At 38.1% G+C, this 70536-nt stretch overlaps 6 protein-coding genes across 7 annotated transcripts; all 6 read right to left on the reverse strand.

Moving 5' to 3' along the window:
- Positions 1–3757: 3757 nt before the first annotated feature.
- On the reverse strand, positions 3758–16042 carry LOC116334088 (B-cell receptor CD22-like). Of its 2 annotated transcripts, XM_039619014.1 has the most exons (10): positions 15540–16042; positions 14951–15289; positions 14478–14789; positions 11409–11672; positions 9843–10106; positions 8275–8538; positions 6579–6842; positions 4774–4855; positions 4232–4325; positions 3758–4126 (listed from the first exon to the last, which is right to left on the reverse strand). In XM_039619014.1, the coding sequence occupies exons 1-10, from the start codon at positions 15583–15585 to the stop codon at positions 3932–3934; spliced, it is 2124 nt and encodes a 707-aa protein (XP_039474948.1). In that variant the 5' UTR covers positions 15586–16042; the 3' UTR covers positions 3758–3931. The 2 variants fall into 2 exon arrangements, with proteins under 2 accessions (XP_039474948.1, XP_039474949.1); XM_039619015.1 differs by lacking the exon at positions 6579–6842.
- An 8547-nt stretch (positions 16043–24589) lies between these two features.
- Positions 24590–27376, reverse strand: LOC116334086 (A-agglutinin anchorage subunit-like). Its single transcript, XM_031757413.2, has 5 exons — positions 27343–27376; positions 26598–26759; positions 25561–26202; positions 25410–25470; positions 24590–24820 (listed from the first exon to the last, which is right to left on the reverse strand). Exons 2-5 carry the CDS (start codon positions 26746–26748, stop codon positions 24754–24756), a joined length of 921 nt encoding a protein of 306 aa, XP_031613273.2. The 5' UTR covers positions 26749–26759; positions 27343–27376; the 3' UTR covers positions 24590–24753.
- A 6526-nt stretch (positions 27377–33902) lies between these two features.
- Positions 33903–36787, reverse strand: LOC120442776. The gene is made up of 5 exons (XM_039620019.1): positions 36673–36787; positions 36199–36360; positions 34836–35333; positions 34684–34744; positions 33903–34138 (listed from the first exon to the last, which is right to left on the reverse strand). Exons 2-5 carry the CDS (start codon positions 36347–36349, stop codon positions 34072–34074), a joined length of 777 nt encoding a protein of 258 aa, XP_039475953.1. The 5' UTR covers positions 36350–36360; positions 36673–36787; the 3' UTR covers positions 33903–34071.
- Positions 36788–51845: 15058 nt separating this feature from the next.
- On the reverse strand, positions 51846–54702 carry LOC116334093. The gene is made up of 5 exons (XM_031757419.2): positions 54573–54702; positions 54046–54204; positions 53154–53633; positions 52998–53058; positions 51846–52225 (listed from the first exon to the last, which is right to left on the reverse strand). The coding sequence occupies exons 2-5, from the start codon at positions 54191–54193 to the stop codon at positions 52159–52161; spliced, it is 756 nt and encodes a 251-aa protein (XP_031613279.1). The 5' UTR covers positions 54194–54204; positions 54573–54702; the 3' UTR covers positions 51846–52158.
- A 3440-nt stretch (positions 54703–58142) lies between these two features.
- On the reverse strand, positions 58143–60192 carry LOC116334092. The gene is made up of 5 exons (XM_031757417.2): positions 60122–60192; positions 59769–59930; positions 58864–59367; positions 58710–58770; positions 58143–58497 (listed from the first exon to the last, which is right to left on the reverse strand). The coding sequence occupies exons 2-5, from the start codon at positions 59917–59919 to the stop codon at positions 58431–58433; spliced, it is 783 nt and encodes a 260-aa protein (XP_031613277.2). The 5' UTR covers positions 59920–59930; positions 60122–60192; the 3' UTR covers positions 58143–58430.
- Positions 60193–63100: 2908 nt separating this feature from the next.
- LOC116334091 lies at positions 63101–65541 on the reverse strand. The gene is made up of 5 exons (XM_031757416.2): positions 65499–65541; positions 64956–65117; positions 64019–64522; positions 63865–63925; positions 63101–63419 (listed from the first exon to the last, which is right to left on the reverse strand). The coding sequence occupies exons 2-5, from the start codon at positions 65104–65106 to the stop codon at positions 63353–63355; spliced, it is 783 nt and encodes a 260-aa protein (XP_031613276.2). The 5' UTR covers positions 65107–65117; positions 65499–65541; the 3' UTR covers positions 63101–63352.
- Positions 65542–70536: the final 4995 nt, after the last annotated feature.

A 70536-nucleotide genomic window follows, 5' to 3' on the forward strand; every position in this document is an offset into this window, starting at 1 on the left:
GTGTGTGAATGGGTGGATGACTGAATGTAGTGTAAAGCGTTTTGGGGTCAGGCCATTTACCGTTTATCATATAAGAAAGAATGGTCTGTCATTACTCTCATCATTGATGTACTGAGGCCATTTGAGGAAGCAGATGGGGATATCAACTGAAAAACATGTTTCCATTTCAAAGGTGATTTCCCTGATGTCACTGCTTCTCAGAACTTTGGAGCACCAAAGTAGCAAGTTAGTTTCAGAGCTACTGAAGCATTTTACGGTCTTATCATCGGCACATACCTGGACATTAGATTAAAAAATCTCTACAAATGTTGAAGCTTTCAAAACTGGACTGAAATCAGAATCAGAATTTTCTTTATTATCATTGTCACAGGTACAACGAAATTAAAAGTGGTCCCCGATCAGTGCATCATCCCTAAAACTATGAAAATATAAATAAAACAATAAAATTCAATAAAATCAATAAATAAAATACTTAAAGTGCTAATAAGAATAGTATGAGCACATATTCACATACATTCCCACATACATGCTTCAGTCAGTGATTTTTTTACTGTACTATTTTTTTCTGAATAAAAACCTTCATAATAGTATCAGTATAAGCGATGCTGGGCCCATATTTACTTAATATTGCATCGAAGCCAAAATCAGTGTCAAATCTTGGAGTTTTACAAATCACTCGAATTTGAGAAAGAAGTCACTCTGTTCTGCTTGAACGTTAATTAAAGTCAGTGCTGTACTTTAGACAATAGTTTTACTGCTCTGACTGTACTGAACAGAAGGATGTTCAGATACTAAAACTGTTATACTGCCCAATCACCAGCTAACATTAGCCTTTCTGTACTTTTATTATAAGTACCAAACTAACAGCAAAAGGCTCGATTTGTCTTCCGCTCCTGTGCAAACTGATTAACAAATATCCTATTCCATGTTGATATGACTGTGTACATTGGACAAATTTAGCTATTTTATTGTTCCTTTTATTGTTGTAATTTGAATATGTTTGTCTGCAACAGGTCTCTCTTGTAAATGAGATGCTGAGTCTCATGGGACTACATGTATAAATAAAGGTTAAATAAAAAATAAAATGTGCAACATGGAAACACCATTACACCACACACCTAACTCTAACCATGATCACATCCTAACCCTGACCCTCACCAAAACTGTGCAAGTAATAAATAATATTTAATTGTTGTGAATGATTATTGTTATTTAAATATTACATGTCTTTCCCTGATATGCCACTGTGGGCTTCATTTTCCTACAGATACTTTGTGGAGGGTTTGGGTATTGAACTGCTTGCACTGTGACTGTTCTACTTTAGCTTTGTTAATACATTGTTTGTAATTAGTTCTCATCATAACTAGGATTTCATGTTCCAACAATGTGTTAAATATTGTGCTTTAAAGCCCTCATTTCCTCCTTATTAATCTTTCACACTTCCGGATTCACCATCTTCTGTCCTCCCCTCCCACCCTACCTGCCCCACATCCAATCCCTGTCCCATCCACCACCGATACAAACATGAAAGTTACTCAGATTTAGGACTGGGACAAGAAAAAAACAAAACAAACTACACAACATGGGTGTGTTTTGTGTTAAAGCCAAAAAGGAATGTGGAAGTGGGAGTTACCCATATCTAATCTATGTATATAAATAAATATCTACTGAGTGATGAAAAAAATGAAAGTGCAAATTCACGAGATATCTTAAAAGTACCAAAGTACAGTCACAAAACACAAAGACTTTTTTTATTGTTTACCAAAATACCAAAAACATAAGCACTTAAAGTGATAGAAAGTTAAATAAGATACAACCACTTCTCAATCATGCTGGTGACAATTTGACACTTTTTTTTAAATAACTCTCACATCTGGCTGTTGTATAACATGAAAATCTTGTAAATGTTCACACCGTGTGTAACTGGGCAAACAATACCAAGACAAGCATCAATGACACTTCTGATTTTCATACAGTTAGTTAAAAAAGAAAGAATGAACACAACCATCCAATTATAGAAAATAGACACTGCAACTTAAAAAAAACACAAATAAAACAGCTTCACAATACTTAAATTCTTACATTTAAAACCAGTCATCTTTTATATATGAGTTCCTGGGGAGACTCAAACCACGAACTTACAGATCACACTCTTATTCATCACATAGAATGTGTGTCCTATTACGGGTCCAGAATAATTACTCATTGTAGTCTACAATTTAGAAAGGTCTCGAATTCTTAATTACACATAAAAAACAGGGTCACCATAAAATTACCTGTTGGTTTAGGCTTTGTATTTTCATGCTTCTTTAAAAGACAGAAGAGGCCATGCTTGGCTGAATTTTAAGCTCTGTTAGTAAGCTGCATCCTTAAGCTGTACAGTAAGTGTCTAAAGCAAATTGTTAGATGCTTTTTAATGTGTGGTGAATAACAGATTAATAAAAATCTAGAATAACTTTCAAGAAAACTGAAGCAAAAAGAGGATGTTGGTAAAATTAACTCAACATTATTTCATATTGTTTGTCAGATATTTCCATTCAAAATGATTAAAAAACACCAACATCACAAACACAGCAGAGTGGTCTGCTTAGGTGACTTGACTTAGCAGAGGTGAAGCCTAGCAGACTGACTCACACAGCTGCTTGTGTTGGCACACTTGTCAATCGTAACAGCCATGCCCCAAACTTTAAGCCTTACCCAAAATTTCTATTTAAAAAAATAAAAAAATAAGTAAATAAAAAAATTTTTTTCCTCTTTATGGCTGTTATAAAGACAGGTGTTAGCTAAGATATAAACATTTTATTTTGATGACTGAAGTTGGGTATTTTAACATGGGTGTCTATGGGATCTCAAGTGGCCACTGGTGGAATTACATTTTTTGGCATTTTCATGTTGGCTTCATTTTTTTTAATTAAAGTGAATGTAATTGTATCTCTATCTCTATCTTAAATATTTTCTTATAGTTTGACTAAATTCATCAAGGACACATACAGATAACATGAAATCTATGTTTGTTAGCTCAAAAATGCAAAAATGTGATATATCTACTTTTGCACAGCGCTCTTGTCCTTAAATTTGACTTGTGTGTTTTCACACACCACTTCCTTCCACACATTTTTAGGTACTTCTTCGTCAACAAAACCTCAGAATTTCTGGTGCATTGCTCACATAATTTCTGCTAATTCCTCTCACAATGCACTTCTCCTCAAGAGAAGGGGAAATTTCATGTTAAGGCTGCCGACCTATTGCAAGCAATGGCGGCGCCATCTTACCCATCCGACCATACATACATTACACAAACATCACATGGGGAAGACAGGTCAGAGGGGTATAACATGGAAAAGCACAACATGAGGAAAGATAAGGAGAAAAAAATAACTCCCCCCAGACTGAGCTCCAACAGGGAGATCAGTTTGAGAACAGAAAAAAACACCTCTGCACATAGCACATGAAAAAAAAAACTCTTAATACACCAAAGAACACATGACAAGCAACAGGGGTGGGTAAAGGGTGAGAGACATCCAATGTAGACAGTACATCCGGGCCTGCAGCCTATGTGCTGGTCTCCATGCTCCACCGTCAGCATCGGAAGGGAATAAGCGTCGAAGGCGTTTGGAGGGGGAGGGGGGATGAGTGTATATCTGCATGTGTATATGTCTCTGTGCGTGTGTGTGTGTATGTCCAGAGTTCAGCTGAGACAGTGTCCTTCGTCCTGCCAGGCTAAGTAAACAGTCTTCCAGCCAACCCAGGTGGCCTTGCATGGAATGGGAAGGAACAGACTCAACACAGTCGTTATCAGGGTGTTTTTGTTCAGCTCCAGCCTTGAGCCCACAGCTGGCGCCGAAGGGGTAGCCGCATTATGATGGTGATTTTTCTTTTGCAAGATGAGAGCTACTAGGTGAATTCATGCCCTTTTCTTACTCTTGGTCTTTCAGTGCATATTCGAGTAAATTGCTTCACAACTGTCCTCCTCTTCTGAGCTTTCACTTTCTCTTTCTTCATCGTTTGCCCTAACATTTGGCAAGTTGGTGTTGCTTGGCCCAGCGATGGTTGCATGATGGATATTTTCTGGCACTTTCAGCCAATCAGTGTTTGCATAAATGCTATCTTCTGTTGTGTTTGGTGCCTACAATTGCACAGACAATATCAGTGGTGAAGATAATCTACTCATCCCTGTGTGATTTTACAAGTATCAAACTTTGAAAGAAATTGTTTTAAGAAGTCAAAGTACCTCATTTTCTTCCAAAGTTATAGGCCGACACGTAGCAACTGTATTGCTTTCATCTGGTAACTGACCTTTATGTTTACAGGGATTCTTCTGAGCCCTGAAAAATAACATAGAACATAAAGCATATATATGATTACAATTCATACATCAAAGTTTTACCACTGCTCGGTTTTTAGCACCCAGGACGAATTAACAAGAGCTGCTGAAAGAAAATGTCATTAGGTCAACCACCTTTACAATGCTTAGTAATGGGTTATGTTAGATTAACTGTCAGAGAGCAAACAATATCATTGAACGTGAACAGATAAAGGTCTCAAAAGTGAAAACATGTTAAAATTAACCAACACCGAAGTATTATATGGATTGCTGATGACTAAATCTGAGTTTTATTATTTTTTTCTAATGGATGAAGGCCCAAACAAGAAACAGTAATTATGAGTATTCAGACAAAAAGAATTTAAAAGCAGGCAAATAAAACTTAGTAAGATGGTGAACTGTGGGTAGATTTAACATTGTTCCATGAAATTTAGCAGTTGTTTACCTACCTGATAAAAAACAGCACAACACATATTGATACCAGCAGTAATGCTGTAAGAGCGGAGATGATCACTGGATACAGAACTGAATCTAAAAAACAGAAATATCATGTGTAAAAATATCAGCTTCATTTTTTCTCACTTATGTGTACAATAAATGTTTTGTTTTAATCACCAATACTATTTATATGGAACACAATCAACAATATCTAGAATCTCAAAATGAAAAAGTTTTCAACAAAACCAACAGATTGATTGCTCACATGGATTCAGGGAATCTAAAACTTATTGGAAGGAATTTTACTGCAACTGAATATAAGAGCAGTCTGGATAAAATCCCCACAGTATCTCTTAATGGCCTGTGTAGAGTACAGTATATCACTGACTAAGTTTACCACTGATAAGTTAACCAAAACAACTCGTAAAATGTTGTGAGTGAAGATGGTCATGACCCAAGGTGAAGTTCTTTATGAACATGCAATACTTTATCATTGACATTATTTTACTGACTCCTTTTGAACTCGTTGCAGTTTTGCACTAAAAAGGAGTGTTATCTTTAATGCTTTAAAGTTTAGTTGTTCGCCATTAATCTGTGGCAGGCCGTGGTCTGCGGTGCCGCTGAAGGGTAGGCAGACACACCTGCATGGCACCCGCAATCACGCCTCGCCGGCTTAAAGTCTGTGGTGGTTGCTGAATGTTTGTTGTTGTTGTAGTTGTTGTAGTGTGTAGCTGTCAGCTGAAAAGCTGCAGCCAGTGTGTAAACAAGCAACCATGAATAAAGTGCTGAAAAGCATGAACGAGTGGTCAGGTCTGTCGTGCGTATTTCATGCAATCATATTGATTAGTACGGAGCCCCTCTGATGACATGGTCCAAAAAATACATAAATTGTGGCCACAAAATACTACTTCATGCCCTCGAAATAATATAACGTGCCCACGAAATGCTAATTTGTAGGCACGAATTGGGTATAATGTGGCAACGAATTATGCATTTGTGGCAACGAAATAGATAACGTGCGCACATCATATTGATACAATTCCTGGACAGCTGCATAGAGACATAAGCATAAGAGTAGGCTAAACCTATACACCATGGACAGAGACAGTATGATTGAGTTTTATTTTAGGCTGGGAATGAGCTACAAATGCATTTTGAAAAGCCTGGCAATGCAAGGAACCATTATTACGGAGAGACATTTAAACAGGATATTGAGAGCCCAGTTATTTTACAGACATAAGTACGACCTGGACGCCGGGATAGATTTTATTGTCAACCAACTGCAAGGGCCTGGGAAGGATCACGGTTATCGGTCAAGTGTTTCGTGCCCACAAATTAGCATTTCGTGGGCACGTTATACGTATTTCGTGCCCTCGAAATAGTATTTCGTGGGCACAAATAAGTATTTCGTGGGCACGTTATACCCATTTCGTGCCCACGAAGTAGTATTTTGCGGCCACAATTTATTTATTTTTTGGACCATGTCATCAGAGGAGCTCCGTAGATTTGTCATGGTCTTGGGTTTTATGCCCAGGGTTTTGAGTTTATGGACTGTATTCTTGGATACTATTAAATATTATCTATTTGGCACCTAGTTTACATTTTCATCATGTAGAATCTTCTTCTTTATGTAGTTTTTAGTTCCTAATTGCAGTTTCTGTTTGTAATAGCGTTTATTAGTTTCTTCAGTGCTTCCCTTTGTTTTCGTTTTCTGTCTTTTCTCACAAGTTAGTCTTTGATCTTTGCAGCTAATCCTAATTCAACTCCTTTTGTTGTATTCAGAATATCTCAAACAGATGTGAAATGTGATATTTACACTGAACATCAATTTGAATGCTGCTGGAACGTCCAACTCCAATCTCATTTTCAGCATTGCAGAAAAATGTCCGTCTGTCTCTGGAGACTTGAATGTTTAAACTGGTTCCTGTCCCAATAAAAGTCTCCTGGTCTCCATCACCCATGAACCAAGTGTAGTTCCTCACTGCTGGGTTGGCGTTACTGCTGCAGGTCAGAATCACATTGCTGTTCTCTGGCACTGGACCAGAGGGACTGACTGAAAGTGTGATGTTTTTAGGTGAATCTGTAAAATGAGCACCAAAACAGGCACACCTAAATGTTAAGACAGTTTTCTTATAAAAAAAAAAAAAATGTGAATAACTGGAATTGTATTGTATTTTTTTTATTATAATTACTTGCTCTTAAACACATAACACAAAATCCTATTTCTAAGGATGGCTAGAGAGCAAACCACAGAAATTTAGTTTCATCTAAAGTAAAAACTGAAAAGTAAAAATGAAGTTAGTGTAAATATCTGGGTTGGTATGATTTGGATATTGTGCCCCTATTTTAGTTTTTTACTTGCTAAAAAATATGGGCAATTAAGCATCACCTATAACTTAACCCCCCCTGCTCTTAAACATAACACAAAATCTTACTTAGCATAAAGAACACAAATTTAGTTTTGTCTTAAGTAAAAAGTGGGGAATAAAATGGTGTTATTTTTTGGCCTGGAACCTTCCGAAGACAATATTACATAAATTGTACTACCATTGAATCCTATTAATGGAATTCTAGAAGGATACTAGTCAGGGTATGTAAACTGTAAATCTGTGATATTAATACATACATTGAACGTCTATTTGTAGGTTGCTTGATCGTTCAACTCCAATTTTATTTGTAGCCTTGCAAAAAAAAATACTGTTGATTGTTGAAACGGCAACATTCAATGTGCGTCCAATCCCAATGAGAGTGTGCACCAAAACATGCACACTGAAATCAGCAATATTTAACATAATCACTCATTCTCACACACATAATACAAACTTCTAAGTGTGGGAAGAGAGCAAACCACACAAATGTAGTTTTCTCTTAAGAAAAAAACTAAAAAGTAAAAATGACAAGTTGTTTATCTTGGCCTGTAACCTTCTGAAGACAATAATACATAGATTGCACTACCATGCAATTTATGTAATTTATGTCAGTTCTGATAATTGATTTTCAGATTAAAATCAATTTTAGCTTGAATAAAGTGATATCGATTCATTAAAATCCTGAATCAATTTTTAAATATAAATTTATTTCGCCCGAAACGCCAGGATCTCAGGTTAGACCTTATAAAACTATTTCGACAACCACCAAACAGCTAAAACAGCCAGGCCAGGAAAATCTCCTTCATGTTTTTCTGTGTTTTATCCTCAGTTACTTTGACACAAAGACATCTGCTGTGATGCTTACACCTCTGATAAAGTCTCACAAGTGTCAGCTTTCTTTTTATAGATATAAAAATATGGATATATACTGATAAATGATCAGAATTATAATATTTCTGACTGACTGAGGCAAAATTTCCCCGATTCAAATAAAATCGTTGATTGAATCGAATCGGGACCTTATGAATCAGAATCGAATCAATTCTAGAAATCAGTCACGATACCCAGGCCTACTATTAACCGAATTCCAGCGGGATACTAGTCAGGGTATGTAAACTGTAAATTTGTAATATTAATACATACATTGAACGTCTATTTGTAGGTTGCTGGATTGTTCAACTCCAATTTTATTTGTAGCCTTGCAGAAGAAAATACTGTTGATTGTTGAAATGGCAACATTCAAAGTGCGTCCAATCCCAATGAGAGTCTCCTCATTTCTACCAGCTCTGTACCAGGCGTAGTTTTCTACTGCTGGGTTGGCATTACTGCTGCATGTCAGAGTCACTTTTCGGTGTTCTACTATTGGACCAGAAGGACTGATGGAAATTCTGACATCTTTGGGTGAATCTGGGAAAAAAATGACAAAAATAGTTTTTGTAGTATTTGTAAGTGCAAAAGTCTTTTGTTTGTGACATCTTCACAAAAAAAATGAAAAATTGAAAGAGAATTTCTTAAATGTAATATAATATAAGAGATACATCACAGCTATTTTTTTTGGGGGGGGGGGTCTGAACTGTTAATGGCACACCCCACTGCAAACCACAAAGCCAAGTGACAATAGCAAACATTTTTTTTATAATTCTAATTTCTTGTTTGAGCATTAGAGTGAATCTAAAAGCCTACAGTACACAAACTCATGTGTCGACTGAAAAACGCACAGACATGCCGTCGGGGCTGAAAGCCGACAGCTCACTGATTCTGATGGGTCGGGGCTGCACTTTGTGTTTATGTCCTTTTTTTGTGCTAGATTCTGAAGCTGCAGATTTTGTCTCTCTCAACCAAAATTGACTGAACCAGCAGCAAAGAAGATCCAAGCTACACTTCACGTTTCGCTTCACACAAACATTGTCATGAATTCCCTCTTACTTTTGCTGTTTTGCTTCCACCATGACAAAATCACACTTCCTCTAGAGCTCTCTCTCCCTCTCTCAGTGTAATTCAAGAACAGCTTCCCATCTAAAAATCTTTATTTTCTGCATTATTCGCTTACTTATTACCCACCAGTCTACCGTTGTTTACAGTGCTGTCAGCCGCTGTTTGTTTTTTTTATTTTTATTTAAATAACTTCTGACAAGAAAGCCTCATTTCTGCTGTTCAAAACTGAAGAAATGTAAACTTGTAAAATTATGCCAAATTGTAAAACGCTTAGCTGTGTCTCTAATAAAACCTCTGTAACTTTGCGCTGCTTCACTTCAGCAGCATCAGGTAATGTTCATATGTTGATTCTTGATAGTTTTCTTCCGTTTTTGATCTAATGCAGAATATTTTTAAGGTTATCTGCTATAAAAAGCCAGGCCAGGAAAATCTCCTTCATGTTTTTCTGTGTTTTATCCTCAGTTACTTTGACACAGAGACATCTGCTGTGATGCTTACACCTCTGATAAAGTCTCACAAGTGTCAGCTTTCTTTTTATAGATATAAAAATATGGATATATACTGATAAATGATCAGAATTGTAATATTTCTGACTGACTGAGGCAAAATTTCCCCGATTCAAATAGAATCGTGGATCGAATCGAATCGGGACCTTATGAATCAGAATCGAATCGATTCTAGAAAACAGTGACGATACCCCACGCTACCATTAATAGAACTGTAGCTGGATACTAGTCAGGGTATGTAAACTGTAAATTTGTAATATTAATACATACATTGAACGTCTATTTGTAGGTTGCTTGATCGTTCAAATCCAAGTGTATTTGTAACCTTGCAGAAAAAAATACTGTTGATTGTTGAAATGGCAACATTTAAAGTGCTTCCAGTCCCAATGAGAGTCTCCTCATTTCTACCAGCTCTGTACCAGGCGTAGTTTTTTACTGCTGGGTTGGCATTACTGCTGCATGTCAGAGTCACTTTTCGGTGTTCTACTATTGGACCAGAAGGACTGATGGAAATTCTGACATCTTTGGGTGAATCTGGGAAAAAATTGACAAAAATAGTTTTTGTAGTATTTGTAAGTGCAAAAGTCTTTTGTTTGTGACATCTTCACAAAAAAAATGAAAAATTGAAAGAGAATTTCTTAAATGTAATATAATATAAGTGATACATCACAGCTATTTTTTTTTGGGGGGGTCTGAAATGTTAATGGCACACCCCACTGCAAACCACAAAGCCAAGTGACAATAGCAAACATTTTTTTATAATTCTAATTTCTTGTTTGAGCATTAGAGTGAATCTAAAAGCCTACAGTACACAAACTCATGTGTCGACTGAAAAACGCACAGACACGCCGTCGGGGCTGAAAGCCGACAGCTCACTGATTCTGATGGGTCGGGGCTGCACTTTGTGTTTATGTCCTTTTTTTGTGCTAGATTCTGAAGCTGCAGATTTTGTCTCTCTTCAACCAAAATTGACTGAACCAGCAGCAAAAGAAGATCCAAGCTACACTTCACGTTTCGCTTCACACAAACATTGTCATGAATTCCCTCTTACTTTTGCTGTTTTGCTTCCACCATGATAAAATCACACTTCCTCTAGAGCTCTCTCTCCCTCTCTCAGTGTAATTCAGGAACAGCTTCCCATCTAAAAATCTTTGTTTTCTGCATTATTCGCTTACTTATTACCCACCAGTCTACCGTTGTTTACAGCGCTGTCAGCCGCTGTTTTTTTTATTTTTTTGTATTTAAATGACTTCTGACAAGAAAGCCTTATTTCTGCTGTTCAAAACTGAAGAAATGTAAACTTGTAAAATTATGCCAAATTGCAAAACGCTTAGCTGTGTCTCTAATAAAACCTCTGTAACTTTGCGCTGCTTCACTTCAGCAGCATCAGGTAATGTTCATATGTTGATTCTTGATAGTTTTCTTCCGTTTTTGATCTAATGCAGAATATTTTTAAGGTTATCTGCTATAAAAAGCCAGGCCAGGAAAATCTCCTTCATGTTTTTCTGTGTTTTATCCTCAGTTACTTTGACACAGAGACATCTGCTGTGATGCTTACACCTCTGATAAAGTCTCACAAGTGTCAGCTTTCTTTTTATAGATATAAAAATATGGATATATACTGATAAATGATCAGAATTATAATATTTCTGACTGGCTGAGGCAAAATTTCCCCGATTCAAATAGAATCGTGGATCGAATCGAATCGGGACCTTATGAATCAGAATCGAATCGATTCTAGAAAACAGTGACGATACCCCGCGCTACCATTAATAGAACTGTAGCTGGATACTAGTCAGGGTATGTAAACTGTAAATTTGTAATATTAATACATACATTGAACGTCTATTTGTAGGTTGCTGGATTGTTCAACTCCAATTTTATTTGTAGCCTTGCAAAAAAAAATACTGTTGATTGTTGAAACGGCAACATTCAATGTGCGTCCAATCCCAATGAGAGTCTCCTCATTTCTACCAGCTCTGTACCAGGCGTAGTTTTCTACTGCTGGGTTGGCATTACTGCTGCATGTCAGAGTCACTTTTTGTTGTTCTCTTATTGGACCAGAAGGACTGACGGAAATTCTGACATCTTTGGGTGAATCTGGGAAAAAATTGACAAAAATAGTTTTGTAGCATTTGTAAGTGCAAAAGTCTTTTGTTTGTGACACTGCAAACCACAAAGCCAAGTCACAATAGCAAACATTTTCTATTATTCTAATTTCTTGTTTGAGCATTAGAGTGAATCTAAAAGCCTACAGTACACAAACTCATGTGTCGACTGAAAAACATGAAAATATGACGTACATAAAAAACTGCAGTTTAAACTGAAAGCAGTCGTCAGATGTGACTCAGTAAATATAGGTTTTTTTTTTCATTCTAAGTCAGTATTGGAGAGTTTCTGGGAAAGTAAATAATATGGCTAAATAATTATCAGTGTTGGGGAATAATGGAATACGCGTACCGGTGTTATGTATTTAAAATACAAAATACGAGTAATTGTATTCCCGTTACAGTTACTGCTTAGATAGGTGATAATTAGAATACAGTTACTTTGTTGAAATAAATGGATTACACAGTGGTCTTTTGATGTGTCATATGTTAGGCTATCCCCTCTCTAATTTTGGTAATTCCACACATTGCCGGAAACCCAAATAAAGCACGCAATAAGAAGCTCTAATGTAAGAATCCTTATTAATGTTGGTGGCGTCAGTTACACAATAGACTGTAGTAATAGTAAATTCGATTCTTTTTACTGAATCAAGTTTGAATGAGACACTCACCAAAATTAATTGGGTTTTTTGAGTCATTTGAATCATTGAGTTCAGAGAGTGAAAAAAAATGTACATTTTCACTCAAACTTAATTTTTTTCTCTTTTCATGTAAATCCTACTGCTAAGATCAGTGATTGAAAAAGAAAACTATTTTATAGAGCAAAAAAAGAAAAAAAAGATTTTTAAAGGGAACATTTATTTTATTTTATTATTATTTTCCTCAAATATGTCACATATATATTTTCTCATCTAAATAATTTAGTGAAATAGGGAATTTCTGATTATTTTACTTACATAATTGCAGCAGCAGAATGCGAGTCAGACACTGTATTTTTTTTTTTAATAGTGGTGGAACTGAGTTCATATATTTTTGCCTTTAGTCTGCTTATTATCTTTGCAAAACAAACAAATTGTAGACTGAATGTTATATTGCGTCTGTCAGACTATCAGAATTCATCTCAGGTGAAGGAGCGACTCTTCCACAGTAACACACTCTGAGTTTCAGCAGCTGAGAGCCGGGGGGGTGAGTCATATGTAGCGCAAGCATCCACTGAGCTGTGAGCCGAGAGGCGGTAATGCACCTTAACATTGGTTGTCAACCAAGAAGAAGACGAAGAAGCTGTGAGCCGAGAGAGAGGGGGTGAGTTGATTCGTTCAGCTCGTTTGAGCTGTGAGCCAGGAGGGAGGGGGTGAGTTAGTAAGGACTAGTCCTGAATGAGGCCCGCTACGGAGGAACTGAGTGATTCATTCATGTTACAATTCCACACCGGACATTAGCTCTCAAGAAGGGAGGGGGTGAATAACCCAAATGTACTGTTAGCAGAGTGATGCTACTGTGAACTGATGAGCTATTGTCTTGATGTGAGCTTTCTACTCAGGGTTTTTTCTTACAGTCCAGAGCAGAAATGTTTTTGTTAATAAACTGGCTGTTGTTTTTTTCCACAATTTTAATTATAAGCTAGATATATTTCTACTAATGAAATTAGTTTGCTAGCAGTAACAGAGATGAGTCAGTGAATGAGTCAGTTTGGATTGTGAATCATGATTCACGAGTCAGTAAAGTGATTCTGGAGTATTGAATGATTTCTTCATGACTCGCACATCACTAATGGACTGGAGCCAGCACAACAGAGCCGGCAGTGCACAGACAGGAATGCATTTCTTACTTTGAAATTCCAACACCACTTCGCATTTAAAGAAGAAAGGGGTGGGCGAAATCTGACCGTGCAATGCAAGCTCTGTTTGCCAGCAACCGAGCTGCTCTCGGCGTCAAAAGACTCCACCTCCAACCTAAAGAAATATCTGGAAGTAAGTTCTTTAAAAAAAAACTAACGTTAGCCTACTGCAACTACCTTGTTTTAGTTGTGGTAGCTACCTGGGTTATGTGCCACTTCAATATCTTCGATGTACTATTGCTGTGTGATTTATTGCTATTACTGAAAGCTGCATTACAACCGGCTAGCTGCAAAAAATCATGTGCAGTTCTAAAAGCAGACAGAAAGAAAACATATTACTAATACAGAAATAGGTTCCATATGAGATCACTGCTAAAAGTGCAGCCTTACCTAATGTCCACCCTACTCTTACTCATTTTATATTAAAATTTAAAAATCTAGTTGGTATTGCTTTCAGAACTGCACATGATCATTTGGAGCTAGCAGGTTGTTAATGCTATCCATCAAGTCTAACAGTCTGAACTAACCTCAGCTAACGCCAGCTAACAATGTCAGCTCGGTGGCGAGTAGCCTTCAGTAATAACAATAAATAACACAGCAATAGTACATTCATGTAGCTGCAAAAAGCATGACAATATATCAAGTAATCCAAAGTATTCAGAATATGTTACTCACATTGAGTAGCTTAACGGAATAAGTTACACACTACATTTTGGTCTATGCATTCTGTAATCTGTAGTGGAATACATTTTAAAAGTTCCCAACACTGGTAATTATATGAATTATTAAACATTTTAGGTCATGTACTTTAACAAAAATCGGACAATCAGCATTAGTTTAAAAAATAAAAATGTATATGTGTCATTTAGTTCAAATATATAAAACATCCACTGTATACAAGTCAGGCAAGTAAGCCATTAGCAGTAACTTTGAATTTTAGAACAAAATAAACAAACTCACATGAGATAACAGGAATTAAACTTGTTTCAGCAGTGACATCAGGGCTACCATCTTGTTTCCTGTAGACAGCAGTGCAGGAGATTTTATTTCCATGATGGAGGTGAGAAGCAGTGAAACTCATAACAGAAGTCTTGACTTTAGTTTTATCCTGATGCTCCTGCAGTATCTCCCAACTCTGACCCCGGTTAGGGGTCCATCTCAGAGCTGGAGGATGAGACCAACATGGAGCTGGAGCAGAGCACGTCAGACTCACTGAGGTTCCCTCCTTCACCTCCAGTGTGGATGGAATCAGAGTCGGTGAGGGAGGAACAGCTGGTGGGAAGACATATTTTGACCAGTCAATAAACAAATGAGCAGCAATTACTCAGGTTTTTATATGATGTGCAAAATCCAGTGAATTCAGAAAAAGGCCAGAGCATCTTGACAAGTGTCATTTACTCATAAATTGTCTGTATATGAATATAAAAACTTACCTATGAATGAAATATCTACACCATGTGAAAAAGTGTATTTCAGTGCATTATTACACTCCAGTCTGAAGTAATATTTACTTCTTTGAAGCAGATTTGTATTAATGAAAGTTGTGGAGCAGTCTTTCTTTATTAAGTCTCCTGTCATGTCTTTAGTTGGCTTTAGTTTTGCATTTCTACTGGTAAATGAAGGTGAATCACTCCAATATGCTTTACATGTATGATCTAAGTATTTTTCAAATCTGCTCTCTACATCAAAGGAGCAGGGGATGGTCACACAGGATCCTCTCAAAACATTTATATTCTGTGGCATTTTGATGTTGAACGTTCCACACAGAGCACCTGAAACACAACACAGTGATTTTTAAGGAAGAAATGGAATTGGTCATTTACAGCAAGAGTACAGTTGTTATCCTTGCTGTCTTTCTCCAGAATGTGTTAAATTCAAATACTTACACATTTTTATTGCTAAATATAAAAAAACCTGACAGATTTGATTGTTCAATACATGTTACATGTAAATGTTTCAAATTAGCAACAGTGTATTGATATTAATAATGTTAATAGTCATTACACAGTTTCTTTCACTCACCCTGCAGCAGAGAACTAACGAGAAGAAAAATCAGAGTTCCAGCCATCTTTGTTGCAAGAGAGTGAAGTTTAAAGGAGTCTGAAGTTTACACATAAAATAATTTACACGATTAGTTGTTAAAGATTACTAGTGAAAACCTGTTAAGATGGAAAGTGACCCAAAGCATCTTTTGCGAATATTTTTAGTCGGTTAGCTTAACCCTCTGGGGTCGACAGACGCGCCACATGACCAATTTAAGACGACACAGCTACAAGATGCAGCGACTCAGAGTCTCCATTCCAGCTTGGGTCAGAAGTACGGACTTCAAACTATATACCAGTTTTTGAATTGTGTCGATGGGCCACGTAAAACCAGAGTTATGATAAAAAATACACACGATGTTTTTTTCTGAACAAAACAGTGGTGTTTACAGCGGGAAGAACGGTAAAAACGGCGTTTTCTACAGACATCGATAGCAAACACTCTCCACTTGTGAGTGAAAAAAGAAAAAGAAAAAACACCCCTTCCCTATTGGTGTTACAGTTTACCATGTCAGCCAATCAAAAAAATGATATGGCAACATGTGGCACTTGGTTGTTTAGGGAGAAGGGGAAGTTTTAGGAGTGATGCCGCGACAGAAAGCTGGGGAGCGAAAGAAAGAGAGAGAGCGAGTTTTCTAAGTCAATGTGCGACTAATGTGAGACATTAGTGACGTTTAGCGTGTTTGGAGGCTATAGTTAGTGTGTTGTGTAGACATTGTTTTGTTTTGTGTGTCAGTTATACTGATGAATGTCACATTTGCTACATAAAAGCCATCAAAGGCAGATTCCAGTGTAAACGCTGTTTCCACATGGAAAGCAGGACTGATACGCTGTCAGACCTGCAGGGTTTAGGCCTGTGGTGTTCTCCTCTGTCTTATACTGAACACCAGTGGCGGTCCTAGCCTGTTTGGCGCCCTGGGCGATCACGCCCTCTGGCGCCCCCACACACACACAAAAAACATATTAAGGATCGTACATTAACATAAAACTGTTGTCCACACACACATATAAAGAGAGAGAGTATGCATAGTATGCAAACGGCTACCAAACAGCCATCAAAATTCTTCATACAATGAGAACAGGACTATGGAACGCCAGGACTGCCATAATGAATTACTTAAATACACCATTAAATAATTAATTAAATGTGGCAATAATTAATTAAAATGGGAATTAATTAATTAAATACATAGTTATGACACATGTAATTAATTAATTATTGACACATTGAATTAATTATTTATGTATTTCACATTTTAATTAATTATTGACACATTTAATTAATTAATTATTGACACATTTAATTAATTATTTATGTATGTCACATTTTAATTAATTATTGACACATTTAATTAATTATTTCATGATATATTTATTTATTTCATTTTGGCAGTCCTGGCGCCTGGCTCTCATCATGAATTAATTTTATCTGTCAGCCTCACCCATCAAACTCAGGGGCGGGGTTAACGCTGATCGACTCAAAACCATTGCTTTGGCCTGGTGGCCATTGTTTTAGCCCACAACAACCGGCAGAACTGAACTTTGAAAACCCTGTTTGTGTGTCACCAAATACCGCTTTTAATATTTTTTAGCCGAGAATGTAGTGGTTTAATCTTCATATGTCTGATCGGTTTGTCAAGATACAGCCTCTTTGCAAAAGTGCTTCGATGATTTCGGAGATGTCTGCCCAGTCTCACGGCAAAGCGGGATAGACCCGCTCGCCTCGCAAGCAATCGAGCTGTTGTTACCGCCGACAAAGCGCAGGCCCCGGTACACAGCTGTAATAACCCCCGCTGACACTGACTTATTTTACTGAGGTTATATTTATCGGGGTTTTATTTCCTGATGTTCGTATGTGTCCTACGTGTTTCAGTCGCCAATTCTGAATTATAACTAACATTAAAAACATGTTTAAGGAGGAGAGAGAGCAAATAAATTCGATTAACAGCTGATCTTTGGGTTTCTGTTCAGTAATCAGCGTGACCTGCGTATAAACGCATAAAAGAGAAAACGTTGGTGTTTCCGTCATGTAGTAACTGCTGGCTTTAACTGTACAAAGGTTGTTCTACACTATGAAACACATACAGACTTCATGATGTTCGGCTAATATTTTTATTGTGAATATTAATCATGAGGGTGACCTGTACACCACGGAGCAAGATCAGCATCTCTCCACGATATCTTCAGATCTCTGAGTTAACACAGAGTTTCCCAGCTGACTATCTAACTGTCATCTACGAATATGTCACGGGTCATATCAATATGATTTTACAGAAAAGCATCCTTAATACTGCCAACTATTCCAGAGACGTGAAAATCTACAGCATAAAGAACACAAAATTATAGCAGTCTAATGCAACACTGTAACAGAGATGAACCGTCAGTTTGTCGCAGATCAAAGTGGAATGAAAGTGATTGGTTGAACAGGTGTTCGTGATCTGTGTTATCTGCATTTTCATCAGTGTAAGAGACTCAGCAGCAGATTAGAATAACAGTTATACATTTAATAAATTACCAAATGAATCCACGATCGAACCTGTTCCGACAATTTGAGTTTGTATTCCCTCAGCTGCAGACTCGCTGCTGTTTAAATGTTTGAGAGGAAGATTAGATATAAAGCAAACATCAAACATAGACTCAGTCTGCGGTCACATTTGATATGAGGCCAGCACGGATATTGGCTGTGTCCTGTTTTAAGATCATACATGTAAAATTGTTGTCTGACCTCCGTCGATCCAGCCGCTCAGAGTCCGTGGTTACCATGGTTACTGCATAAGCAGCTATAATGTAAACATTACGCAGCATGGGTGTTTATGTTTTCATTGCAAAAGAACTGTCTGAATGGTTAACTGACGTTAACTTGGATAAATTATAGTTAAGGAGTATCACAGATAACGCCCATGTGAGCTGCTGAAATCAGTAGGCTATTACTGAAATACACGTGCTATATCATAAACTACGATATAAATAGGGAGGTCCTATTAACATGTTTAGTTTTAAAGGACACCTTCCTGCCTTTAGTCTCATTCATGAGCAGTATTAGTTTTCTCCTAACATCCAGAAGTCTGCACGATGTGTTTCATAGTTTGTAACAAACCTTTTACAGTTAAACATAACATGACCGAAAAAGCAAAAAAAAAAAAAAAAAAAAAAAAAAAAAAAAAAAAAAGAGAGAGAGAGAGAGAGAGAGAGAAATCACACAAATTATATGTTAAGCTCATTTATTTTTAGTTAAGTAAACTCTAAAATTCTAACATAGCTGGTGCTTAGAATACAGTTAAATAACTATTAAAAACAGATGATATAATATTTCTGTCCAGGTTGCAGTCTTCATCTTGAACATGCTGTTGCAAACTCTGCTCCTCTCGGTGGAAATGCGCCTTCTCTTTCCTCTTTGTATAAAAACATTTTAAAAGTCAGTTTAATCTCAAAATTCACTGTTAAATCCGAAACACACCAGATAAAGAAAAGCGAATAGTTCAGTCTAACACATGTGCCAGTGAACCATTAAACGTCTGTAAAACTCTGCAGTTATGAAACATAACTTTAATTTGAGCCAAACCGATTTGCTCAGTTGTAAATAAAACAGCGAAGTAAACGTGACCCGACAGACAAAACCTGAGTGAATTAAGTCCAGCGTTTAACCACTGAGAGCTAAAACTCAGGTGAGGTTTCAAAGCTGTGTGCAGGTAATTGGACATCAGCTGCCGATAAAGTGGCTTCGCCTATAAAGTCCTCTGTAAGGAAACAAGCTCCAGCAGCTCTGCGCTCGGGAAAATACTATATTTACTTATGTTGTGCAGAAAAATGCGCTGACATTGCGTTATATCAAGCACCGGCTGCCCAGTTAAACTGTGACTATCACCAGGTAACGTGGGCGTGTTTCTTGAATTAGCAGCAGGTGTTAAACAGCTGACAGGTGAGGAGGACGCATGCAGGTAAACTGAGGGCCTGCTGAGCTGATCGCTGGTGTCCTGAGAAACATGTCAGCTCGTTCTTTATGTTACGGAAGCACAGAGACACAAGACCAGGCGGAAAGAGACGATCGTTCGGTGAAAATGCGAATCTGCGAATGCAACATGTGGAACACGGAGAGTGGAATATGTAAACAAACCGGTTGACGTAACCCCCTCGGTGCACTCTGCATGCTGACTGTTAGCAGAGCTACTGAAATCTCTGAAAACATCTGAGCACTTTTGCAAACATGTTCTATGTTGATAACCTGACCAGACATGTGAAGATTACAGCGCGACATTCGCGGCTAAAACACTGTTAAAAGTGTAGTTGGTGACAGAAAAACGGGGTATTTTAAAACTACACCACCACCATTGCTGCCTGTGATTTGAAACGCATTCTGGGATACCTGACTGCCTCAAGTCTACAGAAGCAATCGATTATCTAGGATCGACCTGTTTTGACTTACATTGCATGGCAACCAATCAAATGTTAGAGAAGCTGCATGGGCAGCGTTAACCCCGCCCACTGAGTTTGATGGGTGAGTCTGACAGATAAAATTAATTCATGATGAGAGCCAGGCGCCAGGACTGCCAAAATGAAATAAATAAATATATCATGAAATAATTAATTAAATGTGTCAATAATTAATTAAAATGTGAAATACATAAATAATTAATTAAATGTGTCAATAATTAATTAATTAAATGTGTCAATAATTAATTAAAATGTGAAATACATAAATAATTAATTAAATGTGTCAATAATTAATTAATTACATGTGTCATAACTATGTATTTAATTAATTAATTCCCATTTTAATTAATTATTGCCACATTTAATTAATTATTTAATGGTGTATTTAAGTAATTCATTATGGCAGTCCTGGCGTTCCATACAGGACAAATCAACAACTGACAATGACTAATTAATATTAAAATCTGTAACATAAAGTATTGTTTGGAGTTTAATCTGTTAGTGTTGCTATCTTTACAATTTCTTCTTGGAGCAGCTGTAACCCACATAATTTCCTTAGGGATTAATAAAGTATTCTGATTCTGATTGTTTCAGGATGACCTGCCATTATCCAATGACACATCTGCTTACCTGTATCTTTTGCTCATTTCTCCTTCTCTTCTTTTCTATTTTTTCTAAACTGAGCACCTGATGGCTTTGAACTTTTCTTGTCCATCTTCCATTGGTTTTAATTTTGCACTCCAGTATGAACACCCATCCCTCAACCCAAGGATCACCACAACATAACCTAATAGACCTACACCTTAGTTCACAGATTCACTTTGTCTAGGGTGCATTTCTGAGATTTCACACAACCCAGGATTCAAATCATGAATACATAATAGACTTGGATTTACAACATTAGGAATGAAATGTGCTCGATTTGGAAGCAGCCGGGGCTCCTCCCCTTTCGACTGGTTGTGTGTGAGACTTTAAATCATCAAACTGTAAATTTTAAATTGTTATTGATCCCTTTACCCCAAGTCCTAAAGTGTATATTTATTTTCTTACTCTTCTTATATTTATTGTTTGTTTACTTGCACTGCTGTAACTGGAGCCTCGTCGTCTCGTCTCTCTATATACTGGACTGTATGTAGCGGAGATGACAATAAAGTTTACTTTGACTTCAGCAGCGAGCAGGCGCACCGAGGGCTCTCGCGCTCACTTTTCGTGTGTAGAATTTTGAAAAAACATCGGTGCAAATTATAAGTCTGCATCATGATGTCTGGTGTTTTCATGTTTGTTATTTTGTTTTATTTTGCTAATTGGTTATTAGATGCCGCTCCAGTCAGCCAGAGAATCCCCCGCCGCCCCGCCCTCTCCTCTCTGCGCCGCAAGCAGCAGGCGCACCACGCAAACGGAGGGCGCCCTTACTCCCAGCAAATGGGCGATAGAAAACCGATCGATGCCTGTGTCATTCCCAATATGCGCTGGCTGCCGTAGGGGCAGCATGAGTACGAGCGTTTTTTTTCTTTTTTTGCCGATGCCCGTGATGCTGCCCCCCATCACGATGCCGCCCCGGGCAACTGCCCGTCTCGCCCGTATCTAAAACCGCTACTGCACTGAACACAAACTATTTTTTTGGACTGGCACAAATCATTTGTGTGGCTTCTTATTTGATGCAGAACACCTGATTGTTCTGTAAATAGATTTAAATGGTTATATAAAAAAAAAAAACGGCTGCATTTTTAGGTAAATAGTACCATATAACTTTGTTGTTTGCAAAACTTGTGCATAATTTTTTAGAAATGTACAATTTCTATTTGCATTTCAAGTTACGAAAATGATTCGTTAAACATGTTTGTGGGTTTTACAGTAAATAATATAACTTTTTTCTACTCGGATTTTGAATGTTTTGTCTGAATTTAGATCAACTGTGCTAATATAGTATGCCAAAATGAAAAAATAACTCAAATTTCAGATATTTGAGGTTGTGCTGAAAGTAATGATACCAAACAAGGCAAAATAAACCGTTTTTTAAAGGTGAAATATAGAGGTAAAATCAAAAGTAGTCAAAAACGGCCAATTATACTCTGGACCCCACAGGGTTAAGAAAACAGTGTGATACAGCACATATTTTTCAGTCACTGGGAGAAACAGGAGTTCATCATGATCTTTAAAATAAATGACCCATATGGTTTTAGTTTTATAAAAAAGCAAATAATATAAAAACATACATCTTTTGTTTCAGAAAGTCTAAAACATTAAATGATGCAAGAGAAAAAAAGAGGAAGTTATAAGCCAAAAGCAGTTTTAGATCACTTTCCAGATTATAGCATTCTTTATGAAACCAACATAATTCATGTTTCTGAAATACTCAGAAGCAAAAGTCTTCTGAAGACAGAGAATTAATGGTCTACTGACTATCATGAAAGTCTTAAAATTAAAAACAAAAATGAATTGCTCACCTTTTTTCAGTCAACCTTTTTGACTTTTTCTAGAATTTTTATGATCGCTTACATTCTCATTATGTCTATTGAGCAGTCGATTGCTCAGATGTGAGGTTTTCTAAAAAGTGCTTTAAAATGATTTAAAATAAGGAACTAACAGATAAGTCCCTTTGAGTGTGAAAATTAGATATCTTGTGTTACCAGAAGTGACTGTGTTAAGCACTACCTTTTTTTCTGACATCCTGTTTCACTGAATGTGTTGTATATGAAGGAGTATTAGAGCCACATTAAGAAAATGTTGATCACTTTGAAATTTGAGATTAAGGTTGTAATTACTTTGAGAAGAAAGGCATAAGTCTATTTTGAGAAAAAAGCTGAAATGTGCAGATTACCGTGTTTTTCAGACTATAAGGGACATTTAAAATCCTTTCATTTTCTCAAAAATCAACAGTGTGCCTTATGTATGAATTCTGGTTGTGCTTATTGACCGTGATTTTATGTGGTACACTGAGTTATTATATACCCTTTAAATGCTTTTCTCTTTTTGTTTCTACTGTAGCTACTCATGATCCCCTTAATTTCCTCTCTTCCCTACTCACACACCCAGGGGCCGTCCCCCACGTCCTTCCACACCCCGTAATACCTTTCCCATTGGGCTTCACCCTTAAAGGGCTATGCCTGTAACATATCACTTCCAACATAAATGAAGACAGAAAACTAAACAGCAGTGACTTTTGTAGGGTTACTGAAGTTGGACTAGCTGGTATATAATGATGTGCTAAGTGATTGCTGCGACACAGCTATGTTAGCAGTTGTGTTTTAAATATAAAAAGTTATAAATATTTTAGTAAATGTTGTAAAAATGATTCGAAAAAAACATGTTTTTGTAAAGTTTTGAGCTAAATGTGGAAAAATGTTGCTGTTAATTTCAGCATGCTTAGGTTTACAAAAGGTGCCCCATAGCCTCTTGTTATCTTTGAATAAAACAGATATATTAATATGTTCATATATAAACTGGCATATTCATGCTAACTTGCATATTCATGAGTTCAAAAAAAGAGAAGTCAGTCAGATGTGAGGCTCTTGTTAAAAACTGATGCAAAATGAGGAAATAACACAAAAGCTGCTGTGAGTGTCAGCATGAGATATACTTGTCACTAGAACTGACTGTATACAGTGCCATTTTCTTTGTTTCCCCCACAATTTTTGCAGCATAGTGTACTCTGTATTACTCTGCTTGTGCCAAGGTGCCAGACTCTTAGGTGGACCAATTTTTAGGGTAGTGTGTTTTGGGGTTTCAAAGCCCCATAGATATTAGGTATTGAAAGTAACGCAGCTCAGCTGCTCCAATAATCTTGACATGTACAGAATCACCAACGTTTTCGCTTATTCAATCTTACTGGTTGTCTTTCTTTCCTAGATCACCTGTAGCATTCCATAAGCACCCTTCCAGCTTTGAAAAATGTCCAGCAGGGATAACCACATTTACTCAGGGTGTTTTTGATATGACGTTCTTCTGCTTCCCTGGCCCCTGTGTCAGAGACCTGGAATACTTGCTGTGGTAAATGGAACCATGAATTCTGCTGTCTGCCAAAAAAGTCTGATGGGGAATGTCTGGCTATCTGTTTGTGACTTCAAGCTGAAACACATTTGGGTTCTGCAGCACTACAATGATCCAAAACACACCAGCAAGTCCGCTTTTGGGTGGCTTCAGATAAACAATATTAAGACTTTGGAGTGGCCAAGTCAAAGTTCTGTTGTCAATCCAATTGAGATGCTGTGGCATAACCTTAAAAATGCGTTTCATGTTTGAAAACCAACTGAATTACAACAATTTTGCAAAGATTCATGGGCCAAAATTCCTTCACAGCACTATAAAAAAAATCATTGCCAGTTAACACTTGATTGCTTGATTGTAGTTGTTGCTGCTAAGGGTGGCCCAACCAATTATTAGGTTTAGGGGGCAATCACTTTTTCACACAAGGACATGTAGGTTTGGATTTTTTCCCCTTAATAATAAACACCTTCATTTAAAAAAAAATGCATTTTGTGTTTAGTTTGTCTAATAGTAAAATTTGTTTGATGATCTGAAACAAGTGTGACAAACATACAAATAAACAAAATCAGGAAGGAAGCAAGCACTTTTCACAACACTGTATATATGCTGCAAAGTAATGTTTATTGAAAGATTCCTCCACCGAAGAAAGAAAATAGTGCTTCATAACGTGAAGTAGATAATGGAGCATGCGGTTCCTTAATCACAGATCACTGGAGATGGATCTGATAAAGAAATTGTTGTGATCCTGCAGGTAGAAACTGTGATCGCACATCCATTTATTTACATTCTCTGAAGAGATTAGAGGTGCGACGACATGAGCGAGAGGCTCTCTGCACAATATTCCTGTTGGATTAAACAAAAGGTAGTTATTAGCCAACACCAATATGTTGTATTTCTCTATTTTAGATTGACATGTTTGTGTTATATTCAGTGCATCCAATGAAGTTATTTGTGTATCTGCTTCTTTTTTATATATAGAATACACTTCTTTGAAGTAGTTGGAAGACATGCAGTAACTGACCTTGGGGGCAGCTTCAAACCCAGGCCTCAGCATTACCCTTATGGCATATTGATCATGTCCTCTACCAAATTAGCTAAACTGTACACATTTGTAGTGTTTGAATATTGCACCTAATATACGAGATGGATCCCCTTCAGAAATCCTAACCAGCATCTCAGACAGTGATTTCGTAACACTTGTGTTCAGTCCTTACATTAAAGTTCCAGAGACATGCAAGGGAGTGCTGAAGCTGTATGAATGACACAGCTTACTAAATCACTTTAAATGAGATTTTTCTTTAATTTGTTAACTGTTGTACAGTATATATACTGCAAATAAATCAGTCAATTAATTCATCACAGTCATATTATATTTATTCAAAGGTGTGATTATTTATTTGATCTATATTTATTCTGCTGTCCAGAAACTTACCTCCAGTAACCAGTGTTGATAAAACAAGCAATGTCATCAGCTATATTATTGTCAGTGAAGGCTGTAAAGATAAAAAGAACCAATTTTAACATGCAAAATAAAATACAAAACATAATAAATTATCCTGTTTGCTTTGGGCGCAAGAACTCACAGTTGCAGGAGGTACGGCAAATATTTCTGGATGGACGAAGCCCCGAATTACAGAAAAGGCTGTCAGACAGCTGGAAGAGCCCGTAGAGGCCGAGGGACAGAGGCTTCGTGTTTTCTTTGGAATCCTCCTCACTGCTGTCATCCATTTCTCCTCCAATTTGCCCGATCTCCTCCTCACTGCTTGAATGAGCATGTCGCTTTCTTCTTTTCATGCGACTTGTGCTGGTGGAGCTAGTAATCGCAGGGCTAGTAGTCGTGACAGTAGTAGTAGTAGTAGCAGTAGAAGTAGCAGCAGTAGAAGTAGCAGCAGTAGTAGCAGCAGCAGAAGTAGCAGCAGCAGTAGTAGCAGCAGAAGTAGCAGCAGCAGTAGTAGCAGTAGAAGTAGCAGCAGCAGTAGTAGTAGCAGTAGAAGTAGCAGCAGTAGAAGTAGCAGTAGTAGCTGTAGCAGTTGTAGTAGTTTTGGTCAGGTCAGTGGTTGCTGAGTTGGTGCTTGTCAGTGTCGTTCCTCCAGTGGTCGTTAAGGTGACTGCTGTTGTGGAGGGGGTTGTGACCACTGTTGGCTTTAATATTGTAGTTATGTGCTTGCCAAACACATTGACCAAGCTGGTGTTCAGATGAGAGATCCTCTCCAATTCACAGACAACTGTGGCAAACAAGTCACACATGCAAAGAAGTGAGAGCAAACAAAGGAGAAAAAATAAGATTATAAAGGTGATAACCAGTAAAAGTTGCTGTTTTCTTTAAACCTCCAAAATGTATGTGCTTTTAGTTTTACTTTAGTGGTTACTTTTTTCAGTCATGGGGGCCACATGATTTATAGTTGCACCAATGAGTGAAAAATATATTTCATTGTATGTCAGATTAATTTATAAATGAATAGACAAACTGGTCTAGGCTCTCTCTCTTTGCTATTAATGCTCCATTTGAATCCTCAGAGTAACTGAAGGTATCAGATTTATAAAAGTTAATATTTTCTTGTAATACAGAAGAATCATAAACAGCATTAAGCTTAAACACCAAAACCACATTTAAGCTTACTTATAGGCAAGACGCTTTCCTCGAGTCTCCTGGGCAGACGAATCGCATTTGCGAGCTTGTCTTTGAGCTCGCATTTGGAGACGAGCCGGCTCTCAGTAAAGCTGGGCAGCAGAACTGCCACAGCCACCACAACAAGCAACCCGAGTTTCATGTCAGCAGTTTCTGAGGGAAAAACACGAAAAAAAAAACAACTTACGTTTTTTTTGTTCAAATTTGTATATGTACTCAAATTTCTCAAATTGCTAAAAAATGTATATGGATTCATGGCTTTTTAAAATAATGATTCATGTACAATTCAAGCTTTACTGAACTCTACTTTTGAAAGCATAAAGCTTTTTTCTTTTCTTCTTGTTTGATGACACTCATTCACATTTCTACAAAATGCCAAAAATACATTAAAGGATACATACAAACAAATGGAAGTTGTAAGATTTTGTTATTAATCTGTATTTGGTTTTCCACAATGTAATTGCAGAACTTTTAAGATTTATTAAAACTAAAAAATCTGTTGGTTTAAAATAAGGTTTTCTAATGAGGACACACTCCCTGCCTTTAAAGCAGATTGAGTCAACACAGTTTATTGTCAAATAATTTCTCCTCATTCATTTTTTAGTAAAGTCACTGTCAAAAAACATTTTAAAAACCATTAACAGAGCAAGTGAGGGAGCAAGATGCAATTTTTTTTTTTAAACGACTATAACAAGCACTAAGTGATAATCAAAATAGTGAAGAAAATCTTCCTTACCACTGGGATCCACCTGATGGACAGTTAACCTGGAGAAATTTCCCTCTGTATGTTTGCAGACACAGCCTGTGAGTTTATATATGCCTTTTACCACTGGACCAGCCTGCTGTCTTTGTTGTCTGGGGAGTTTCACTTGTGAAACAGGAAAATTTTTAATGTTCATGTAACAATACACAAAGGTGGCTGTGATCATTGTTGGGACACAGATTATGGATTACATTCTTTTACCTAGCCCATATGACGTTAAATCACCCATCACCTGACCAGGGCATTGCATGCTGTCATTGACTCGAATACAAAATGACAGCACCCAAAAAGATTATTCCGGGGCAAACTTTACTCATTTGAATTTTGTAATTTAACTGTACAGGAGATGTGACCCTGAATAATCTTGGTGTATTTCTGCATTTGGAGTTGCAGAATGTCTCTCCTTGAAATATTTAGAATCAAACTGATATGAAATCACAATGACATTGATCACTGGAGACTAAAATGAGATCAGTTCATGCTTAAATGTAAGTTACTATTGATGGCATATTTGAAGAAATTCACAGCAACATCTATGCAGAGAAATAAATGTATCAAAGATGATATTTTCTGTCTCGTGTAAAGTTTGCCCATATTAATCCAGCACTGAACACAGAGATCTAAATAGTTTGCCATGGTTAGTTTTGCTTTGTCATCATTGAAACACATCGAATGACATTACAAATCTCCAGGAAGTTAAACACATTAACAATGATCTTTTGTTTTAAAAGAACCAGTTTAAATTAGTCAGTGTCCACCTAAACAATCGTCTAGTCACAATGTGACGAAAAGAGGGGCTTAAGTCTCTTTAGAAATGTTTACTCACTGATTTAACTCCACTCTGTATAAAATTTAAAGTTATTTTATTGTTTATATAGGATTACAGTGGGTTATTCTACAACCAGGGGTGCATGAAATGAAAAAGAACTTATTGTCACGAAAAGGAAAAAAAACAACAACACACAACACAAACCACTTGAAGGTCCATTTTACTGCAGTCAAATTAAGTTAAATATTTGGCACATGGCTACACAGAATAATTAATGCATTTCATCCCTGTTTGGTTAAGGTGAGTTTTATTGCCACCCCCTCCTCCCCCATTGCTAAACACAGTTAGCATACCAGCCTAATTCTGTTTAATGTTTAATGTAGAATGATGCCTCTTTAAGATAGCTGTTTTCTGAACTCCATGGCAAACTGATTCAAAGTTGCTGCCAACCAAAAGAACTTGGCTTCAAACAGACAGGATATTTCCCCTGTGGTAAGTGCTAGAACATGTAGAATAGACAGTTTCACAGATGTGTTCTCCAATAGGACGTACATAACAAGATAAGATGTATTTTAAAAGTCCCAGAGTTGGGAATTAGCTGGGACTAAAGGGAAGGAAAAGAAAGGGCTAAAGGGAAATTGGGGGAAAACGAATCACTTTGTAAATTGTTACAGTCCTTTTTTAGTCTTGAATTACATTATTTTTTTTATGTTGGAAGAATAAAGAAGAGATTCAAACACAGACTTAGGTAACATAACACTACTATTTGTACAAATAATTTTAAGTCATCCAATTGTGGTTCTTTATAACCAAACTGAACACAGAAATCCCACACCTTTGAAAGCAGGCCACTAAAGCATCAGGACTGATTGAGGAGGTCGATTTTCTGCCTTTGATAAAGTATAAATATATATAAATATATCCTGTTTCTCTCAATACTTTCTGATTCATGTGAACAATCATAGTTTATGCTTTTTGATCTGGGTATTTATTATTCGTTAAGTCTGAAGTTATTTTGTACCATTAGTTTATTAGCAGTGTTGAAAATAGTAATTAGTTACTAATTACTGATTACTTCTCCAAAAAAGCAATTTTTTTACTTTACTGATTACTTATTTTCAAAAGTAATTTGTTACTTTATTACTTAGTTACTTTTTAAAAACATGATACACAACCTGAATACGTAGTAAAGCAATAGCGCTTTCAGCCCAGTTCTATTTTTTCTGCATAATACATCATATAAAATTCAATCAAATGTAAAAATTGTTTTATTTTTTTTATTCACTTTGCATCAAGCAAAAATGTAATTATATGCAACAGTTTTTTGTATTTACACTCATTCTTTCAAATGGGTGCAAGTAAAACACTGCAAAAAATAAATAAAATCAAAGATTTAGCAGCACTAAGTCCTGTCATTCTTAAGTCTATTTAGCAGAAGAGGAAGTTTGCCTGGTGCTGCAGCAGTCGTTTCAGTGGGGGTTTCTCTGTGAATTTCACATTCCCATGGCAGCGTCTAGGTGCTTGCTCAGACTGAAGTTTAATTGTTTACTGTAGAAAGAAGTTCTCTTGCCACACAGAGTGTACAGTGGACACTAAAGTTTTGTCACTTTTTACCGATTATGGTTTAGTAATGTAGTAACACAGTAATCTAATTACTTTTTTTGAAATATTGATCCCTTACTTTACTTGTTACTTGAAAAAAGTAATTGGATTAGAGTAACACGCTACTGCCCATCTCTGTTTATTAGATGGCATCACATATTGTTAACACTCTATACTTGATTTTAATGATTGAATTATATTCTCTTTTGATTTAATTAAATTCTTTAGTCTTTTTCCCAGATTGTTTTGTATTTTCTTTTATAATTTTATAGAAATTAGGGTCAGCTATTTTGATATGTATGGGCCAATTTTTAACACACTCTAGGGGTTACAATATTTTGGTATGGGTGTTGATTGATTAGGACCCTGTGCTGGTATTTAATCCTGACTGTGCACTGTGCATTTGTCAGACCCAGATAAGGACTTTAGTCAGTGAAAAGTCAATAAAAATGGGTTTGTTTGCTCCAGGAATGAAATTTTTATATGATTTCATCCCAAACAGAGGGCCTCAGGAACTACTTTTTCATTTTGGTCTGTTTAATGTTTCCAGAAAGTGAAATGTAAAGTGGCTTTAGCAAAGTCAGTTAAATAGTGGATCTATTCATGATCTATTGCTCAAGTTATAAGCTTATTTCACATTGTGAAATGTCTCTAAACAAGACTGGTACTGCCCTGGGTGTACCACACCTCTTGTACTGAGGACAGCTTGGATAGGCTCCAACTATGCCGCGCCCCTGAATTGGATGAATGGAAGAAAAAAGATGAGTAATACAAGTTAGCAAGAGGAAACCTAATTTTTACATTTTTATTTTTCATTTTATTGGTGTGTTTCATGGATATCATACTATCCTCAATTATCTTTTTATTCTATAGCTTCTCTATAATAGATAAACATGTTTTTTGTATTTTCTGACATATAAAAAAATAAATACCATCAATGTAAGCCGATCTGACAAACACAACAACATTAAGTCAGAACTTTCAAAAGAGGTGTTGTGTGTAGAATAATGAAATGGTGAAAAATTAATTCAATCCATTTTGGAATAATGATGCAACATGACAAAATGCGGAACAAGTCAAATAATTAAAGTACTTTCCATATGCACTTTAAGTCCACGTGATGGTGTCATTCTAAAAATTTTGTATTGTAAGTTTTAAATGCTTCAGTATTTTTAATTTGAAAGTTATCTACAAAAAATTTCTGTTTTTAAATTCTTCAGGTCATCAGAGAGACATGCCAGAGAATGTTCCTTTTTCTTTGTGCATTTGTCTTCATATTAAAATGAATTTTTAAAAAAGATGTAAAGCTCCTCCAGCTTATCCAGAGGAACACACGGTGATAGGTTCGTAGCTTGAACCTATTCACTGGAACGTTGAAGGCAATGTAATTACACAGCAAGAACAAGACCCAAGCAGGCAGCGTTCTTTGTGTTACTCATGCATGAGGAGGCCTGTCTGGAGCCAAGTGTCGTTCCACCCACTTGACCACCGTCAGACTCTCAGCCAGGTTCCCCATAGCACTCCTTTTATTGTGGTTACATGAATATGCATAGGTTCATTAACATATGACATCTTACATAGGTATACATGTGAACAAAGAATACCTTGTGTGTGTGTCTATGTGTGTCTATGTGTGGGGTCAAGATGTGACCCCTTGAAGACTCCCCAAAGCTGGTGCCAGGAGTCTAGCGGTCCATCTAAACAAAAGGCTCTTATGCTTAACTAGATACAGAGTAGGTGTCCTCCTATACCATAAAACAATAAGACAAGGCACGGCCTCTCCCATGCTCCCAAGATGTGGGTGTGAAAGCCAGTGTGCTCTGGAATGCACACAACGTGTGTCTGCAGACTACTAAGGATCAAACCTCTATTAATCTACAACTAATTATAAAACTCTAAGCATATATGAGTAGATATTTCTAAGCATAAATGACAATCAACAATACAAAACCTAACACACGGCGTTACCAGACCAGCTGAGCGATATCATCTCTCCAGAGAGTCCTGGGTCTGGCCCAGGGCCTTTTTTCATTGTTATGTTGTCCTCACAGGACAGCCACAAACATATGATTTATAAATTATGATGCTGGACATAAAATAGAATATAAACTATTTAAAATGAGCTCAAGTTTGACCACATTCAGCAGTAAGTAATGCATTTACAGCAGATGGGAAACACTTTTATGCAGAATTATTATATTTACCTTTGATATTTTATGCACAGTGTTAGATTTGTATTGTTTATGGTCATTTATGCTTAGAAATATCTACCCATATATGCTTAGAGGTGTATAATCGATTGTGTAGTGATAGGATGTGTGATCTTTAGTAGGCTGTAAAAGGCTTTGTGTGCATTCCAGAGCTCTCTGACTTTCACACCCACATTTTAGGAGCATGGGAGAGGTCGTACCTTGTCTTATTGTTTAATGGTAGGATAAACGTGTTGTAGTCTAAGTGCCTTTTGTTTAGATGAACTGCTGGACTTCCAGGCCAGCAGGTTTAGGGAAGTCATATATGGGGTCATGCTTTGACCACACACACACACACACACACACACACACACACACACACACACACACACACACACACACACACACACACAGGGTATTCTTTGTTCACATGCATACCTATGTAAGATGTCATATGTTAATGAACCTATGCATATTCATGTAACCACAATAAAAGAGCAGTGTTACGGGAGAGCGGACGAGAGCAACTGGGGTCAAGCGAAGGAACGGCGTTTGTTCAGTTCTCTCCCGTGCACGTGAAACATAAAGAACTTTGCCTACTTCGTGTCTTGCTTGCTGTGTAATTACATTGTCTTCAACGTTCCAGGGAATAGGTTCAAGCTACAAACCTATCACACAGTTTTCCAATAATAGACAAAGTTTTGTCTATACTGAGGTATTTTCATTGTCTTTTATGTTTTATAGTATGTTATTCTATTTTATCTTAACCTATTCCATTTTTGTTTTTCTTAACTTTTACTTCTCTTAAACTTATACTTTCTGCCATGACCAAAAAATTTCCCACGTGTGGGACTAATAAAGGTTTATCTTATCTTATCTTATCTCTCTTAGAAAGGTTTGAAATTTCCTCCACCACTTGTCATTTTCAGCTAATAGTAAAAAAATATGCAGAAAGGTGTCCATGTAGAGTCAAGACAGGCAGTACAAATGGTATGTTTTAATCTGATCCAGTTTATGGTTTTGACACTGGGCACAATTTCCATCAGTAATTACATTAGTAATTTCCTTACGCAAGGACCTGGATCTGCTGGGGGTTTTCATTGATGTAATGGTCTCTTAGATTTGAGATTTTAAAACAGTTGTTTCCAGCATAAATATTTCTTTCCTGTTAAATGGATGTTGTTACACATGACTTAAATTGTTTACAGTACAAATATTTCCTCTTCCCTGTAAAAACATTGTTTGCCCTCTGTTCAAGTGGATTTACAGGTAAGTGTTGTTATTACAAATAAATTGAGCAAATAATCTATTTATGTATCCAAATTTCCCCATTAACTGTTCTCCAGTAGCTGATTTTTCTTTTTTCTTTTGCATATTTGTCACACTACATATTGAAAAACTAACTAACTAAATAAAAATAACCAGACTAAATACAACATAGTTGTAGTTTTTAAATGTTAATTTAATTTATCAAGGGAAAATAGCTATCATAACCTACCTAGTCCTAAGTTAAAAAGTAAATATCTATTCTAAGATATCTAATCTATTTTTCTTTATGCTTGGGTGGGCCACCCCAGTTATAGCTAGAAATCTCTTAGTCAACAACCACTAAGTTTTGTCTTCTTCATGGCATCAAAACCTGTCTACATTTGGATGTAAACTATTACTTTGCTAACTTATAGAACAAGCAGAAAAAAACTTAATTTTTGTGTTGAGGGTATTAGAATTTGATCAAAAATAAGGCTCACAAGTAGTTCTTTATAAATATCTTAGATTATTCTATTTTTTAATTTCATATGAGAATCATTTATGGTTTGCATGATGAACATTTGGATGCTTCATATGTGGCCAATAACATCATTTTCTGAGTCATGCTTGGTGGGTTCTGTTTCCTACACTGGTCTTCATCTCTTGTGATAAGAAGAGCAGCAGGATATGAGCTTTGGCGTTACTATGAGAACATACATTCATGCTGCAAAGTAATATTTATTGAAAGATTCCCCCACCAAAGAAAGAAAATAGTGCTTTGTAACATGTAGTAGGTAATGGAGCATGCAGTTTCTTGATCACAGCTAACAGGAGATGGTTCTGAAGAATAAATAGTTGTGATCCTGCAGGTACAAACTGTGATCTCACAGCCATTTAGTTACATTCTTTGAAGAAATTCCAGGTGCGACGACATGACTCTGAGGCTGTCATCTCAATCTCCCTGTTTGATTAGAGCAAAAGCCGGTTATTAAACAACACCAATTTTGTTGTATTTCTCTTTTATATTCCATGCATCCATTTATATGTATATTTTTTTAAGTACACTTTCTGAACATTGGAAAGAAGACAGGATAGCTGGGAGACATGCCATAATTGACCTTAGGGTAGATTTAAACCCAGGCCTCGCATGAGCCTTATGACATAATGATCACCTGTTCTACCAGGGAGCTAAACTGGTATACGTGTGTAGCTTTTAATGTAGCGCTTAAATATGAGAAGGAATCTTCACTTTGATTTAACTTCATACACAGAAAGTATCCTGATCCCCCTCAGAAATCCTAACCAGAATGTCAGACAGTGGTCTCCACCACTGTCATCGAAGCACCAAATTAGGTCAAATATTTTGAAGCAATGGTGTTCAAACTTTAGAGTAAAGCTAAAGACAGAATGCTACTGAACACTGAAGCTGTGATGCAAAACGTCAATAAGACTTTCCTGTAATTTGTCAACTGTTGTTTACCATATCTAAATTAATCAGAAACTTACCTCCAGTATCCAGTCTGGATGACACAAGCAATATCATCAGTTATGTCATCGTCAGTGAATGCTGCAAGAAAAAAGAAACCACTTTTAGGATGCAAAATAAAAAGCAAAACTCAACTAAAAAACCTCTGTTTGCTCTGGGTGCAAGGACTCACCTGTGCAGGAGGTATGACACACATTTTCAGATGGGCAATACCCTGAATCACAGAACTTCCTGTCAGACAGCTGGAAGAGCCCGTAAAGATTTTTGGGTTCTGTATCCTCCTCACTGCTCGTTTCATCATGCCCCTTTCCCTCCCCCCTGCCACCTTCCTTACTATTCTTTCTCCGCTCATGACTGCTTGAGTCAGCATCCCGCTTTCGTCTTTTTACGACACCTGCGCTGTTTGACACGAGAGTTGTGTTCATTGAGCTAATGGTGGAGTTAGTACTAGCAGGGCTAGTAGTAGTGTTAGTAACAGTAGTGCTATTGGTCATGCTAGTGGATGTTGAATTGTTGTTTGTCAGTGTGGCTGCTCCAGTGCTCATTTGGTTAACTCCTGTTGCGGAGGGGGATACGGCCACTGTTGGCTTTGGTGTGGCAGGGATGCACTTTCCAAATGACTCGATCAAAGTGGTGTTCAGATCAGACCTCCGTTCCACTTCACAGATAACTGCAGCAAATCAGTCATGTACACAAAGACAGCAAACAGGGAAGAAAGACAAAAAAAGAACAAGATATGATATTCAGTAAGAGTTGTTGTTGCTGTTTTCTTTGACCTTCCATATATTAGATTTGTTTTAGTGGCTACTGTAAACAATCAAAAATAGCACATTGTACATCAGGTTCATCGACAAATGAATAGAGAAATTGGTCCAGGTGTTGCAGTGCTACTTCACAGAAGCCAAATGTAAATTAAAGGAGACGCTAAGTTGATATTTTCCAAAGAGGTTTTTTGGGGAGTTTTTTAGCCAATTATTTGAAGTAGACATTCTTTGACATAGTCTATCTTTTTATTTTTTCTCTTTTCATGGGCATTTTGATATGCTTTTTATCAAACATTGTGATGAGGCTGACATTCAGATGGGACTTTCTATTCAGCTCACAGACAACTGCAGCAAGCCAGGTGTACCAGCAGATGTCAGAAAGCAAACAAAGAAAGGGAGGAGTAGGTTCCTCTTACTTTGAATGGATACTTTTAAATATATACAATATATCAATAGATTATTGATACAATTACATTATTGCTGCAGTTGCTAAAGATATGTAAGTATAAAATTACATGCTGCGTATCAGAGTTAATTTGCTGAGTTTATTCTGCAAATTCTTTAAATTTCACAGTAAGCAGTAACTTAAAATCCAGATATCGAAAATGGGGTTTCCTCTAGTAGAGAAGAATCCTTAAATAGCAGTGAACTTGAATACATCAGAGGTATACTTTTGGACATCTCAGTTTTGCCACTGATTTTAATCAGTGCCCAAGTGATGTGTGTTTGGAGGTAATGGAAGTTAAACACAACAAATCCATGTAAGCTCACCTATTGCCAAGATTCTTTCCTTTGATTTTCTGGGCAGATCGATCGTTTTCCCGAGCTTGTCTTTCAGCTCACATTTGGAGACAATCCGGCTCTCAGAAAAGCTGGGCAGCAAAACTGCCACAGCCACCACGACAAGCAACCCAAGCTTCATGTCAGCACTTTCTGTGGAGGAATCATTGTTTGTTTGAATTATTATATGTTCTTCAAAATCTCCACTACCAAGAGTCAACATCGCTAATAATTAATGCTAAAATGCTACAAAAAAATCCCCAGTTTAACTGCAGAACTTTTGAGATTCATTAAAAGCTTCTCATTTTCAATTGTTTTCTCTCCCAAATCATTTTCAACAACCCTACAATGAAGTCGCCAATTTAAAGGAAAAAAACAGTTGTCAGTAAATAAAATTTATAATTTTTACATAATATAACAAAAACAAAGTGATAACAATTAAAATAGTAGAGAATTCTTCCTTACCACGTTGATCAACCTGATTGACTGTTGACTGAGAGAAATGTCCCCCTGTGTATGTTTGCAGACAGAGCCTGTGAGTTTATATATGATGCCTTTGACCACTGGGCCAGCCTGTTTTACTGCTGTCTTTGTTGTCTGGGGAGTTTCGCTTGAGAAAGGAACATTTTTAATGTTGATGAACAATACATAAATGCCCACATGACACTAAATACCCAGTACCAGAACATGACATTCAGAGCTTTTATTTACCTGACTATCAAATGACACCCAGGAGAATCATTCAGGGGCATGCCAGGGAGTAGGCTTCTCTGAATTTTGTGGTTTCACTGTCAAGGCAATGTCAACCTGATGATCATCAATATATTTGTGCATTTGCTTTATGTAGACTGCATCTCCTTCTTGAAATAGAAAGGAACAGATCACAGTGACACGGCCCACTGGACATCAAACTGACCATTAAAGATAAATTTGATGAAATTCCCAGCAACAGCTGTCATACCAATATAATGCTGTGACTTCAAAAAGGAAGGCTGCTTGACTTGAAATAAACTATTGATTGAAATAAAATCTCTCCCTCTGCTGGTACTGCAGCTTACTGCACAGCCATGCCCATAGCTTGAAACTGTTTTTGCCAACATCCAATAAGTTTTGTTCAGGATACCAAAATCTACTTTTGGATTCATTAAATATAAATATTCTTAATTTGTCTAAATACAGATAGTGCAATGACATGTAATTTCAGTTTTTCTCAACTGACATGGTGGAAATGCCACAGCAGAAAGGTGATTCTCACCACTGTGAATGCAGTTCTCAAAACAATGGGAGGGTTTTTTTTCACATTTGTCAAAACATTAATAGTCAGTCAGTCACTTCATCATGTTGATATTCGTACACAATATATTATTCATGTAAATTTCCTGCACCTGTCATAGATGTCCACATAACGTCCAAAGTTCAAATGTTGAACACCATGTTTATGTCCAAGTTGGGTCATGGTTGGACATCCAAATTGTGGACCTAGTTTGGACATTAATTAGATGTCCAGAACTGGTCATGGAGTGACATACCCAATATAGACATGATCTGCATGTCTAGCTGACATCCAGTGGGAAGTCACGGTACATACATTCATTTACTACTTTATTAAGTACGCCTGTTCCACTGCTTATCACAGTAATCTAAATACCTAATCAGTGTTTCTCATCAGCAGCAACTCAAAGAATCCATACATGTACCTGAGAACCTGAAAGAAAGATTATGAAATTTGGCATGGTTGTTGATGTCAGAAGGCTGATTTCTGACACCGTTGATGTACTGGGATTTTCCCACACAATGATCTCCAGGGGTTACAGAGAATGGTTTTCCAATTTCCTTGTACTATTGTACTAGGTATTACTGTGCAATGACAATAAAGAGTCATCTTAAATGAGAAATCATCTAGGGATCAGCAGTTATGTATTTTTGTTTGATAGTGTGTTGGTGGATTTGCTATTGTATACATATTTGAACAAAACTTGACAACAGTAATCAATAGTAGTCAGTAAAGTGAGCGATCTAAAGTTGTGACTGACAGAAGTACAAACTGTTTTGATGAGTTGTCAGATTCAAGTCAAAATTCCATCAACATGGCAGGAAAATATCTTTAGTAGTGACGTATGTGTAAAAACAGTATAGGTGTATAAAAACAATGAGAAATACTAATGTGGGCGAGAACTGCATTAATTCCATAATTAGATCTACTGAATATATAACACCTCTTCTTAAACAGCTCCATTGGCTTCCATTTCACCTCTGTCAATTTCAAGATCCTGCTTCTTACTTTCAAAGCGCTTCATAACCTTGCTCCTGATCTTCTCCATACATATTCACCCCCTCTTACAGTTCGCTCTTCTTCAGCTTCCCTTCTTTCTGTTCCACCTGCTCGCCTGACTACCATGGGACTCAGAGCCTTTAGTTGTTCTGCCCCAAGCCTTTGGAATACACTTCCACCAGATCTCCGGACCACAAACTCTCTCATCACTTTTAAATCACATCTCAAAACCCATCTATTCAAAATTGCATACACCTGATTCTGTCTTAGTCCATTTTTACGTTGCTCAGCTTTTATACTTTCATGCTTTTTTTTCCACTTATGTCTAAATTTTATTTTGCCATGTTTTATTATATTGTATTGTTGCTATTGTTCTTGTGCTATTGTAAGGTGACCTTGAGAATCTTAAAGGCGCCTTTAAATAAAATGGATGAGGATGATAAGGATGATAAGATATTTTTAAATTTCCCACATGGATCCAATTTTTATTTCATATAATAATCATATTAATCATTTGTGTGGTGAAGATTTTCTTGGTTTATTTGTGCCCTAAAAAACATTTTTAGTTCTCTGTGTCACGGCGGGGTACGCCAGTGTGTTTTGTAAACGAACCCAAAAGCAGACACAGCAGGAGATGGAATTCAACTTTAAATAAAAGCAAGCCTTTATTTGGGCTGATGGCAGGAGTAAACAACAAAAGTTAATGTCACGGCTGCGGCGGCAGTCAAGTGTGTGAGAGAAAAGGACCCAAAATGCAAGAACTGGCTTGCTGCGAGTGAGCGTTTTATTTACAATGGGTGAAGTACAAACAGAAGCGAGGGTGGTGGTAAGGATAGCACTACGACACAAACCTGAACTGGGGAAACTAATAAACCTGTAACACGTAACATACAGGGAGAATCACAAGATGAGGGCAGAGAGACACGGAGAAACACTAACTAAAGCAGACAGTTTCAGAGAGATGTTCACAGACGGACCAGTAACGAGCACACAAGTTCACACAGCATAAATACACACAGAGGGACACTGGGAAAATCACACACAGGCGGGAGACACAGCTGGACCTGATGAACCTGACAAGACAGAGGAAACACTAACATCAGAGACCAACAGAAGGAGCACCAACCCAGAATCCCAGAACCACAAATTCTCATAACACAAAATCATCCCAAAGTTAGAACACGAGTTCACTAATAATAATAATAATAATAATAATAATAATAATAATAATGATAATAATAATAATAATAATAATTATTATTATTATTATAAACCAAACCAAAATCACAGAGTCCACGGACTCAGGACCATGACAGCTAAAGCGAAACAGGTATGACAACTAAACTGGAAAACTAATTATGAAAACTGTGAAGACTGTGAAAACTAAGAGAACTATGATGTGGGATAAACAGATGACCTGACAATGAACAAAAGGAAGACAGAGGAGATTAAATGTACTGTGGCACTCTGGTTGTAACAACAATTTCTGAGCCATGTTTGTGGCTTATGTTTCCTATACTGGTGCTCATCTTGTGATGTTTTGTGATAAAAAAGTAATAGATAAACTTTCTAAAACAGAAGAAGTTGAGTCCTCACACTGAGTATTTAGAGGTGTTCCCCATGTATTATTCATTAACACTCAGATTTTCTTGAAAAACAGCAGAAATTAACAGAACTAAACTAATTTTTCACAGCAGTGTGCAAACAGTGATTCTTGCTTTAGTTTTATGTTTACTTTTATGTCTATGTTTAGTTTTCTATGGTCAGACATTGCACAGCAACAAGCATTTCACTGCACGTCGTACTATGTATGGTTGGTTGGTTAATAATTTGTTGTTTAAAAAGTCAAAATATATCAGCAGGTTATGACATAAAATGGAAAAGACAGTTTTAATTGATATTTACATGATCTGTACCACTTTGTTTATTATGTTGATTGTTTTCATCAATGGTAGGACGTTCTGTTGCAGTGAGTTATGGGACAGCATTTTCTATTCTTCTTTCAAAAGGATGGTATAGTGTATCCTATGCTAAAGGAAGCAATCTTTCCAAGCAACGAAGCACCTTTCCTTAGTGTTTAGAGATTTGGAACAGCTCTTATTATGGCTCCCAGAAAGTCATGCATTGCAGCAATTCAAATCCAGGTCTCTATTAACCTTATATCATATGGATCAAATGCTCTAACCAGTGAGCTAAACTGGCACTTATATCTAAGGTGGAGTCTTCAGCTTGATTTAATTTCATACACAGGATCCTGAAGCCTAACCAGAATCTCAGACCACCACCATCATCAAAGGGTTACAGTAAAGTTAAAGGCTGAATGCCACTGAACACTGAAGCTGTATTGAAGACAAATGATGGTAGCCCAATACCTTATTGACATACAGGATTGTCCTTTAATTGTCCACTGCACGGTGCATATACTGCAAATCAATCAAGTCTTGACTCGTTTCCTCCTCATTAAACTTGGTCTCTTCTTGAGTGCTTGGATCAGCCTCCCATTTTATTTTTTTTATGCCACCCGAGCTGTTTGACACAAGACTTGTGCTCAGTGGATGATGATGGAATTATTAGTAGGACTAGTAGTAGTTAAGTCAATAGTAGTAGTATTGGTCAGGTCAGTGAATGGTTGTTAAATTGGTGTTTGTTGGTGTGTCTGCTTCAGAGGACATTGTACTGACTCCTGTTGTGGAGGGGGCTGGGATCACTGTTGGCTTGGGTGTGGTAAGGATGAAACTTGATCCAGGTGGTGTTCAGATGAGACATCCGGTCCATTTCACAGAAAACTGTAGAAACTGTTATGCACACAAAGAGCAAACAAGAACAGAATTTGTTTTAAAAAAAGATCTAAAAAGGTGATCGCCAGTATGAGTTGTTTTACATGGAGCTCTTCTGTATCTCTTTGTACTTATTTCTTCAAAGTAGACATTCTTTTTGTATTCAGTTTGGATTTTTGCATTCTTTTTGGTTAGATTTCATCATTTTATGGGATCTGCACCATCCTTCTTTGGAGCAAATGAATAAATAAGATAGGAGCTGTATTAATCCTTTTTGTTTTATTTTTTTTACTTTACAGTGACTTCTTTATAGAAACAATGCTTTGTGACTACAGGAATGTACTGAGTCTGATTACATGGCGTCAGAAGAGAATGTTCCTTGCCACATTGGTTCACCTGACTGATTGTTATCTGAGAGAAATTTCCCTCTCTGTATGTTTGCAGACAGAGTTTATACAGGATGCCTTTGGCTGCTGGGCCACCCTGTTTTACTGCTCTCTTTGTTGTTTGAATAGCTTCCCATGTAACACGGGAAACTTTTTAGTGCTGACGAAACAATAGACAAAACCCCACATGACATTAAATACACATCACCAGAACATGACATTCAAAGCTTTCGTTGACTTTAGCATCAAATGACAACACCCAGGAGGCCTATTCAGGGGCAGACCAGCGACTACACTTTTCTGAATTTTGCAATTTGACTGTAAAGAAGATGTGACCCCGATTAATGTCAGTATATTTGTGTATGTATGAGGTGCAGTATGTATCTCATTCTTGAAATATTCACAAGAGTTATCGGTGATCTGCCTCAGATATGACACTGATGACTGGACATCAAAATCAAATCAGTTCATCATTGGGTCAAAGTGGGTCATAGATGTTGTCTGTTTAGAGGAATACATTTTCCAGATGAATTTTATATGTTATTAATGAAATAGTGTCACGTTCCTGGGTCTGTGGACCCAGCGTTTTGAGTTTTAGTTTATTTTGATGTTTATGGTGTTGATGAGGTCCACCCCGAGTTCCTGAAGGCTCTGGACGTTGTAGGGCTGTCCTGGTTGACACGCCTCTACAATGTTGCGTGGAGATCAGGGGCAGTACCCCTGGACTGGCAGACCGGGGTGGTGGTCCCCATCTTTAAGAAGGGAGACCGGAGGGTGTGTTCCAACTACAGGGCGATCACACTCCTCAGCCTCCCTGGGAAAGTCTATGCCAGGGTGCTGGAAAGGAGAGTTCGTCCGCTAGTCGAACCTCGGATACAGGAGAAACAATGCGGTTTTCGTCCTGGTCACGGAACACTGGACCAGCTCTTTATCCTCTCGAGGATACTTGAGGGTGCATGGGAGTTTGCCCAACCAGTCTACATGTGTTTTGTGGACTTGGAGAAGGCATTCGACCGTGTCCCTCGGGGTGTCCTGTGGGAGGTGTTGTGGGAGTATGGGGTGTCTGGCCCATTGCTACGGGCCATTCGATCCCTATACAACCGTTGTAAGAGTTTGGTTCGCATTGCCGGCAATAAGTCGGACTCGTTCCCAGTGGGTGATGGGCTCCGCCAGGGCTGCCCTTTGTCACTGGTTCTGTTCATAATTTTTATGGACAGGATTTCTAGGCGCAGCCAAGTGGCGGAGGGCTTTCGCCTGGTGGCCTCAGAATCTCATCTCTGCTTTTGCGGATGATGTGGTTCTGTTGGCTTCATCAGGTGAAGGCCTCCAGCTCGCACTGGAACGGTTCGCAGCCGAGTGTGAAGCAGTGGGAATGAGGATCAGCACCTCCAAATCTGAGGCCATGGTTCTCAGCCGAAAAGGGTGGAGTGCCCACTCCGGTCGGGATGAGTTCCTGCCCCAAGTGGAGGAGTTCAAGTATCTCGGGTCTTGTTCGCGAGTGATGGGAGAAGGGAGCCGGAGATCGACAGACGGATTGGTGCTGCGGCTGCAGTGATGCGGACGCAGCACCGGTCAGTCGTGGTGAAGAGGGAGCTGAGTGTAAAAGCGAAGCTCTCAATTTACCGGTCGATCTACATCCCTACCCTCACCTATGGCCACGAGCTGTGGGTAGTGACCGAAAGAACGAGATCGCGGATACAAGCGGCAGAAATGAGCTTCCTACGAAGGGTGGCTGGCCTCTCCCTTAGAGATAGGGTGAGAAGTTCGGCCATCCGGGAGGGGCTCAGAGTAGAGCCGCTGCTCCTCCACATCGAAAGGAGCCAGTTGAGGTGGTTCGGGCATCTGACAAGGATGCCTCCTGGGCGCCTCCTGGGCGAGGTGTTCCGGGCATGTCCCACCAGGAGGAGGCCCCGGGGCAGACCCAGGACACGCTGGAGAGATTATATCTCTCGGCTGGCCTGGGAACGCCTTGGTGTTCCCCCGGATAAGCTGGAGGAGGTGGCTGGGGAGAGGGAGGTCTGGGCTTCTCTGCTTAGGCTGCTGCCCCCGCGACCCGGCCTCGGATAAAGCGGATGAAGATGGATGGATGGATGGTTTATTTTTTAGTTCATTAGGTTATCTAAGCTCATTTGTTTATTTAGATTCCCCTTGTGTCTTCTACCCCTGTGTTTTAGTCTCCTTTTGCCCTTTATGTGTTTCACGCTGCGTGTCTTATGTTGTCAAGGTTATATTGTCTTGTCTGCGTCTCATGTTTCCTGTTTTATTTTGAAAGTCTATGTCCTATGTCAGTGCAGTCAGCTTTGCTTCCTTTGTCTCATTATGTCAGACCAGTGTCAGCTGTTTCCCCGTGTGTTTCCACTTCCGCTAATCAGCCTTGTGTGTATTTAGTCTGTGTGTTTCTGTTCATTGTTTGTCAGGTCGTCTGTTGTCCACGCCATGTTTGCCATCCCATGCCTCGCCTCCAAGTTTCTTGTCTAGGTTTTTCTTATTGTTTGTTTAGATTTCCCAGTTTAGGTTTGTGTTGATTTTTGCTTCAGTTTGCCTTGCCTTTTGTTTGTACCTTTTACCAGCCTCATTAAACGGCTCGCTTTTGTTAACATTCACGTTTTGTTCCCTGTTCCTTGGAGTCTGCATTTTGGGTCCTTTTTTCAATTCATACAGTCTGCCCCCGCCAGACTGTGACAGAATGACCTGACCATGTTGGACCCAGCGGACATTTATTTCACAGACTTTTTTGAATTCAAGATTCGTGTTACGATTCTTCACGGACTTTGGATTATTTCCTCTGCAGGCAAGCAGGAGGAGGAGAAGGAGGCTATTCGGGCTCAGATGACCCGGATAGCCACGGCTAACCCAAGGTTTTTGGACTTTTTGCCTGAGGATTTAAAGAACTTTGTTATTGCCTCAACTTGCTCTACCTCGCCATTATCACCACAGCCCTGCGGAGACGCAGGTCTTCCTTCGCCGGCTACAGGAGTAAGAGTCGGCGTGTTCAGGCTCTCGCCTGTGTCACCACAGCAGCGGACAAGTGCTGTGGTTTCCTCACCACAACCAGTGGCTGCTTCAAGCGCTACATTCACCTCAGCCGTAGCGGTGCCAGCCTCCACAACCATGGTTTCCAGGAGGAGGCAGCGCCCACGTCGTCACCGTGGCTTACAGCAGCATGAGGTGGGTGACTATAGTCTGGATCCACGTGTTTTTTCTAAGGAGCAAACTAAAATTAACACAGACTTGCCAGTTCATGGGCCCAGTTATGGAGGTTCCGCACCTGCTGGCCCTGCCTCGCCTCAGCCAGAGGTCTCCGCACCTGCTGGCCCTGCCTCGCTTCAGCCAGAGGTCTCCGCACCTGCTGGCCCTGCCTCGCCTGGTTCTGCCACGCCTCAGCCTGAGGACAATGCCTCGCCTGGTCCTGCCACGCCTCAGCCTGAGGACAATGCCTCGCCTGGTCCTGTCGCACCAGCTGGAGGTTCAGCCGAGCCCGTCCAGTATCCTGCCACACCTGCTGCAGCGCCACCACCTGGTCCACCACCTGCGGCTTCCACGCCGTCGCCTGCAGTGCCATCCACCATATTTAAGCTGGCTAAACGATTTGGACTTAGTGCTTCAGAGCTGATGGATCAAGTTAAGTTTTGTGTTCCACAGCCACTCATGTTTGAATCAACTCGCCGTGCTTTCTTGCCAGTGTCTATGGAAACTGTTCATGTGACACCTCAAAAGACTGTTTTTTCTGAGCCACCTCCTCTGCCTCCTTGTGTTCCTGCTCCTAGGGCAGCTTGGACCCAGCGTACCCCTGCGCCCGTATCAGTTCCTCGGGTGAGGGAGGCTGAGGTCCAGCTGGTCCGTGCTCTGGTTCCCAGGCCGGCTGAGGCTCTGTCAGTTTCTGCACCCGTACCAGCTCCTCGGGTGAGAACAGCAGCTGCCCAGCTGTTGCCGGTGCCTGTCCCGGCTTCCAGGGTGAGGGGGGCTGTGAACCAGTCCACCCCTGCACCCATGCCGGTCCCCAGGGTGAGGTCAGCCAGGATACAGCCCGTCTCCACACCCGTACCTACTCCTCGGGTGGGAGCGGCTAGTGTCCGGCAGGTGCCTGCAACCATTCTTGTTCCTGCTGGAGGCCCAGGAGAGCCCCTCCAGGGACATGCCTCATCAGCTGGAGGGCCCGAGGAGCCCGTCCAGCCTCATGCCACTGCTTCAGCTGGAGGGCCCGAGGAGCCCGTCCAGCCTCATGCCACTGCTTCAGCTGGAGGGCCCGAGGAGCCCATCCAGCCTCATGCCACTGCTTCAGCTGGAGATCTGTGCACGATCTCTCTCTCTCAAGTTATCTGGTTATTTCATGATGTGAAATATTCTTAAAACAAGGATGGTCACCCATCCAGGGTGTATTATGCCCCTGGTATTATGATAGCTAGGATAGGTTCCAAATACACTGCAACCCTGAACTGGATAAAATGGAAGAAAATGGATAGATAATGCAAGTTACAAGAGGAAACCTGAATATAGCTTGGGTAAACTTGCTCCAGGTTGCATTTTGCATTTTTATTCTGCATTATGGTGTGTCGTGGATGTCCCACTATATAATTTTCTTCTTATCCCTGACAGTACTGTCCATCACGGCAAAATTGGTATTACCAAGGAATTTCCTTTTTTTCCAGAGACATTGACACCAGTAGTCTGCTAATGGTCATTTTGTAGGGCTCTGACAGTGATATGTACATATTTTGTCTTCCTGATTAAAATTGAGCAGCAGTGTTTTGAACAAATCAAAGCCATATATAGTAAACCTATATATGAAGAATTACAATAATTCAGTCATAATATAAACAAATTGTCATGGAGAGCTTTGGCAGGCAGGATGAGGCTGGACCTAAATGCAGGACTCAAAACACAAAGGGGTGAATTAAAGGAGGCAGCTTTATTGCACTGTTACAAAAACACTTGATGCAAGACACCATAACTAACCAGAAACTAGAAACTGAAAACTAAGAGACTAGAAAACTAAGCACTACGAGGGACACAAGGAGCATAGAGAGAGACACGTAGCAAAATGGGACAACATGACAACAGGTGGAGGAAGACAGATGACTAAATACCCAGAGGATAACAAGAGGATTGGAAACAGGAGGGAACACAGCTGGAACTAATCAGACATAATGAGACAGGGAGAAAGCAAAACTGAACAAATAAGATAGGAAACACAGAAAGAGACTCAGACTCAAGACACGTGAGCTTGACGCAGTGACTGGGGAGACATGAGTAAACGTTTGTTTATCAAAGATAAAAGAGATGTCAGGAATCACATCCAGATTTTTAGAAGATTGATGGATACATCTCCCTACATGGCCAAAAGAGTCGCATAGTCTTTCAGCTGGTCAGCACAACCTAGCATAACGATTTTGATTTTGATTTCATTAAGATGAAGAAAATTGTTCAACTTTAGGTCAATAAAGGGATTTTAACAAAACCAGCATTAAACTGGGATCATTAGATTTCATAAGAGAATAAATCTAGATGCCATCACCAAAAAGATGAAAGGACAGGTTGTATTGCCTAAAAAATGACCCCAAAGATCACAAAAGGAGAAAATTCACCAGTTTTTTACAGAGAAAGTTGTGTCCTTCGAATAAGATTGAAAGCAATCAAAAGCTATGAAACTTACACAGTTCAAGACTAGGTAAATGAGAATGAGTAGCAGTATCGAAATGGGCTGTTAAGTACTGACATCATGTTTCCTGAATCAACATACCATGAGCCTCAGTTTTTGACCCAGTTTTTTTGTTTTGCACTTTTGCTTATAGTTTGAGTTTTCCTGTTGTCTTAGTTTTCTGGTTTCTCATTACAGTGGGAATGCCTTTGTGTTTAGTCCTGTTGTTGTTTGGTTTTCTATCTGTTTAGTATTTATATATGTTCTTAGTTTTAGGAATCTGGCCTCTGTTCATGGCCATTTTGTTTGTATTTAATTCTTTGTTTCTGCTGTCATGTTCCGGCTGGACCTAAATGTCTCTGTTTGTGATTCTGTATTTTGGGCTCAGCTCCCCTTGGCTCTAGTGCAAGAAGAGGATCCAGGATCTATTGATGTCCATGATCCCTAGGACTAATCACAGCTCTTTCTTGGGACATTCAGGATTCAAGTTGGTGCTGCACACTGCTCACAGCCAACTCTGGACCTGGTGTTAGCTGATGTGGGCTTAGAGGCAGCTGTGCGCCTAGCAGCCCTCATCATAGACATGGGGGGTCAAGCAGGGGAATGAAAGTAGATTGTTGTGGCAACAAACTTCTTTATCAATATGGGCAGGGAATCTAATAGCCAGGGAGGGCTGGAAACCAATCTGTGTAGTTTTTGAGCTACTGCTTCTTTATAATCCTCTCGGGGCCCAGTCAGCCATTCCTTACACAACACCACCACAGTATTAATAATGTCCTCCTTTTCCTCTTCAGTGGGGTTTAAGGCTCCTTGATAAATTAAAACCAAACAGCTTGTTTGCACTTATTTCACTGTCACACCATACTGTTTAAACTTAAAATGTGATGCAACAGCAGTTTCAGTACTATGGCGAGATCTAAAACCAGACTGAAATTATCCATAAATATAAAACTAAGCTAAAAAATGTTTTTAGTTAGTTAAAAACTTTAGATGAAAAGTGAAAACCATATACATAAATATTTTTTCCAAGACCAAGGAGTAAAATTATAAATTGCAGTGGCCCCAGCACTAATCCCTGAGAAACACCATGTGTAACATAGGGTAATCGACAGCAGACAGTCTTACCTTGAACAAAATGTCAGAGAGATATATTAAGCCGGTTGTTCTAACAGAAGAGAATGAGAGACTGTGTCAAAAGCAACGAATAGGACTAAGCACGTGACAAGGCCAGCATCAGATGAGAGGAGTAGGTCATTGGTGATTTTAATAAAAGCTGATTCAGCATTGTGTCTTGAATAGAAACCGGTCTGAAATGGCTCGTATAGGTTAACATATAGTTAACCTATATGAGTTAACCTATATAACCTATACGGACTTGTGTTGAGATGATACTGTGGATGCTGGAATTTTAGACCTACATGCAAATGGAGGGTTGGAAATGGGCCTAACATTGTAAGGGTTGCTGAAATTTGGACCTGTTTCTTAAGAATAGAGGGTGATAGAGGTTATTTTAAGAGATACATGAACAGTAGCAGTGGAAAGAGAGGAATTAATTATGGCACTTGTGTCTTGTTGCCTGTTAATCATCCAGGTAAGGAAATCCCAAAAAGTTGATTCTGTTGTATGTCATCTGGACATAACATTTGCAGTGGGATGAACATTTCGTCACTCATCCAAGTGACTTCTTCAGTCTCAGCTGACTGCAGATTTCCCCTGTTTTATAAACAGTACATTTGCATAATGACAGAAACTAGCACCACTTATTAACAGTGGGTACTAGTTTAAGCCGGAGTTCAGGGGTGCACCTGAGGGATACTTTGTAGAGGTGGCAATATGAGTTTTAAAGTGAGCCAGAAAGTTGAGTGCATATGATAAGTTCTGTATGGAGTTAGGCCCTAACCATATTAGAAATGCAGTATCTAGCCAGATGCAGAGTCGGGAGCCTTCAGCTTTCAGGCCTCTCTTCTGTGGAACCAGATTTTAGTTTGGATTCGGGAAACAGGCAACCTCTCTGCTTTTAAGATTAGGCTTGAAACTTTCCTTTTAGTAAAAGCATATAGTTAGGGTTGGATCAGTCGACCCTGACCCTCCCTTAGTTATGCTGTAATAGGGCGAGGCTGCTAGGGGATTTCCATGTTTTGTCTTCAGTCACCTTTCTCATTCACCTTGTGTCTAAAGAGGTCTCTGCATTTAATTATTAGTTATTATTAATGTCTTTCACTCTTCCACAGTGTGCCTTTTTCATGTAGGGCCTTCACCTTACAATATAAAGTGCTTTGAGGCAACTGTTGTTGTAATTTGGTGCTATAAAAATAAAACTGAAAAAATTTACCTTTTTTAATCAATTAATTTTTGCATTGATGACTAGATGTCGATCACTACACCAATAGACAAAAGTGTTGACCTCAGTGAAGAACAGCAATAAATCTCATATAACAGGCTAAGTATGGCAGTGTCATCTGGTTATACACCTCTTGATTTTTGTAACCTGGCATGCTGCATTGTGGCTGTCACAGTTGGGTTGAAGAGTAAGTCTGTATTAGTCCATTTTTGTTTGTTTTCCTTACATTTGTAGTCATTTAGCACCTCTTTGTAGAAATTTTACTTTTAAATTACAAATGACAGAGAAGAGAATCTTCATCACTAAGTTGGTCTGGGACAAATCTACCCCTCTGTATGTTTGCACACAGACCCTAAGAGTTTATAAATGATGTCCCAGACCACTGGACCAGCTTGTTTTCCTGCTGTGTTTATTGTTTTGGTAGTTTAGCTTGAGACAAGTAAAATTTGTGATGTTGATGAAACAATACACAAAAGCCCACATGACAAAATAATCATCACCAGAACATGACATTTAAACCTTTCCTTAACTTGAATATGAAATAACATAACCCAGAGGGATTATTCACGGGCAGATCAGGAAAGATGACCCTGATAAACTTTAGCATATTTGTCCATTAGAAAGCTGTAGATACATCTCCTTGAAAGATTCATAAGAGTGGAAGATATCAGAGGTCACAATAGCACACCAAAATCAAATCCGTTCAATCTTGAGTCCATGTGACTATTAATTCCGAATTTGGAGAAATTCCCGGTTACAGCTGTTGTCTATGCAGTGGAACAAACATATCAAGTATATTATTCTCTTTCTGGGGCAAAGTTTTTCCCAAAGTTTTCCAGCCTAACACAGATTGCAGAAGGGGGTGGTCTAAGTGGTTATTTTTGCTGTGTCACTACTTAAACACACTGAATGATGTCACGTTTCCAGGAAGTCTGAAACACAAGGGACACAACAACAATGATATTTAGTTTCTAAAGAACCAGCTTCAATCACTCAGTGTCCACCTAAACAATAACCTTGTCACGGTGTGATGAAATGTGGATCTTAAGTGTCTTTAAAAATGTTTACTCAGCTATTTACTTCTGCAACAATATGCAGCACCTGGGAGTGGATTTTATTGCAGTCAAATGTAAATATTTGACAGGTTATAAAGGTTAGAAAAAGTGAGTTATGCCTTAAGTCAGCCTGTTTTGTTAATATTAGTTTTAGTGCCAGTCCCGCCCCCACTGTTTCAAAACCATGTCAGCATACGAGCTGATATCTGCTCAATCTTCTCAGAAACTGTGAGGTGGATTTCTGAAATGTTCCCCATTTGCGCTTAAACTTCCAAAATTTCTGGAAAGAATTATCTTCTTGCACTCAGTAATTATTTGACACAGTCACATCAGGAGTGAAAGACTGATACTGACAACTCAAGACAGTACAGAAAGAGAGAGACCAAAAGTACCAACAAAACATGCCTCACTTAGCTAGAGCTACCGAGTGAAAATGAAGATAAATGTAGCTGCTTTTATGAAGTGGCAAGTAATTTCAAAAGTAGTTTTTCAAACACATCCACAAATGTCTCTTATTTTAACTTATTTTTATGCACTTTGGATCACAATCCATCGGCCTATAAAACATGCTTAGCAAAGTGATATTTAATGAACTGGAAATTAAAATTGTATATGAGATGTCTTCATTCATTTTATTTTATGAATGAAATAGTGGATCTGTACATGATATTCTTCTCAAGTTCTCTACTTGTTTCATGTTGTGAAACGTCTTTGAAACCAGACTTGCAGATCACACTGCTGTTACAATGATAGCCAAAGGTAGACAAAAGATATGGGTCAGGTGGCTAGCTGAGGTTAGGTATACATGTAGGTTAGGTGGGAAGGGATGGTTTTTAATCTGCCAACATCAACAGAATATATGTGTTAAAAGTGAGTTTTACATTTCATCCAAAATAATTCCGAAGAGCTTTTCTTTCTAAATACCTCACATTATTCCATTTTTTTTTTCACATGAGAAACATTTTAATGGTTTTAGTAGTGAGTGATTGCTTGGTTCATTTGTCAATAAAAGATATTTTATAGTTATTTGGTTGCAACAACATTTTATGAAGCATGGTTTCTAGCACATGCTCATCTCATGTGATGTTTTTGAATAAATAGGAAGTAATAGGCAAGCTTTATAAGACTGAAGCCATTGTGTTTTGGCATTCAAGCACACACTCACATAGTAATGATGCAAAGCAATATTTATTGAAAGACAAATACCAGATGTAAACTGCTGAGTCTTAGGCTTTTGAAGAAAAAAATCAGCAGTTTTCAAATTTCAAAGGAATCTGAGGGCTGATTACGTTACTTGGCATTACCACTAAAATGTGCAGATACAAGACAATGGTTATTGAAAGATCAGTGCAACAAACAAAGAAAACACTGCTGCACTGTAGAGAATGAAGCATGCGGTTTCTCAATCGCGGCTCACTGGAGATAGATCTGGTGAGGAAACTGACGTGATCCTGCAAGTAGAAACTGTGATCTCACAGCCGTTTAGTTACATTCTTTGAAGAAATTCCCTGTGCGACGACATGACTCTGAGGCTCTGTCCATGATGTCCCTGTTTGATTAGAACAAAAGGAAGTAATTAGACAACACTATTTTGTTGTATTTCTCTATTTTAGTCTCTTTAAATTAAGTTGTTTGTTTTAAATATACTTTATGGACAAAGGACAGGAAGCTGGGAGAAAGACATGCAATAATTAATCCCGGGACAGATTCAAACCCGCGCCTCTGCATTGACCATATGGCACATGAATCACATGCTCTAAACCAGGGGTGGGCAATCTCAGTCCACGAGGGCTGGTGTCCCTGCAGGTTTTAGATGTGTCCTCGAACCAACACAGCTGATTCAAATGGCTAAATTAGCTCCTCAACATGTCCTGAAGTTCTCCAGAGGCCTGGTAACGAACTAATCATGTGATTCAGGTGTGTTGACCCAAGGTGAGATCTAAAACCTGCAGGGACACCGGCCCTCGTGGACTGAGATTGCCCACCCCTGCTCTAAACAGTGAGCTAAACCTGCACACATGAGTTTTCAGTGTGATTAACTTCGCACACAGAAACGTATCCTGATTCCTTTCATAAAGCCTAACCAGCATCTCAGAGAGAATTCTCTACTTCCATCATCAAAGGATGAAATCAAGGAATATCTTTGGGAACAATCGTGTTCAGTCCGTACAGCAAAGTTAAAGATGAAATAAAACAGAGCACTGAAGCTGTGCTGGTGACACATGATGGTACTGTTTTACAGTACATATACAATGAATGCACCACATACAAGTTTCAGTTATTTATCTGACCTGTGTGTGTTGTGCTTTCCACAAACTTACCTCCAGTAACCAGTCTGGATAACACAAGCAATATCATCAGTTATATCATCATCAGTGAAGGCTGCAAGAAAAAAGGATCAATATTTATTATGCAAGGATTTTTAAAAGCAACACTTAAATAAGTAATGTCAATTTGCTTCTGCAACAATGACTCACCTTTACAGGAGGTATGGCACATATTTTTGGACGGGCATAATCCTGAATCACAGAACTCTCTGTCAGACAGCTGGAAGAGTCCGTAAAGGTTTTTGGATTCATCATCCTCCTCACTGCTTGTTTCATTCTCATCTTCCATTTCGCTGTCATCACGGTCCTCCCCACTAAACTTGTTCTTCTCATGTCTGCCTGAGTGAGCATGCCGCCTTTGTCTTTTTACACCACCCGTGCTGTTTGACGGAAAGGTTGCGTTCATTGCGATGATAGTTGAGTTAATGGTCGGAGGAGTCGCAGGAGCAGTGGTATTGGTCAGGTCAGTGGATGTTGAATTGGTGTTTGGTGGTGTGACTGGTCCATTGGTCATTTCGTTGGGTCCTGTTGCGGCGGGGGCTGTTGGCTTTGGTGTGGCAGGGATGCACTTGCCAAACGACTTGACCAAGTCTGTGTTCAGATGAGACATCCTGTCCACTTCACAGATAACTGCAGCAGACAAGGAAGAAAGAAAAGATTAAAAAGGTGATAAGAGTCATCTTCTGTCAACCTCCAAAATACATAAAAAGACAACAGTGACAGAAAAAAATGAGCTATAAGCTAAATGAGCTAATGTATATGCCTTGAATTTTACTTTAGTAACTACTGTTTTTCAGTCACTCATTGTATGCCAGATAAATGGATAAGTGAACAGACAAATTGGTCTAGGTTCTCCAGTGTCCCTTCACAAGAGCAAAATGCACACTGAAGGAGACTGAAAGAGACTACTCTAGCTTTTATATAAAGCTCTTGGTAGTTATTTCTTTAAAGCAGACAGTTTTTTGTGTTAAGGTATATAAATTTGGAATGAAATGAAAGTCAGTTCACGGTTGTCAAACACCAAAACCACATTTGACCTCACCTGTTGCCAAGACTCTTTCCCCCAGTCTCCCGGACAGACGGATCATTTTCCCAAGCTTGTCTCTGAGCTCACATTTGGAGACAATCCGGCTCTCAGAAAAGGTGGGCAGAACTGCCACGGCCACCACGACAAGAAACACGAGCTTCATATCAGTACTTTCTGTAGGAAAAAGTGAAAATGAAAAGACTGTTGTGATGTCTTTTTAAACAAATAAAATATCTTTTCATGATGTAAGACAATTTTGCATTTGTGTACCATGCAAACTGTTCCAAGGTCTAATTTTTTTAAGAGAGGAGCTGAATAATGGATGCCAAGATGCAAGATTTTGCTTCTAAGCTATCAAGGAGTATTTCTCTGGTTTAATTGTAGAACCTTTCCTTTATATGCAGAACCCATTCATTTGATTCTAGTCTACAGTGAAGCCACTGGTTAAAAAACAATAGTGACAGAAAAAGTAAGGAAACAAATGTTTTTTACATAATATGATGAAAAGATTGTGATTATAAATGTAGCAAATTCTTACTTACCACGTTGGGCCACTTGATCGACTGTTAACCAAAAGAAATTGCCAGGTCTGTATGTTTGCAGATAGGGCTTGTGAATTTATATGTGATGGCTTTTAGCACTGGACAAGCCTGTTCCACTGCTGCCTTTGTTGTATGGGGAGTTTCCCTTGAGACACAGGAAATCTTTTAATCATGATGAAAGAACACACAAATGTGGTTTTGCTTATTGTTATGCAATTGATTATGGATTACATTCTTTTACCTCGGCCATTTAACATTAAATCATCCAACACCTGACTTTCACTGCTTTCATTGACTTGAACATCAAGTCAACGCACCCAAAAGGATTATACAGGGACAGACGAGGGAGTAGACTTTGCTGAAATGTTTTTATTTGATGTATTTGGGAGGTGCAAAATGTTTCTTGGAACACAGTGGAACAGATCTGAAGTCACAATGATAAAACGTGTGATCGCAGAGCCATTTAAATGGTAAATGGTAAATGGCCTGTATTTATATAGCGCTTTCTAGTCCCTAAGGACCCCAAAGCGCTTTACATATCCAGTCATTCACCCATTCACACACACATTCACACAGTTACATTCTTTAAAGAAATTCCATGTGTGATGACATGAGTCTGAGGTGCTGCTCACTGGACAACAAAATCGAATCACTTCAGCCTGGAGTCCATGTGACAGCCGTCCATGTGACTGCTGTCACATGTAAAATTGAAATCTTACATGAAATGTAAGACTGTTTAGATTTGACTGTTCTCAACGTGACTGTTGTCAAATCTAAAGTAATTCCCAGTAACAACGGTCGCCTATGCAAAGAACTAAATGAACCAATATATTATTCTCTGTCTGGGGCAAAGTTTGCCCATATTTTCCAGCACAGACTCAGATTGAGGGGAGGGTAGATCTAAATAGTTTGCCACAGCTATTTTTACTCTGTCACTGTTTAAGCACACTGAATGACATCACTGGTTTCCAGGAATTCTGAGACGCAAGGTACACAATCACAATTATCTTTAGTTTCAAGAGAACCAGTTTCAGTCACTCAATGTCCACCTAAACAATAACCTAGTTTCTGTGTGACAAAAAGAGGGGTTTAAGGATATTTGATAAATGTTTACACACTTACTTACTTCTACAAAAAATTGTATCACCTGAGAGTCCATTTTACTGCATCAATCCATCAATCCATACATTTTTTCTTCATAGCCAATTGTGCTCAGTGGGTGTGGTGGAGCATATCCAAGCTGCCAAAAAAAAAATTGGCAGGATACACCCTGGACAGGTCACCAGTCTTTTGCAGGGCTAACACAGAAAGGCGTATCACCATTTTCACTCACATTCACACTATCTATTTTAATGCAGTCAAATAAATGTTAAATATTTGGCACAAGGCTATAGAGAATGAGTTATGCCTTAAAGCAGTTTGTTGTAGTGTTGTGAACTCCCTCATGCATGTCTGTGTGTGCGGTGCCTGCCAAGCATTAAAGTTGCCATTTTGAGTTTAAGTTTTGCCTCTGCGTTGAGTCTGCATTTTGGGTCCTTTCCTGCCTCCAGGCACACAGACCATGGCACAAACATTGCCCAATAGGACTTGGGCTTCGAAAATGTCTGGCTGTAAAAATCTTGACATTGGGAGAAACATCTGTCAGTCAAACCTTAACTTTATCTGGTTCACTACTACTATGACCTTTTTTCCACTAGTACCTACTAGGCTCGACTTGATTTGGGGGTTTTCCATTAGGTGGTAGTACTTGCTAGCAAGTATGTTCTTAGTACCTGCTTGGCCGGGATTCCAAACAAGCTGAGTCAGTCCATCAAACCAGTCAGTGACATCAAAAGATTCCATGCCACAGTCTGAGTCTGACAAAAAGCTATAGTCCAAGCAGCAGATATACTATCGCCTGAACATCCTCTAATGTTGTGTTGTGCTTGTGTTGCATACAAATGACATGAGACTTTAGTTCCACACTGCTATAATGAGCCCATGGACATTGAGGTGGTACTCAGTCATAATGAAAAACGACTGAACCGAGCAGACTCGAATGAGTAGGTTCTAGTGGGAATGAGGCATTTGTGTAGAGGAGCTGCCTGAGTCATCTCTCCAGTGAAAGATTGTTCAGTTCATTTTCTCACTGATGAATGGGAAGTGCATTATGGGAAGAGCTTAAAAGACTGCTGCTGGCAGGTAGATTGATAGAGAAAACTCAAGACAGAAGAGAAACAGTGACACCATGAATAACAGTATTGCATTGTCTTAGTTAGCTACAGTAGAACTACTAAAAGTGAGTGAGGATAAACAGCCGCATGTCGGAACACACACAAAGAATCTATGTGCTGTTTGGATTGCGGTATATCTGCCTATAACGTGGTACCTTGTATTTTATATTTGATAGACTGAAAATGTAAATCTTACATGAAAAGTCATTATTAATGTTATATATTATTGTATTTGTACACAACGGCTACTCAAGTTATCTGCTTAGAACGCATTGATGGATCATAAGAACTATTTTACTTTTCCCTAACGCTAAACACTGCAGAGCACAAGCTCATGGGACTAGGACAAATCTAACTCAGTCCCATTACTGTTCATTTAAATTAGAATTTTCAGAAGCACTTTTTAATACCGTTCAACTCTTGATGATCAGCTTAATGATAACATCTATGACATCAATCTGCTAATGACCATGACGCTTGTTGCTGCACTATATACACTATATACATCTTTATGATGAGTTTCACATTGTTTTGGCAGCTTGCCGGGAAACATACCCCCCACCCCGAGCCAATGTCTGCAATGACGGTGTCATTTCAAACTTTTTGGGTTCTATGTTTTAAATGGTTCATTAATTTTAACAGGAAAATCATCATCAACTTCAAGGTTGGTGGTTCAATCCCTGGTTGCTGAAGTGTTCATGCCGAGGTATCCTTAGGAAAGATACTGAATGCTGATACGTACGTGAATGCCAGATAGAAAGTACTTAGTGAAAAAGTCACTATATGACAGTGTGTGAATGAGTGAATTTTATGTGAGTGCTCAGTCAAGGTAGAAAAGGATTTTAAAAGAACTAGGCTATTTACTATAATTACTCTTATGGGGGCCAAAGCAGAATACCTCATTCAGAAATCATGTGAGCTACTGAGGTCACCTGAAGCAAAGTGTAAATAGGAGTTGAAACACATGGAAAGAGGTCCTTTATAATCTGCCAACTTCACGACCCAAATGCTAAGACTTACTGTTAACACATATATTCCTTCTTTTTTGCTTGTCCTTGAAGTTTTTCTGTATAAATATCTCAGTTCAATCCATTTTTATTTATACGAGAATCATTTTAATGGTTTTCACAGTGACCAATTGCTCTGTTTATTTCTGGTTAATGAAATACCTTTTTTAAGTCTCCTGGTTGCAGCAACATTTTATCCCTCATGCTTTCTGGGTTAGTTTCGTATCGTGGTGCACATGTCCTGGTATTTTTAAATAAACGTGAAGCAACAGTTAGGCTTTATGAGATTGAAACAGTATTATCATTACTATTAAAAGTTCTATAAATATATAATAACACAAACACAGAGATGCTGCAAATCAATATTTATTGAAAGAAAAGGAATAGGACTAGATGTAAACCACTGAGTTTTAGACTTGAAAAAAATCACATTTGAATCTGAGGGCTGATTAGGTCACTTGGCATAACTATTAAAAGATACAGGTACAAAGCAATGGTTACTGAATGATCCACCCACCAAACAAAACAAAACAAAAAAAATGCTGTTTGGTTGGTAATGGACCATGCGGTTCCTCAATCATGGCTCACTGAAGGTGGATTTCATTAGGAAATTGTAGCAACCATGATCTCACAGCCATTTAGTCACATTCTTCAAAGAAATCCCTGGGGCGACGACATGACTTCGAGGCACTTTTCAGGATCTCCCTGTTTGATTAAAACAAAAGGCAGTTATTAGGCAACATAAGAATGGTGTTCAATCCTTACAGCAGTGTTGAAGACCAAATACTTTGGAGACGTGATTCTGATTACTGAATTTTTCAGCTGTTTCAATTAATGTATCACACAATCATATGATATTTTTTCAAAGCTTTGGTTATTTATCTGACTTATTTGTGTTGTGCTTTCCAGAAACTTACTTCCAGTAACCAGTCTCGACAACACAAACAATATCATCAGTTATGTCATCATCAGTAAAAGCTGCAAGGAAAAAAAGAAACCATTTTTAATATACACAATAAAAAAGCATCATTTAAACAGTAAATCTCTGTTTGCTTGTTTGCAAGGACTCACCTGTGCAGGAGGCATGGCACATACTTTTGGATGGGCAGTACCCCGAATCACAGAACTCTCTGTCAGACAGCTGAAAGAGCCCGTAAAGGTTTTTGGATTCGTCATCGTCCTCACTGCTCGTTTCATCCTCGTCTTCCATTTCACTGTCATCCTCGTGCTCCTCTTCACTAAACTTGTTCTCCTTCTCACTGCCTGAATCAGCATCCCGTCTTCGTCTTTTCATGCCAGTTGTGCTGTTTGACACAAAGGTTGTGTTCCCTGAGCTGATGGTGGAGTTGGCAGTAGTGGGAATAGTACTAGTGTTAGTAGCAGTAGTGGTGTTGGTCAGGTCTATGGTTGTTGAATTGGTGTTTGTCGCTGTGGCTGCTCCAGTGATCATATTGTTGTCCCCGCTTGTGGAGGGGGTTGTGACCACCGCTGGCTTTGGTGTGGTAGGGATGCACTTGCCAAATGACTTGACCAACTCGGTGTTCAGAGCAGACCTCCTTTGTACTTCACAGATAACTGCAACAAACCATTAATGTCCACAAACAAGGAGAAGAAAGTTTTACTTAAGTGGCTACTTTTTCAGTTATTATCCTCTGTGTTGTAGAACAATTTCATTTTGCAATTACATTATTGATGCAGTTGATAAAGACACTTACATAGAAAAATTGCATGTTGCTAATATTACTTCACAAAGTATTTACAGCTAAGATAAAGCTTTATTACTGATTCTGCATTTGAATGCTAAAAGTAAACAGTAAGTAAAGTCATCAGATATATCAAATGGTCAACTTAAATAATTTTGTACCGCTAAGGTACAGATTTGGTCCTGATTTTCATGAGCACCAAAGTGATTTGTACTTTGACTCTGAAGGTGATGAAGGTTCATTGGTAAGTACCCAAAGCACATTTGAGCTCACCTGTTGCCAACGTTCTTTCCTCCAGTCTCAGGGGCAGATCAAGCATTTCACCAAGCTTTTCTCTGAACTCGCATTTGGAGACGATGCGGCTCTCAGAAAAACTGGGCAGCAGGACTGCCACAGCCACCACAACAAGCAACTCGAGTTTCATGTCAGCAGTTTCTGAGGGAAAAAAGGGAAAATTACTTCTGCTTTGTATTTGTAGGTCTATAACACGAAAAAAAATGGTTAAAAAAATAACAGCACTATAACAAGTGAGGGAACAAATTGATTTTTTTTTTTTTTTACATAATACACAAACAAAAAATTATAGCAACTAAAAAACTCGTAAAAATTAAATAAAATTTGCTTACCACGTTGCTTCACCAGCTTGGTTGTTCACTGAGAGAATTTTCCCCCTACTGTGTATGTTTGCAGACAGAGCCTGTGGGTTTATATATGATGCTATGACCAGTGGGCCAGCCTGTTTTACTGCTGCGTTTGTTGTTTGGGGAGTTTCGCTCGGGAAAGGAAAATTTTTAACGCTGTCCAAACAATACACAAAACCCTCATGACATTAAATACTTGACAACATGACATTCAGATCTTTCATTGGCTTCAACAACATGTGACTGCATCTACGAGGAGTAACCATACTAGGAATAGACTTCTCTAAATGCTGAATATTCACAAGAGTGGAAGAGATCTGAGGTCACAGTGATCGTGATCACTGGACACCAAAGTCAAACCAATTCATCTCTTAGTCTGCATGACTGTTGCAGCCAAATTTGAAGTTTGAAATTTGACTTGACAGTCACAGCTGTTGAGTATGTAGAGAGATAAAAAATAAAAGAGATAAAATTGCAAAGTGAAGCAAAAGATAAACAAAAAAAATGAAACGTGGGTATTCATAACTGTTCTAATATAAACAGTTTACTGTTAAGTTTGTTTCTGTCAATTTTCATTTAGATAAAATGTATTTAACTTGTCCTAAGATGTTACAAGAAAATGTAATTGATTCCAAATTTCTTCACATCTGCATCATTTAAAACACGAATGTTTCTCCTGGATTAGTTGTAATCTGCCAACTTCAAACCCAAGCAGAAAAAAAGTGTTAAGGGTAAGTCTTAGCATTTGGTGAGAAGTTCAGCTAAAAATATCAGCTCACATTATTCAAATTTTCATTTCATATGAGAATCATTTTAATGGTTTGAATAGCCAATAAAAGACTTTATTACTCTCCCTTTCTGAGTAATGCTTCGTTGGTTCTGCTTCCCATACTGGTGCTCTCATCTCATGTGATGTTTTTGAACAAATAAGAAGTAAGAGGTAGATTGAGTTTTGGCATTGCAATGAAAAAATATACAGGCATGCCACTTCAATATAGAAAACATTGTTTTTTTCTTTATTTTTAGCAGGTAATGGACCATGTGGTTCTTTGATCACAGTTTAGTGGCGATGGACTTAATGAAGAAATTGTTGTGATCTTACAAGTAGAAACTGATCTTGCAGTCATTTAGTTACATTTCTGTGGTGACCTGACGCTGAGGTACTCCTCACGATCTGCCTGTCTGATTAGAAAAAGTTATATTTCACTATTTTGGTTCTCATTATACTAAATTCATTGTATTGGATTTAGTGCCAGCACTTTATATGTATACCTTCCTGGGAACAAATGTGATGTCACAGTGACACACACACAGAAAAATAAAATAAATCCAATCAGTAACTACAAATACCATATTGTAAGACATTTCCAACCACAGCTGTTGGCTATAGAGAGGAGCAAATATGTGAGTTATTTTATTCTGTGTTTGGGGCAAAGTTTGCCCATATTTGTTCAGTACTGACTGAGTTGGCAAGTTAGGTAGAACTCAATAGTTTGCCATGATTATTTTTGCTGTGTCACTGTTTAAGCACATTGAATGGCATTACACATTTCCAGATACTCTGGAACACAAAGTAGACAAAACAATGATCTTAAGTTTCAGAAGAACCAGTTTAAATTACTCAATGTCCACTTAAAGAATAGCCTAGTCACTGTTTCATGGCTAGAGGGGCTTAAATGTCTTTAAAAATGTTTACTTGCTTACTTGCTTGACCACAATGCACTACGAATGTTATCTGCTTTTTAACTGTGGTGAAATGTCTTTAAAACAAGACTCGCAATCTAGCCAGGATGTACCACACCTCTGGTACTCTGACAGGTGCGATGGGCTCCAGCAAATCTGAGTTGGATAAGTGGAAGAAAATTAAGTACTGTCAAGTGTCGCAGGGCAACTTTACACTATCACTACTTTATTTTAAATTAAAATTTTCAAAAGCACTTTTTAAATGCCTATTCAACTCTTGATGATTAGTTTTGTGTTGGAATCCATGTATCAGCATGGATTTTATCATGAGGCTGGCTGCTAACAGATAGGAATCTGCTAGCAACCAAAAAAAAATTGCACGTCCAGCTTTTGCTCTAACACTGTATACCTCTTTGTGATGAGTTTCACTTACTGTCTTGCCAGCCAGTCAGCAAATTTTTCCACCCCAACTCGAGGCTCTAAGTGGGACACCAACCAATGTCTACAGGACTTAATGACTAAGATCAAAGGAGTAAAATGCACTGTTTATGTATGTAATGTCTTTGTTATGCTGCTTTGAGATGGTGGTGACTCTTAAAGTAGAGTCAGTGAGAATCCATAAGTGATATTGATTATGGAATCAATAAATTCTTATCAACGTGGATCCCTGCTTGTGCCGATGTTTATTGGAGCGTGAACGTTAGCGACAGTTGAAAGTGCTTAGACATAGAAAAAAGTGCTTATACCACTGTGCGTATGAATGAGTAAATAAGATTTGAGTGCTCAAGCACAGCAAAAAGCATTATAAACAACCTGTAGGGGCTGATGTGTGAAACCTAATTTAGACATCATGTGAACTGTTGAGGTCACCTGCAGAAAAGTGCAAGTGTGAGTTGTAAGGACAAGCAGGAAAAACAGAATATGTGTGTTAAAAGTAAGACTTAGCATTTGGTTAAAAAAAATCTCCTGAAGAGTTTTTCTGTTTAAATATCTCAGATTATTCCATTTTTATTTTATATGAGAATCATTTAAGTGATCACTTGCTTGGTTCATTTCTAGCCAATAAAATAAATTTTATAGTCTCCTGGTTACAATAATGTTTTGTGACTCAAGCTTTGTTGGTTCTGTTTCCTATGCTGGTGCTCATCTCATGATGTTTCTGAATAAACAGGAAGTAAGAGGCAGGCTGTATGAGACTGAAACAGTCAAGTTTTGCTATTACTGCTGAAATTTCTATAAAAACATAATCACACAAACACAGAGATGCTGCAAGATAAACTGTTGAGTTTTAGGTTCTTGAAAAAAGTCTTTATTTTATAGGAATCCGAAGGCTGATTAGGTCATTTGACATAACAATTACAGCATACAGGTCCAGGGCAATGGTTAATGAATGATCCACCTACTAAACAACAAGAAAAAAAACTGTTTAGCAGGTAATGGACCGTGTGGTTTCTCGATCACGGCTCACTGGAGATGGATCTGATGAAGACACTGCTGTGATCCTGAACGTAGCAACCATGATCTCACAACCATTTAGTCACATTCTTCGAAGAAATCCCTGGGGCGACGACATGAGTCTGAGGCACTTCTCATGATCTCCCTGTTTGATTAGAACAAAACGCAGTTATTAGACGATGATATTTGTTGTACTTCTCTATTTTAGCTCTCTCTAGATTAACTTGTTTGTAGTATATAACTGTTTGGGTACCCATTTTTAACACATTAAAACAGAGTACAGGAAAGCTGGGAAATACATGCAATAATTTCCCTTGGGGCAGATTGAAATGCAGGATTAACTTTCATTAACGTCATACACAGAAAGATATCCTGTTTCCGCTCAGAAAACCCAACCAAAATCACAGCCAGTGGTCTCTAATACTATCATTTAAGCACCAAATGAGGGAATGTTTTTTTGAACAATGGTGTTCAATCCTTACAGCAGCATGAAAGATTAGCCAATTAATGTATCACACAATCATATGATATTTTTTCAAAGCTTTGGTTATTTATCTGACTTATTTGTGTTGTGCTTTCCAGAAACTTACTTCCAGTAACCAGTCTCGACAACACAAGCAATATCATCAGTTATGTCATCATCAGTAAAAGCTGCAAGGAAAAAAAGAAACCATTTTTAATATACGCAATAAAAAAGCATCATTTAAACAGTAAATCTCTGTTTGCTTGTTTGCAAGGACTCACCTGTGCAGGAGGCATGGCACATATTTTTGGATGGGCAGTACCCCGAATCACAGAACTCTCTGTCAGACAGCTGAAAGAGCCCGTAAAGGTTTTTGGATTCGTCATCGTCCTCACTGCTCGTTTCATCCTCGTCTTCCATTTCACTGTCATCCTCGTGCTCCTCTTCACTAAACTTTTTCTCCTTCTCACTGCTTGAATCAGCATCCCGCCTTCGTCTTTTCATGCCAGTTGTGCTGTTTGACACAAAGGTTGTGTTCTCTGAGCTGATGGTGGAGTTGGAAGTAGTGGGAATAGTACTAGTGTTAGTAGCAGTAGTGGTGTTGGTCAGGTCTATGGTTGTTGAATTGGTGTTTGTCGCTGTGGCTGCTCCAGTGATCATATTGTTGTCCCCGCTTGTGGAGGGGGTTGTGACCACCGCTGGCTTTGGTGTGGTAGGGATGCACTTGCCAAATGACTTGAGCAACTCGGTGTTCAGAGCAGACCTCCTTTGTACTTCACAGATAACTGCAACAAACCATTAATGTCCACAAACAAGGACAAGAAAGTTTTACTTAAGTGGCTACTTTTTCAGTTATTATCCTCTGTGTTGTAGAATAATTTAATTTTGCAATTACATTATTGATGCAGTTGATAAAGACACTTACATAGAAAAATTGCATGTTGCTAATATTACTTCACAAAGTATTTGAAGTTTAGATAAAGCTTTATTACTGATTCTGCATTTGAATGTTTAAAGTAAACAGTAAGTAAAGTAATCAGTTATATCAAATTGAGTTAATGTTTTCCTCTAATATCGAAGAGCAGTCAACTTAAATAATTTTGTACCGCTAAGGTACAGATTTGGTCCTGATTTTCATGAGCAACAAAGTGATTTGTGCTTTGACTCTGAAGGTGATGAAGGTTCATTGGTAAGTACCCAAAGCACATTTGAGCTCACCTGTTGCCAACGTTCTTTCCTCCAGTCTCCGGGGCAGATCAAGCATTTCACCGAGCTTTTCTCTGAGCTCGCATTTGGAGACGATGCGGCTCTCAGAAAAACTGGGCAGCAGGACTGCCACAGCCACCACAACAAGCAACTCGAGTTTCATGTCAGCAGTTTCTGAGGGAAAAAAGGGAAAATGAAAATATTGTCGTGGAAAAAACATCCTTCCTTTTTAAAAAAAAAAGTTCTTCATGTTATTCAGATTTCATCATTACAAGGTGTGCTATTGATTAAAGGAAACACAGAATAATGTAGCTTAGCTTTAAACAAGTAAGATACCTTTCAGTGCGGTGAGATTATTTTGCATTCATGTACAATTCAAACTGAGCCACCGTCAGTTTAAAATTAAAATATATTAAATTAATTAAACAGAATAATTAAATTAGATGAGCTCACTTCTAATTTGTATTTCTAGGTCTACAATGAAGTGATCAGTTAAAAAAAAAATAAAAGTGATATAACAAGCGAGGAGACCAATCTGACGAGAATTTTTCTTACCACGTTGGTTTACAAGCTTGGCTGTTCACTCAGAGAATTTTCCCCCTACTGTGTGTGTTTGCAGACAGAGCCTGTGGGTTTATATATGATGCCTCTGACCAGTGGGCCAGCCTGTTTTACTGCTGCGTATGCCGTTTGGGGAGTTTCGCTTGGGAAAGGAAAATTTTTAACACTGTCCAAACAATACACAAAAGCCCTCATGACATTAAATACTTATCACCTGAACATGACATTCAGACCTTTCATTGGCTTCAACAACATGTGACTGCACCATTGAAGAGTATCTAGAGGCAAATCAGGGACTAGATTTCTCTATTTCTCTTCTCTAAACTCTTTAATATAACTATAAATGAGATGTTAGCCTGATTAATATCATTGTATTTGAGTATTTGAGAATTGCAGAATGTATCTTCCTCTTGAAATATTCATGAGAGTGGAACAGATTTGAGGTCAGAGTGACTCTGATTACTCAACGCCAAAATAAAACCAGTTTACCTTTTAGTCTGCATGACTATTGCAGCCAAATTTAAAGAAATTCCCAGTCACAGCTGTCGTGTATGTAGAGAAATAAAAAATATCACCTCTGTTATTCTATTTTCTCCCTTTCATCTTAATCACAAAAAAAGATTAAATTCAATAAAAAACATAAAGAAGAAAAAAGAAAAAAAGAAAAAATCACAACGTGAAGCAAACAAACTATAAAACCACTAAGATCTACTAAGATCAACAAACTATGCTAACAACTATACACACAAAAATCAGAAATATAACTAATAAGAACACTTTATTATTCATTCTGTTTTGTTAATTTTCACTTCCATGTAAATCAAGACAACAACTGAATCAACTGAAGTCTTTATTCATTTATGGCCGTTTTTTAAGCCTTCTTACAGCCCATCGTTGAAAAGTGAAAGAAAAAAATCAAGTTAAAAATCAAGACATAAACTTATGCCTGCAATGTTCACTTCAGCTCATTTTTACTTGTAAGCAATGGAAAACATTTCTTGTCCCATCTTTATATGGAATAGAGAAGGGCAATTAAATAATGGAGCATCCAGGAGCCACACCAACACAGTTTTCAGAGCTCAAAAATGAAGGCACCTGGACTTATTTTGGTTTGTGAAAATCCTTCAGCAGTTATAAAACCTGGGAGAGAGTGGGTAAAAATATCTAAAAGGGATCATCCCCTTTGGAGATGGTCCTGAGGGTGGTTGAGGAAAAATCTCAAGATGGAATTGTAGGTGGTTGACGGCCTTTTGCCTCCTTAAAAATACTCATACTACTTAAAATAGTTTACAGTATAAATACTTCCTCTTTCCTTTGAAATTTACATTTTTACTCCTTTATTCTACTGTATTAACAGGAAAGCTTTTGTTAATAAATTTCATTCAAAAAAATATCAGTTAAACTAAACTAATTGTACAGTTTTTTCCCTCAGTAGTCGTTGCCAAATATCATATTTTGCAATCCTTTATGAAGGCAAATATGTGCCACTTGTGAGTAAATACAAAATTCAGTTTTTAAATGATAATTTCATTTATTGTGGGGGGGAAAGGGTTATCCAAACCTACCTGGCCCTATTATTTTACTTTACCATTTAGTAGGTCAACATGTAAGTGTTAAGGGTAAGTCTTAGCATTGGGTCCTAAACTCAGCTGAAAAGCTCAGTTCACATTATTCCATTTTTTATTTCAAATGATAATGATTTTAATGGTTTAAATGATAAGCATTTGCTTGGTTTATTTCTCACCAATAAAATACATTATTAGTCTGCCTTTCTGAATAATGCTTTAATGCTGGGTTCTGCTTCCCATACTGGTGCTCATCTCATGTGATGTTTTTGAACAAACAAGAAGTTTTGGCATAACAATAAAACATACGCAGGCATCCCACTCAAATATAAAAAACATTGTTTGTTTCATGATGTAGTGATTTAGTTACAATCTTGCGGCGACTTGAGTCTGAGGTACTCCTCGCGATTGATTAGAGAAAGTTATGCGTACTGAAGTCTCAAGTTTCAAGCTTTGTTGTCATGTACAGATAAACAGTGTAGCCACATTTACCTGTAATGAAATTCTTTGGCTCGTGAATTACATGTTTCCAGATACTCTGGAACACAAGGCAGACAATAACAATGGTCTTTAGTTTCAGAAAAAACAGTTTAAATTAAAGAACAGCCTAGTCATTGTGTGACTACAAGAGGGGCTTAAATGTTTACTCGCTAACTTACCTGCACTCCGCACAAAATGTCAAGTTATTTTATTATTTATATAGTCTTACAGTGAGATCATCTACAAACAGGAGTGCATGGACTGTAAAAAAACAACAAAACAACAACAACAACAACAATAACAAAAATCACGTCATTATAAAAACCAAATACAGTGAAAATGATTTATAGCACTTAAGACTTTATTTTACTGCAGTCAGATGAATTCAAAATTCTTGGAACAAGGTTATAGAGAGTAATTTGTACCTTAAAGCAGTGAGAACAAAAAGCAGTGAAACATGCTCAGTTAGCTAGAGCTGCTGAAGAGAAGCAAGGACAAACATAGCTATTTTTTATGAAGGGACTTAAGAACTTCACAAACTGTGTCTGTGCTGTTTCGACCACAATCAATCTGCCTCTGCTTGGCAAACTGATAGTTGATAAACTGGAAGTTTAAATCTTACATGAAATGATCTTAATGTCATATGCTATCATGGTTTTTTACATTTGATGTTGTGAAATGTCTTTAAGCTTCAAAACAATGCTGTACACTGTTATAGTATACTATAACGCTATATATAATGGTATAGTTTAATAAAAACAATAACTAGATGAAAACTAGATGAAAATGAGTGAAAATACATTTTAGTTAATTGAAAATAAAAAATCAAAATAAACCTTAAAATATGTAAACTAACTGAAACGATTTTGTTAAACTGGTAAAACTAGGTAGTTTTTGCAATTTTTTTTATTTGGTAAAATATATTATCAAACCTGCTTTCAAAAAGTCATCTTTTTTCTTAGGTTTTCAAAAAACAAAAACTAAAATGAAATGAGCAGAGGTACTCTGGAAAGTCACCAAATAAAAACAAAAAGTAAAAACTAGAAAATACAAACTATAATCTGTACGGCACCTCTGGTGGCTGGGAAATGCTCCAGCTGATAAAGTCCACTTCCCTTTTGCCATCAAACTTTGTGCAGCATAGCATCTAGTCTAAAACGTCCCCATCACTAAGTTATTTAAATCAAATCTTTCAGGAGGACTTTTTAAATACCTATTCTGCTCTTGATGATCAGCTTCATGATAAAATCAAACTATCACATGACTGCAGGAATCTGCTAGCGACCAACAAAATTGCAATTGCAACAAAATAGTTTGTCTCTTTTGGCTCCCAAGTGGCTCTTCAGATTTTTTGATTCTTAAATTATTTATTGCCAAAATTAAAGTAAAACTATGTGTAAAATGAGTGACTGGTATACAAAACATACATTATATCAGATGTTTATTATTTATATGGTCATAAAAAATAAATTTTGAAGTACAAAAACAAGCACACATCTGAATTTGACAAAAAGATCCAAATCTCTGATTGTATGTTTAATATTTATAAACTTTTCACTGTTTCACTAGAGTGAAACAGCATAGAGTATCACACAATAAAAAACAAGAGAAAAACCAAGTCCCTCAGCTTTAAGGGGTTGATCCTGTTTCTTCTCTTTATTTTTATCTGCCTTGTGTTGGAGAGCATTCTCTCAGAGGGGATTGAAATTTTACTGTCGTCACTCATCTTCTCAAGTTTCCAGATTGTTTTCTTTGTATCAGATGTTCTTTCTCTCTCTCTCACTTACACGTACAAAGAAGCACAAGGGAGGGAAATGAGCGTGTGGTGCGTCTGTAAGCTCCCCTCCTCCCCTTCTGCTCAGTACTGACCAATGACTGTTTGGTGTGAACACTCAGACGTCATCACACATCATGCAGTTGACCAATCATGTATGACCTGAATAGGAAAAAAAGAGAGAGAGGAAGAAAAAAAAAGAAAAGCTTCTCAGGCTCCCAGGCAGGAACCGATTCTCGTTGTTCACTTCAACGAGTCAGCTCTGGAAGTCGCTTCATTCACACCTGACACTTCACTACGGGTCAGGAAATATACATTTTTCTGGGCCTTTATGAATAAGACCTAAGGAGCAAAATGCACTGTTTAAACAGCAATATTGTAAGTGTCCTACATGTGGTTTTGTCGTTCCAAGATTACTGGGTTGTATTTTTTAAATGGTTCACTACTTTTAATTGGAAAATTATCTACAATTAAAAACAAAATCTCTTTTTTTTAATTTTGCAGATACATCAGATAAGGGCCACAGAATCTTCTGTCATAGTCTCATATTTATCTTCATCAGTAAAAGGAAAGAATGAAAAAAGAGAACAAAAAAGAGCAAAAGAAGATGCAAAATTTTTTCTAATACTTTTTTTAAATAATATTTTTCTAATGTATTCTATCTGATATTACAATTATATTAAGTCTGTGTAGGTTCTCAGTCATCCAGGTCATGGTAATCTAAAGAGCTGGGAAACAAAAGCGACTGGACTTAAGTTTCTTGAAAACAAGAAGGTTCTTCAGTTTTAAGTCCCAAGTATTTAATCCGTAGTTGGAGTTGTCTCTTAAGAGGGTAGTTGACCCACAATCAATCATGTGCCTCATCACATGAAAACTAAAAGTAAAGACTTCATTGTTAATTTTATGTCATTTTAAGCAGTACATAAGTAAATGTAACTAGCTTGTAACCAAAAAAACTAAATCCCTATCTTACTCTCAATCAAGCTCAAGTCAATATGCTTATGAACAAAAATAAACACCAGAAAACAATACAGGGCATAGGCCCATGTCAGCTTTTAATGATGCAGTCAGGTCGAACTCTACAAGGCATTGGGATACAATGATTGTGCTTAAAAAATCACTTGCAACTTAAAAAATTGTGCTGTGTAAATGTGTGAATGGACTTTGGGTGTTCAAGCAAGGCAGAAAAGCCTCATAGACATTGCCCCACCCC

This window comes from Oreochromis aureus, linkage group 11, assembly GCF_013358895.1.
Source record: "Oreochromis aureus strain Israel breed Guangdong linkage group 11, ZZ_aureus, whole genome shotgun sequence".
NCBI lineage: Eukaryota > Metazoa > Chordata > Actinopteri > Cichliformes > Cichlidae > Oreochromis > Oreochromis aureus.

Coding starts and splice junctions, on each gene's coding strand:
- LOC116334088 (XM_039619014.1), bottom strand. CDS start 15,585: ATGGCTGGAACTCTGATTTTTCTTCTCGTTAGTTCTCTGCTGCAGG. Junction 15,290..15,539: donor CGTTAGTTCTCTGCTGCAGG/GTGAGTGAAAGA, acceptor GTTGTGTTTCAG/GTGCTCTGTGTGGAACGTTC. Junction 6,843..8,274: donor CCTACAAATAGACGTTCAAT/GTATGTATTAAT, acceptor CTCATTTTACAG/ATTCACCTAAAAACATCACA.
- LOC116334086 (XM_031757413.2), bottom strand. CDS start 26,748: ATGAAACTCGGGTTGCTTGTTGTGGTGGCTGTGGCAGTTCTGCTGCCC. Junction 25,471..25,560: donor TTGCCGTACCTCCTGCAACT/GTGAGTTCTTGC, acceptor TTATCTTTACAG/CCTTCACTGACAATAATATA. Junction 24,821..25,409: donor ATCAACACTGGTTACTGGAG/GTAAGTTTCTGG, acceptor TTAATCCAACAG/GAATATTGTGCAGAGAGCCT.
- LOC120442776 (XM_039620019.1), bottom strand. CDS start 36,349: ATGAAGCTTGGGTTGCTTGTCGTGGTGGCTGTGGCAGTTTTGCTGCCC. Junction 35,334..36,198: donor GGAAAGAATCTTGGCAATAG/GTGAGCTTACAT, acceptor GATTTGCTGCAG/TTATCTGTGAAGTGGAACGG. Junction 34,745..34,835: donor GTGTCATACCTCCTGCACAG/GTGAGTCCTTGC, acceptor TTTTTCTTGCAG/CATTCACTGACGATGACATA.
- LOC116334093 (XM_031757419.2), bottom strand. CDS start 54,193: ATGAAGCTCGTGTTTCTTGTCGTGGTGGCCGTGGCAGTTCTGCCCACC. Junction 53,634..54,045: donor GGAAAGAGTCTTGGCAACAG/GTGAGGTCAAAT, acceptor TGTCTGCTGCAG/TTATCTGTGAAGTGGACAGG. Junction 53,059..53,153: donor GTGCCATACCTCCTGTAAAG/GTGAGTCATTGT, acceptor TTTTTCTTGCAG/CCTTCACTGATGATGATATA.
- LOC116334092 (XM_031757417.2), bottom strand. CDS start 59,919: ATGAAACTCGAGTTGCTTGTTGTGGTGGCTGTGGCAGTCCTGCTGCCC. Junction 59,368..59,768: donor GGAAAGAACGTTGGCAACAG/GTGAGCTCAAAT, acceptor GGTTTGTTGCAG/TTATCTGTGAAGTACAAAGG. Junction 58,498..58,709: donor GTCGAGACTGGTTACTGGAA/GTAAGTTTCTGG, acceptor TTAATCAAACAG/GGAGATCCTGAAAAGTGCCT.
- LOC116334091 (XM_031757416.2), bottom strand. CDS start 65,106: ATGAAACTCGAGTTGCTTGTTGTGGTGGCTGTGGCAGTCCTGCTGCCC. Junction 64,523..64,955: donor GGAAAGAACGTTGGCAACAG/GTGAGCTCAAAT, acceptor GGTTTGTTGCAG/TTATCTGTGAAGTACAAAGG. Junction 63,926..64,018: donor GTGCCATGCCTCCTGCACAG/GTGAGTCCTTGC, acceptor TTTTCCTTGCAG/CTTTTACTGATGATGACATA.